The 72,089-nt window shown below is 39.9% G+C and overlaps 1 protein-coding gene across 2 annotated transcripts; it reads left to right on the top strand.

The window, feature by feature from the left end:
* Window positions 1-35,453: 35,453 nt before the first annotated feature.
* Window positions 35,454-68,940, top strand: LOC132832357 (glycoprotein endo-alpha-1,2-mannosidase-like). Of its 2 annotated transcripts, none has more exons than XM_060850304.1 (5): window positions 35,454-35,533; window positions 38,132-39,231; window positions 42,655-42,764; window positions 50,055-50,128; window positions 62,537-68,940. In XM_060850304.1, exons 2-5 carry the CDS (start codon window positions 38,673-38,675, stop codon window positions 63,171-63,173), a joined length of 1,380 nt encoding a protein of 459 aa, XP_060706287.1. In that variant the 5' UTR covers window positions 35,454-35,533; window positions 38,132-38,672; the 3' UTR covers window positions 63,174-68,940. The 2 variants fall into 2 exon arrangements, with proteins under 2 accessions (XP_060706287.1, XP_060706297.1); XM_060850314.1 differs by having other exon boundaries at window positions 35,479-35,533; window positions 38,754-39,231.
* The last annotated feature ends 3,149 nt before the right edge of the window (window positions 68,941-72,089 follow it).

The following is a 72,089-nucleotide window of genomic DNA, read 5'->3' as shown; positions in this document are numbered from 1 at the left end:
AATCCAGCGATTTATGGGTGTACCTACACCAAAGATCTTGAGATAGCACCTTTCAAACCATGACCACTTCCATCAAGAAGGGTAGAAGGTACATACAAATTCCTCCACCTTCAAGTTCCCCATGAAGCCACACACCATCCTGACCTGGAAATGTATTGTCATTCCTTCAATTTTGAAAATGCAACACTGTCAGGTTTGTTTCAGTGAGAATGGTTATATCAGGCTGTTGTCTTTGAGACAGCTCTCCCAATTTTGGCACTAGCCCCAGATGTTAGTAAAGGAGGACTTAGCAAGAACAGCGGGGCTCTTTGCCATTGTTGTGGTGCCTAGGCCAGTGCCAGTTAATCTGTCCAGTTTCATTACTTTGAGACATTCTAGCAGTTCATACAAATGAATGGCTTGCTGAGCCATTTCAGAGGGCACTTTAGAGTCAACCACATTGATGCGGTTCTGGAGTCATAGGTAGAACAGACCAGGTAAGGACATGCAGTTAACAATCTCTAAAAGGGCATTATTGAACCAAAGTGGTTTTTCGAGAACCAACAATGCTTTCATGTCATCTTTAGATTGTTAACTTCAGATTTTAAAATTCTTTAAAATTATTTCCACCATTGAACCCAGATCCTCAGAGCATTAACTGATCTCTGAATTACTGCCTCAGTAATTTTAATAATTGTTCCTTAAGTTATTTTGAATCAGTCTATTTAAACTCTACTTAAAAGCTTTGTGTAAATTTCTACTCTTCAGCGAGAAGTGTTGAGTGGATGATTAATGCCAATCTCTTCCATAGGTCTCCAGCATACAAATGCCAGTCTTGAGCTAGTTTGATTCATACCATGTGATAATGAAGGAAAGGTCAATGTTACTGGATACATCAAAGACTATTGATATGACAACATGCTGGCAATAGTACTGATTATTTGGGGTCCAGAACTAGTAAATCCCCTGGACAATCTGTTCCAAGGGCAGCTACAACACTGGCATCTATTGCTCAGGTATGTCCTGGATGCATAAAGCAGGACAAATCCAAAGCAACCAAATGCTGCCCCATCAATCTACCCTCGATTTCTCTGCAAAGTGATAGGAGGGATCATTGACAATGTTATCAATTGGTGCTTGCAAAGTAATAGCCTGCTCATTGATGCTCACTTTGGGCAAGGTGAGGTCAGAATGACTGCCCTTGACATCAAGGCAACATTTAAGTCAGCAGAGTATCAAGAAGCCTTGGCAAAAGTGGAGTCAATGGAAAAGAGGGAAAGCTCTCCACGTGTTGGAGTTCTTCAGCGTGGTGTCTTAGACCAACCATCTTCAGCTTTTTCATCAATAAATTTCTCTCCATCACATTGATATTGGGAGCATGAGTAAGCCATTCAATATGAACATGGCTGATCAGCTAACCCAGGAACTTGTTCCCACTTTTTTTCCCCATACCCTGAGCTTCCAGTTGCCTGCCACTTTAACACACCACCCTGTTTCCTGACCAACATCTCTGTCTCAGGCTTGCAGTACTGCTCCAGCAAAACTCAGCACAAGCTGGAAGTACACCACCTCATTTTCTGCTTGGGGACCCTGCAGCCCTCTGGACTTAATATCAAGGTCAATAATTTTAGGCCTGAATGACCCCATGTCCTAGCCCTCTACCAAAACCTATCTTTCTCCCTATTTTTGTATTCTCTGCAAATTTGGCAACATACATTTGTTAGGAGAAAGAAGGACTGCAGATTTAAAAGGTACCTGGATGGGTAAATGAATATGAATTGGAAGAGTTTGGAGGGTGCTGCAAGTGGCACTAGATTGGGTTGGGCTCTCTGGTCAGCATGGATGGGTTGGACTGAATGGTCTGTTTCTGTGCTGAACATCTGTTTGATTCTATGACTGTATGACATACCAGGCCTTGTCTGCTATTATGAAGATGTGGGTGTACTGTACCTTTAGGAGAGATAAAACTAACAAAAACTACCAGACAGCACCAAGTGTTCTGAAAAAAGGTACAATGTAACATGTGCTCGGGGGATAGGGTGGCTGGTTACCTGGAAACGACAAAACAGATTTGAATTACACCAATCAGTTTAAATTATACCCCGAAAAATACCAAACTCCAATCCAGTCTGAATTTAGCATCTTGACAATCTTAAAAGCCAATGACACAATCCAAAGCATAGGGGATATAAGACCAGGGAAAGGAGAACTGCCAAGCTACCAGCATGTAAAAAGACTGCCCGACAAATAGCTCTCATAAAAGGTAACTTTATCAATCAGCAACCTGTAAAGCAAAAACGCCAAAATAAGAAGACAGGAATTCAGAGAAAACTGAAAGCTGTTCGATATTGAGATAAGAAGTTTTGTTTTGTAAATTTTAATTAGGAGTTTTATCAGACTCGTATTGTAGAAGGGAAGGTAAAAGATAGATTAGAGTTGTTAGTTGTAAATAGTTGTTAGTTAATTATTTTCTATCATACTTTAAGAAATAAATTGTTAATTTTGACTTTAAATAGTTCTTGGCCACCCGAATTTTCACAGATTATTGCACAGGCTAAATCTTTACTGTGTTGCTGGTTTACATTAAGCATATGAGTTTGCCCTGTATTGTAACAGCTTGGGGGATCAAATCCATAGTTTGAATAGATTTGGGGGTACAAAAAATTCTAGCAGATTTAAATACTTGCAAGTTGGTGTCCTAGATCTTTAAATAATACGTAGATGAGGCAATTTGTTTACTTTCGGTGACTTGTGGTTGAGTTAGGGTAAAACTGAGAGAAATGGCTATTAAAATTGCTAAAGAGTTTCTGAGATTTGAAGATGTTTCTCAAATTTGCCAAGAAAGTTTAGCAGAAAAGAAAAAGGCCATATTTTAGAATTAGCAAATGCATAAGATTTGTGTTTAACCAAGGATGAAAGTAATGCTGAAATTGTAAGGGAGATACTCAAACACTAAGGTGTGTCAGAGATACAGAGAAGTGCTGTAGAGGTAGAAAAACTTAAATTACAATTGAGGAAAATTGAGTTAGAAGATAAACAAAGGTAAAGAGAGAAAGAGAGAGAGAAGAGAGGGAGAGAGAGGAAAAAGAGAGACAGCGAGAAGGTTTGTGGCTGGGCAAATAGAGAGAGGAGAAAGGGAGAGAGAAAGAGAGAAGAGAGAGAGAGAAAGTTTTTAGCTGAGCAAAAAGAGAGAGAATTTGAACTTGAGAAATTGCGACATAGTCAGCAAAGTCAAGTTAACAGGATGGAGATTAAAAGAGAAGTTAGTGATATACATAAATATGTCAAAATTCAGCCACATTTTAAAGAGATATTGAAGCTTTCTTTATTTCATTTGAAAAATTGGCTCGGCATATGGAGTGGTCTGTGGATTTATGTATAGCGCTAGTTCAGACTAAACTGATAAGCAGAGCTAGTGAGGTATTTGCCGAATTGTCAGATGAGGTGTCGAGATAATGAATAGGTTAAGCAGTCTATTTTAAGTGCTTATGAATTGGTGCCAGAAGCATATAGGCAGTGGTTCAGAAACACAAAGAAGAAACCAGGTCAGACTTATGTTGAGTTCAAAAGAATGAAGCATTTTCATTTTGATCAATGGGCGCGTGCTTTAAAAATAGATAAGATCTTTGAGGCTCTAGGAGAGATTATTCTGCCGGAGAATTTACAAACTCACTTTCAGAGATGGTAAGAATTCGCGTGGAGGAACAAAATGTTCAGGAAGTGAGAAGGGCAGCAGAATTAGCAGATAAGTACATGTTGGTGTATATGACAAGCTTCCGGCCAGAATTTCTTCATGTGAGGGATTGAAGTTGGGAGAAGGGGAAATCCTACACAACTAAACCAAGAGTAGAGAACGCTGGTAAGAATTTACCACAGGATAAAAAAAGAAGCCTAAGAGAATGGAAACAAGGTGAAAGGCCTCAGGTGCTTCTACTGTTGTAAAGTGGGACATGTACAGTGTCTTTAAAGAAAGGCGCTGGGGGAAAAGATGTGGTAAAAGAAGCTAAGCCAGTGGCATTGTGAAGGTAGTAAAGAAAACCGCAAGAAGACTCAAGGAGCTGCAAGAGAGGGCTCAGCCTAGGCAGGGGCTGGGTATGGAGTTAGTACCTGATCTCCTTACAAATAATTCACCTCTGTGGGTGAAGTTTACTCAGAAAGAAGGACAAGAAGTTTTAATTTTGAGAGCTACAGGATCTAACCAGTCACTGAAAATAAGGGACGAGTGAATATACAGGAAAAACCTGAACAGGCAGAAGGTCAGACAGAAGTGTTTAGTCCTGAAAGCCTCATATTTGCAGCAGTAAGAAAAGACGATAAAAGATATATCCTTCCTTCTGAAAAGGAAGCAAAGAATATTGCTGAGGATTATTATCTGAAAGGCGAATATGGAGACCACGACAGGTTAGTGCAGAGGAAACATCGGCTGATTGCATTGCCAGTAGCATAGAGACAGGAAGTGTCATGGGTAGCACATGAACTTCCTGTAGGAGGTCACTTAAGGGTACAAATGTTTCAGGCTAAGGTACAAAACCATTTTTATTGACTCGGAATACACAAGGATGTATTGCTACATGTGTCACACATGCCAAATGGTAAGTAAGCCACAGGCGGTAATAAAACCAGTGCCTTTGTTGCCAATTCCCACATTTGAAAAACCTTTCACATGGGTTATAATTGATGGTGTAGGTCCCCTCCTGAGGACTAAAAGTGGAAACCAGTACTTGTTAACCATAATGGATGCCTACCTGATTTCTGGAGGCAATTCCAAGATGGAGTATCAAGGCAAAAAAAAGTTGTCGAGGAGTTAGTGGCTTTTTTCACATGGTTAAGCTACCCAGTGGGATTCAGTTGGACTGAGAGTCCAACTTTACTACTGGCTGTTTAAGGAGGCTATGGTTAGCTGAGATATGCAGCATTTTAAATCCAGGGCATATCATCCTGAAGCCCAGGTAGCTTTAGAAAATTGGCATCCGACCTTGAAGACCACATTGAAACTGTACTGTCAGGATTACCCGAATGATTGGGATAAAGGCATCCCATTCGTATTGTTTGCCATTAGAGATGCTCCAAATGAATCCATTCAGTTTACTCCCTTTGAGTTAATATTCAGTCATGAGGTAAGAGGCCCTTTGAAATTAGTTAAAGAAAAATTGACAGGACCAAAGTCAGAGATCTCATATTTAGATTATGTATTGGAGGTGAGGGAGAGATTAAATAGAGTAGATGCATTAGCTAAACAACACCTAAAGAAGGCACAGTATAGAATGAAGCAGGTGGTAGATAAAAGCTCTGAGACTCAGATGTTTTCCCGAGGGGATTATGTGTTAGTACTGTTACCAGTTATGGGAGATCCCTTCAAAGCCAGGTTTGGTGATCCCTAACAAACTGAGAAAAAGTTGAGTCAGATGAATGATCTAGGAAAGATGCCAGATAGAAAAAAGTTGGACTTCATGCGTGGTTACTGGCAGGTACTTTTATCAGAGTTGGAGAAATAAATTTCTACATTTGTAATCCCAAATGGGCTATATCGATTTAAAGTACTGTCCCATGGAATGAAAAACGCACCCACTATATTCTAAAGACTCATAAACTGAGTTGTGGCTGGTTTAACAAACTGTGCAGTCTATTTGAACGATGTAGTGATCTTTAGTAAGTCCTGGAAAGATCACATGGTACAGTTGGCAGAGCTACTTGAGCAACTATGAGAAGCAAAACTGAAATCACGAAAGCAGAGGTGATGTTCTTGGAACATAACATTGGTCTTGGAAGGTTGACTCCATGGAATGCAAAGAAGAAGGCCATCGATATTAACCACCAAACCAGTCTTAGTTCCACCGAACTTTTCAAAACTTTTAAAGTCGCCATTGATGCTAGTGACATTGGAGCTGTATTCCTTCAGGAAAATGAGGATGGGATTGAACAGCCAGTTGGTTACTTTTCGAAGATGATCAACATGCACCAGAGGAAATACTGCACAAACAAATAAGAGCTATTGAGTTTGGCACTGGCCTTACAATATTGTAAGCTGTTTGTCATGCACACTACCATTACACGCTACCTATTGTTAGCCACTAACAGTTTCCAGTAACAGCTATTCACCCATCCAGCCAGATCATTTTTGACTCCTTTGACTGTCCAACTGCTCTTCTCTCCCTTCAGGATCTATCCCCACCTATTGTTTACTCCTTTTCCCCTCCCCTCTAATCTAACTTCTGCATATAAACCAGCATTTTCCTAGCTGCCATCAGTTCTGACAATGGGGCCTGAAACATTAACTTTGATTTCTCTTCCCAGATGCTGTCATACCTGCTGGGCTTTTCCACCAATTTCAGTTTTTATTTTTGATTTACAGTATCTGCAGTTCTTTCGGTTTTCATTTCTTTGAGACTTTGGAGCAATTGATTTAACTAAATAGCTTGCTAGGCCATTTCAGAGGGCAATTGAGAGTCTTGAGTCACTTTGGTATGTAGATTATCAGGCCCTGGGGATTTATTGGCCTTTAATCCCACCAATTTTCCCATCACCACACTCCTACTGGCACTATTTCTTTCAGTTTCTCCCTTTCACTAGACCATGTGTTCCCCAATATTTTTGGACGTTATTTGTGTCCTCCTTTATGAAGACAGACAAAAACATGCAATTTTAATTGATCAGTCATTTAGTCAGAAGTGGGGATGATAACCAATGATCATTCAATGGTCAGTACTGTTCATGGCCCCTCAGATATTGAAGCAGTCCATGTCCATGTCCACCAAGAGCTGGACATTAGCTTGAATAGGTCTCAAGTAAATACTGCACCATGCATACACCAAGCAATGATCTTCTCCAACGAGAGACAATCTAAACATTTTCCCTTGACGTTCAGAAACATTACCACCATCGAATCCCCCACTAGCAACATCATAGAGGTAGCCATTGACCAGAATCTGAACTTACCTTAACCATAAAAATACTTCAGCTACAAGAACAAATCAGAGACTAGGAATTCTACATTGAGTACCCCACCTCCTTCTCCCTATAATCCTGTTTACCATCTATAAAGCACAAGACAGGAATGTAATGAAATATTCCCATTTATCTGTATGAGTAAAGCTCCAACAGTACTTAAGATGTTTGAAACTACCACAAAAAAAGCAGCCCACCTGACTGACACTGTACTCTTCACCATTAATGCACAGTGACAGCAGTGTGTACCAATGTACATAACTCACTGGGGCTCCTTCAACAGCACGTTTCAAACATACAGCTCCCACCACCTCAAACGACAAGGACAATGAATGCATTAAAACATCACCACTTGCTAATTATCCTCCAAACCATGTCCTGACCTGGATCTATAGTGCCATTCCTTCACTTTCACTGGGTCAAAATCCTGGAAATCCCTTAACAGCATTTCAACAATTGTAATGGTTAAAGAAGGTAACTCACCACTAAATTCTCCAGGCAATTAGAGATGAGTATTAAAGTTTGCAATGTCCATATTCCATGAATAATAAAGGACAGTTAAAGTAGATTCTGTTTCACATTTTTTTAAAGTTCTTGCATTGTAAAAATTGAAAGGGCTGATTTCAACTCTTCAGCTGCTGCCTTGTTTCCTCTGTAGTGGTGAAATAACAGATTTCTGGAGTCTTCTGTGAATCATTGCTGTTCTGTGTGGGTTTTCAATACTACTTTCTTAATTTGAGAGAGAGAGTGAGGTAGAGAGAGGATTGCTTCCAGTATCCTTACTGTTATCAGTCATGATTGCTTTTTCTGTTTTTATTATCTAAAACAAACTGCTAAAGTATAATTCATCCAAATATTCCAAGTCTGGCTTCATTGCCTTTTCTATTCTGGATTCTCCATCAATAAGTTTACATGCTGGAGATGAAAGATTATCATGCAAGTGTGTGTAAACAAGAGAATCAAATTTATTGATGACTCACAAGGTTTCAAGGCCTCTTGATTAAAATGATAATTGTGAGGAAACAGTCTTGTATCCTCCATGTGCATTGGCCTTCCATGTGGTGAGGTGAATGGAGCAGCCATTTAAGGTCAACAGTGTCCTTTTAAAAACTATCTTTAGGCTATGGAAGTCCCAGCTATTCAAGAAAAATAATGAAAGTTGAATATGAATGGTCCACATTTGTCTCAGGTTGTAACAGAATGCACTAGGAAAGATTGACTCAATGATGGTTCAGGCTCTGATAATTAATTTGGTCCCACTGCTCATTAAACATGCTGCTTACCATTTTCAAGGCAGTTATTTCAATTAGCCACTTGTCCTAACATCAGGCAGTTGAACAGAAGCAAACAGATCATTCGTAAGGAATGTGATTGTCACATAAAACCAAGCTTAGCTATCACCATTGATCAGAAATTGATTCACTATCATCGCATTTGTAAAGGACTTTTGACTGATCAAGAGACCTCTGGAAGAGTTCATCAAAACTGACACTTTTGTCAATATTTTTGCTAGAAAATTTGTAATAATTTCACCTAAATAAATTCCAGTGCAGGGCTAATCTAATCTAATATAGCCTTATGATAGTCACCAAAAGAAATCAGGGAATGATTGGTCACTAGTTTTTTGCTAAGACTTCCTCTGACAGAACATAGAACACTCAGCGCAATACAGACCCTTTGGCACTCAATGTTGCTCTGAACTGTGAAATTAATCTGATTCCCATCTAACTACACTGTTCCATTATTATCCATATGTCTATCCAATGCCTATTTAAATGCCCTTAACACCGACAAGTCTACTACTGCTGCAGGCAGTTCCACGCCCCTACTATCAATGAGTAAAGAAACTACCCTGATATCTGTCCTAAATGTATCACCCCTCAATTTAAAGCTATGTCCCCTCATGTTAGCCTTCACCATCTGAGGAAAAAGGCTCTCACTTCCACCCTATCCATCTGTTAAGCCCCACTCTCTGCAACTGGATCCTTAGTTTCCTGACCCACAGGCCACAATCAGTGAAGTTTAGGGACAATATTTCATCCTCACTAACATTAAACTCTGGCGGCCCCAGGAGTGCATACTCAGCCCCCTACTGTACTCGCTGTACCCCCATGACTGCATCGCCAAATACCTGACTAATGCCATTTACAGGTTCACTGATGACACCACCATAGTCAGTCAGATGGCGACGAAACAGACTACAGATGGAAGGTGAAAGACCTGGAAAATTAGCTCTCAATCTAGCTCTCAAAGCCAGCAAAACTAAGGAACTCATTATTGACTTTCGATTGGATATTACTCATGCCCCCCCACACATTAACAGCACAGAGGTGAAACGAGTGGAGAGTGTCAAGCTCCTGGGAGTGGTCATCAACAACAAGGTTTCTTGGACTCTTCATGTGGAAGCACTGGTTACAAAGGCCCAACATGTCTCTTCTTCCTCAGGTAGCTGAGGAAATCTGGCATAACAGCGAATATCGTTGCCAACTTTTATAGGTGTGCCATCGAGGGTATTCTGTCTGGATGTATCACTATCTGGTATGGCAACTGCATCATTCAAGATCAGAGACAGTTACAGAGTGGTGAACTCAGCCCAGGCAATCACAAAGGCCAACCTCCCATCTATAGAATCCATCTACCAGGCCCGCTGTCATGGAAAGGCTGATAGCATTCTCAAAGATCCATTTCACCCTGGAAATGTTTTTCTACAAACTCTACCATTGGGGAGAAGGTATAGAAGCCTGAACACATGCATCAGCCGGTTTTGAAACAGTTTCTATTCTACTGTTGTTTGAATACTGAATGGACTCACAAACTCTTAGCATTTGCCGGTACCTGTGTTTTTGTTTTGCCACTTGTTTATCTACTATTTACTTATCTATGCTATTTAACTAGATGATCTGCCGGTATTGCTCGCAAGACAAAGCTTTTCATTGTGCCTCAGTACATGTGAACAATAAATTTAATTCAATTCAATTAAGTCACCTCTCAACCTTCTTCACTCCAATGAAAACAGATTCAGTTTCCTCAGCCTTTCCTCGTGAGACCTTCCTTCTAATCCAGGCAACATCCCAGTAAATTTCCTCTGAGCCCTTTCCAAAGCTTTCACATCCTTCCTTTAATGTAGTGATCAGAACTCTACGCAATACTCCAGGTGCGGCCTTACCAGTGTCTTGTACAGCTGAAGCTGAAACTCAATCCCCCTAATAAACAGCAACACACCCTATGCCTTCTTAACATAGGGTGGCAACTTTCAGGGATTTATGCACCTGGACACCAAGATCTCTCTGCTCATCTGTACTGCAAAATATTTTACCCTTACCCCAGTACTCTGTGTTCCTGTTACTTCTTCCAAAGTGAACTACCTCACACTTTTGTGCATTAAACTCCATTTGCTACTTCTCAGCTCAGCTCTGCGTCTTGTCTATGTTCTTCTGTAACCCACAACATCCTTTGGCACTATCCACAACTCTGCGTGCCTTAGTGTCACCTGTAAATTTACTAATCTATCCTTCTATGCCCACATCCAGATCATTTACAAAAATGACAAACAGCAGTGGCCCCAAGACAGATCCTTGCGGTACAACACTGGCATCTGAGCTCCAGGATGAACATTTTTCGTCAACCACCACCCTCTGTCTTCTTTCAGCTAGCCAATTTCTGATCCAAACCACTAAACCACCTTCAATCCCAAAACTCCATATTTTGTGCAATAGCCTTCCATGTGGAACCTTATCAAACACCTTACTGAAGTCCATACACACCACATCAACCACATTACCTTCATCCACCTGTTTTGTCACCTTCTCAATGAACTCAATAAGTTTAGTTAGGCATGACCTACCCTTCACGAAAGCATGTTGACTATCTCTCATCAAATTATTCCTTTCCAGATGATTATAAATCCAATCTCTTATAACCATTTCCAATACCTTACCCACAACCAAAGTAAGGCTCACTGACCTATAAATACCAATAATGTCCGGACTCCCCCTCTTAAACAAGTGAACAACATTTGATATCGTCCAGTCTTCTGGCACTATTCCTGTTGACAAGAATGACATAAAGATCAGAGCCAAAGGCCCTGCAATCTCCCTGGCTTCCCAGATAATCTGAGGATAAATCCCATCCAGCCCAGGCATCTTATCTATTTTCAGTTCTTCCAAAATTGCTGAAACCTCCTCTTTGTTAACAACAATCCCATCTAATTTAGTAGCCTGTACCTCCATATTCTTACTAACATTGCCCTTTTCCAATGTGAATACTGACGAAAAGTATTCATAAAGCACTTCCCCTAAGTCCTCAGATTCTACACACAACTTCCCACTACTATCTTAGATTGGCCTTAATCTTACTCTAGTCATTTTTTTATATTCCTGATGTACATATAGAAGGCCTTAGGGTTTTCCGTGATCCTATCTGCCAAAAATTCTCATGTCCCCTCCTGGCCCTTTTTAGCCCTCTCTTTAGACCTTTTCTGGCTAACTTATAACTCTCAAGCACCCGTACTGAGCCTTCACACTTCATCCTCACATAAGCCTTCTTTTCTCTTGACAAGAGCTTCAACTTCTTTAGTAAGGCATGGCTCCCTCTCTTGACAGCTGTCGCCCTGCCTGATAGGTATATATTTATGAAGGACCAGCAGTAACTGTTCCTTGATTAAGCTCCATATTTCAAGTGCGTCCAACCCCTACAGTTTCCTTCCCCATTCTTTGCATCCTAAATCTTGCCTAATAGCATTATAATTGCCTTTCCCCCACTTATACGTCTTTCCCTGCAGTATATACCTACCCCAGCCAATTGCTAAACATAATTGAATTATGGTCAGTATCACCAAAGTGCTCACCTACCTCCAAATCTAACAGCTTCTAACAAATGTTCATTCCCCAGTACCAAATCCAATATGGCATCGCCCCTTGTTGGCCTGTCTACAAACCGTGTAAGAAAACTCTCCTACACACATTGAACAAAAACTGACCCATCTAAACTACTTAAACTATAGTATTCCCAGTCAATTTTGGGGAAGTTAAAGTCCCCCATAACAACTACCCTGTTACTCTCACTCCAATCGAGAATCATTTTTGCTATCCTTTCCTCTACATCCCTGGAACAATTCAGAGGCCTATAGAAAACTCCCAACAGGATGACCTCTCCTTTCCTGTTTCTAACCTCAGCTGAAACTATCTCAGTGGATGAGTCCTCAAACATTATCTCAGTTGCTGTAATATTACCTTTAATTAACAATGTCACACCACCCCATTTTACTATCTTCTCTGTTCTTACTGAAACGTCTAAATCCCGCAATCTGCAACAAACATTTCTGTCCATGTTTCTGAAATGGCCCCAACATCAAAATCTGAGGTGCCAACGCATGCTGCAAGTTCACTCACCTTCTGCCGGATACTCTTGGCATTGAAGTACACACATTACAACCGGTGTCCTCTCGTGACCTTGTAAACCTATCCCTGACCTCATTACTCTCAACCTCCTGTACAATGGATTGACAATTCACGTTCCCATCCCCCTGCTGCAGTAGTTTAAACCCCCCAAAGAGCATTAACAATATCCCCCCACCCCGAGGATATAGGTATCCCTCTGGTTCGGGTGAAGACTATCCTGTTTGTAGAGTCCCACCTTCCCCAGAAAGAGCTCCAATTATACTCCCTCCTGCACCATCCCTGCAGCCATGTGTTCAGTTCCGCTCTCTCCCTGTTCCTTGTATCACTAGCACGTGATATGGGAAACAAACCAGAGATAACAACTCTGTTTGTTCTAGCTCTAAGCTTCCACCCCAGCTCTCTGAATTTCTGCCTTAGATCCCCACCTTTCTTCCTACCTATATCGCTGGTGCCTATGTGGACCACAACTTGGGGTGCTCCCCCTCCCCCTCAAGGATCCCAGAAACATGATCAGAGACATCACGAACCCTGGCACCTGGGAGGCAACACATCAACCGTGAGTTTCTCTCGTCCCCACAGGACCTCCTATCTGTCCTCTTAACTATGGAGTCCCCAATGAATAAAACTCTGCTCCTCTCCTCCATTCCCCTCTCATCATCAGGGTCAGATTCTGCGCCAGAGACCTGTGCCCCTGGTAAGTCATCCCCCCCAACAGTATCCAAAATTGTATACTTGTTCTTGAGGGGAACCACCACAGGAGATCCCTGCACTATCTGCTGGTTCCGTTTCCTACCCCTGACGGTAACCCATCTACCTTCTTCTCGTGGCTGTAGAGTAACTACCTTCCTATAACTCCTCTCAATAACCCCCTCTGGCTCCTGAATGATCCAAAGTTCATCCAGCCTCAGCTCCAGTTCTCTCACATGGTTCTCAAGTAGCTGGAGTTATAGAGTCATAGAGTCATGGGGATGCACACCACGAAAACAGACCCTTTGGTGCAATTCATCAATGCCAACCAGATATCCCAACCCAAACTAGTCCCACCTGCCAGCATGTGGCCCATATCCCTCCAAACCCTTCCGATTCATATATCCATTCAGATGCCTTTTAAATGTTGCAATTGTACCAGCCTCCACCACTTCCTCTGGCAGCTCATTCCATACACATACCATCCTCTGCATAATAAAAGATGCCCCTTAAATCTTTTTATACCTTTCCCATCTCATCTTAAGCCTATTCTCTCTAGTTCTGGACTCAACCACCCCAGGGAAGAGACTTTGTCTTTTTATCCTATCCATGCCCCTCATGATTTTGTAAGCCTCTATAAGGTCACCCCTCAGCTCCAATGCTCCAGGGAAAACAGCCTATTCAACTTCTCCCTATAGCTCAAATCCTCCAACCCTGGCAACATCCTTGTAAATCTTTTCTGAACCCTTTCAAGTTTCACAACATCTTTCCGATGAGAAGGAAACCAGAATTGCACGTAGAATTCCAACAGTGGCCAACCAGTGTCCTGTACACCTGCAACGTGATCTCCCAACTCCTGTACTCAATACCCTGACCAATAAAGGAAAGCATACAAAACGTCTTCTTCACTATCCTATCTACCTGCGACTCCACCTTCAAGGAGCTATGAACCTGCGCTCCAAGGTCTCTTTGTTCAGCAACACTCCCTAGGATCTTACCATTAAGTGTATAAGTCCTGCTACGATTTGCTTTCCCAAACTGCAGCACTTTGCATTTATCTGAATTAAACTTTATCTGCCATTTTTCAGCCCATTGGCCCATCTGGTCAAGATCCTGTTGTAATCTGAGGTAACCTTCCTTGCTGTCCACTGCACCTCCAATTTTGGTGTCATCTGCAAACTTACTAACTGTATCCCTTATGCTCATATCCAAATCATTTATATAAATGATGAAAAGTAGTGGACCCAGCACCAATCCTTATGGTACTCCACTGGTCACAGGCCTCCATTCTGAAAAACAACTCTCCACCAACCACCCTCTGTCTTCTACCTTTGAGTCAGTTCTCTATCAAGATGGCTAGTTCTCCCTGTATTCCATGAGATCTAACCTTGCTAACTAGTATCCCATGGGGAACCTTGTTGAATGCCTTACTGAAGTCCATATAAATCATGTCCACCATTCTGGCCTCATCAATCCTCTTTGTTACTTCTTCAAAAAATTCAATCAAGTTTGTGAGACATGATTTTCCATACACAAAGTCATTTTTACTGTTCCTAAGTAGTCCTTGGCTTTCCAAATACATGTGCATCCTGTCCCTCAGGACTCCCTCCAACAACTTGCCCACCACGGACATCAGGCTCACTGGTCTATAGTGCTCTGGCTTGTCCTTACCACCTTTCTTGAACAATGGCACCACATTAGCCAACGTCCAGTTTTCTGGCACCTCACCTATGACTGTCAATGACACAAATATCTCAGTAAGAGCCCAGCAATCACTTCCCTAACTTCCCACAGATCAGGTCTTGGGGATTTATCCACTTCTATGCATTTTGATATATCCAGCACTTTCCACAAATGAAGTCAGCAGGTACACTAGAGGTGACCCTTACCTCCCACAAACTGCAGGAGGAACATTCAACTGCCCTAACCTCCATTCCCACTATTCTAAATTCCCAAATAGACCACTGAAAAAAATCAAACATGAAAGAAAACAATTGTCACCTTACCAACTGATGCACAGAACGTTTTTTTTTGGTTAGAGGAGACACTACCCGAATAGTGTTTCAGGTAAAGCAGCCACCCAAATATGTAACCTTGTGACCTCTCTGACTGCCTCCAGGAACTAGCTCGAGCTAGAAGTAAGTAATCTATACCATATACTCATGTATCCCAACATGCTCCATTGCTCCCTGGTGACATTGTGACCTCTCCGTTTACCTCCAGGGACTGAACAACACCCAAGCTAAAAGTAAGTAATTTATCCCATATTCTCACATATCCTGACAGGCTCTGCTGCTCCCTGATGACCTCGTGAACTTATCTGGAGGAGGATGGGGTAGGGAGGAAGAGGAAATGTAAACTGAAAAGCAGTGTCAATTGTTGGATGAGAAAGGGAGATGGGGGCAGGAAGAGTGATGAGGACTCTCAACAGGAAGCCATATCCAACAATAATTTTCCTACATTCATATGAACAAAGGCAATGTATTAACAGACTCGACTTTGCTACAGTAGGTCTCACATCAATAGATGGTACGGGAGGTAGGGACACAAATTTAAGTTTTGGACAAGAGATGAAGAGGCAACGTGGGGAACTTTTTTTTTAATGCAGCAAGTAGTGATGACCTGGAAACTCACTGCCTTTGAGAGCGGTGGAAGGAGAGGTGATAAATGATTTAAAAAAGAAATCGAATAGTAACTTAAGGGACATAAACCAGCGAGAGGGAGAGAGTAGATAATGGGTTTGATTAGATCACTTTCCAGAGACCCGACATGGATGTGATAGGTCAAAAATTCTTCTGTAATGAGTTTACACAGTGCAATTGCACAGGTTTACAATTGCCTATGGCAGTCTAATTCACAGCACTGGATAGATTTCATGTTACTGGAAACCTTTTGCCTAGTATAAGTAGCAACTCACCATTCTCTGTGCACTTTTGCATAACAGAGATCTGTGGCTCAAACCACTCTGCGGGGTAACGTTTTATTTTTTGTGTTTTGCCAAAGAAGATTAAAAGTAAAAGACTTTTGAATTTTTTTTTCAATTTGATTTATTTATTGTCCTGTGTATTTTGTTACAAAATACAAAGAAAAGTGTTGTAAAGTTTCACCACTCTCTGGCACCATCTTAAAACACAGAAAAATACATCAAAACATAAAATACAAAAGCAGAAAACTAAAGAAATAAAGTTCAACTTTACAGTCCTTTTCAGCTAATGATTAACATGTAGGCTCCTGTTTTAGTGCCTACAGTCATGGTTAAATAATGGTTATCAACAATCCTCAAAACCTTAGGTCAAATCCAGATATTTTAACCTGTGAGATTTGCTGACATTAACCTAGCACTAAATAACTCCCTTAATATATTACATTACTTCTTAAACAAGGCTGTGTAATCAAAACTTACAATGGACATATTGCGACTGTACAGGACATTGGTAAAGGCACTTTTGGAATACGGGATACAACTCTGGTCTCCCTGCTATAGGAAGGATGTCGTGAAATTTGAAATGGTCCAGAAAAGATTTACAAGAATGTTGCTAGGGTTGGAGGGTTTGAGCTATATGGAGAGACTGAATAGGCTGGGTCTATTTTCCCAGAGAGTCGAAGGCTAAACAATGACCCTATAGAGGTTTATAAAATCATGAGGGGCATGGATAGGATGAATAAACATGGTCTTTTCCCTGGGAAAAGTGAGTCCAAAACTAGATGGCATAGATTTAAGGTGAGAGAGGAAAAATTTAAAAGAGGCCTAAGGGACAACTTTTTCACACAGAGAGTGGTGTGGGTATGGAATGAGCTGCCAGAGGAAGTGGCGGAGGCTGGTACATTAACAACATTTAAAAGGCATCTGGATGGGAATATGAATAGGAAGGATTTAGGGGGAGATGGGCCAAATACTAGCAAATGGGACTAGGTTAAGTTAGGATGTCTAGTCCCCATGGACGAGTCAGACCAAAGGATCTGTTTTCTTGCTGTACAGCTCTATGACTGTATGACTGGGCATATATCTGAGTTGATTTTCGAAAGACTGAGTATGCAAGTTTCCTTGAGAGGAAACTGCTGAGATTGTAGTTGCACTGGACTCTCTTGTGCCTTTCCTCCTTCCATACTTTCCTTTTTTATACAAAATTTAATTATTGGTCAAGAAAAAGAGATCTTCGTAGAATCTCTACACTGCAGTAAGAAACAATTCAGCCAACTGAGTCTGTATTAACCTCCAGAAGAGCATCCCATCCAGATCCAGGCCCTCCGATACTATCCCCAAATTGCTCCATTTACTATGACTAATCTATCTGGCCTGCATATGTCTGGACACTGCGAACCATTTACAATGGCCAATCCATGTAACCTCCACTATTTGGGCTGTGGAAGGAAACCAGAGCACCTAAAGGAAACCCACGCAGACACAGGGAGAACATGCAAACTCCTCACAGACAGTCACCCAAGGCTGGAATCAAACCCAGGTCCCTGGCACTGTGAAGTAGCAGTGCTGCTAGCCACTATGCTGCCCATTGTCACTGAAGCTTTTCATCTTGCATTCATCATGACAAAGACAAGAACCCCAGATTTCAACAATCACAGCAACATATACTACAGAAGAAACATGTATTGATTTGTTGGTGGATGACTTGGAGTGGCCAAGTCTTTGTCATGATAAATCAATGGAAATCTATCAATTCTCTGAGCTCCCTAGTATTTTAAAAGTGATGAAGACCAATACTTTTGTTGCAGAGAATGGTTCCCTGCATGTGAATGTATGTTGTTTATAGCAAGCAGAAATGAGCCATGCTGTGAGTTTGATTTATTAATTTAAATTGGTTGCCAGTACAGCTGAAAGGACACGCAGAATTATTCACTGTGGGTTGCCAATTCCTGAAATCAAATCTAATAATTGATTTTTTTTTTGGGGGGGAGGTCTTGCAGACAACCAAAGGAACATGCTGCTTCATTTGATCAGCTAAACATTAAGATGCATAGTCTAGATACCTGTCATAATATTGACATTAAAATTCAATGGCATGTGAGACCATCTATTTTACTGACAGCCTTTGCCAAGGGTGTGCTTATGGGATGTTACTACATTGGAACAGTTAATGAGCATTTTATTATGTTGTTAAGTATGTTAATAGAATTGCAGTTAAGCCAATTGTTTTCTTTTATATTTATTTTGTCTGTATTTTAGCTAAAGTGTGTTTTGCTTCACGCCTGATAGTTTGACCAATTAAGTTGCATCCAAAACAAAATGCCTGGCACTTGTCTGTAAAACAAGGAAAAGTTAGGGTCCAGACTATCCCTTTGACATGTTTTGAAGGGATTTAGTATGGTCTACAACTCTAGAAGATTTTAGACCGCTACATTAAAATTGGTCTAAAATCAAAGTAAAGTCAGTTAAAGTTCACATATTAAAATTCTGCATGTAATTTGAAGCTTTCCTTTCTTTGTAATATCTTTGATTTTCCTCTTCCATTTCCCTTTTACCTGTTTTGGACTTAATTCTTGCAAGTAATGATATAAAATGGCACAAATTTAATAAATGAAAAGAAAGAAAGCATTCCCAGTATAATTGTATCCTAATTAATATAACAATAATTGAATAATGCAAAAAGTAAACAATGATGATAATGTTAGCCATGGAGGTCCCAGCTGCAGGCACTATGCTGCTCAGAATACCAGCCCTCAGCTCCAAATGGGAAAGAATTGAACTAGAGAATCTGGATCTATCATTGGCCTCAGTCTGCATCACCAATGACTGCAATTTCAGCAAAGGACACAGGAAGTTGATAGCTATTGAATGGCACAGGCCTGACAGAGGAAAGTCCAACAGGTAGTAAATGTCTCCCTGCAGGTTCTCCCCCAGGGAGCTCAGGATCAGTATGAGATCTTGTTACCAATCAATAGAAGTGACTGAGACTCTCACCTGACCAAGGAACCTTGGGCAAAGGTAGCAGCAGAGGTAAAGAGTGATGGGGTCCAGAAGTACAATAGGTTCCAATGATGAAATTGGGTGAATGACCACCTTCATGCTGCCAGGGGGAGTCTCACTGAATGATGGTTATCATGTGATTGCCCGGTGAGTTACACATGATCAAACATGATATGTAGATGGATTGTTTGCCTGAGTAAATTATTTGCCCAGCAGTATCAACCTCATGAGAAACCTTTACCTCCCAGTTAAAGACATCCATTACTTCAAGCCTGAGTCCATTGAGAGATGCTTAGAAATGGCAGGCAAGGAAGGCTATTTGATCATTGTCCAGACAGTCACTCTTCTGCCCACAGAAGGAAAGAGCTCACAATACCAAGAAAGGACAAAGATGGACAGAGAAAGCTGGAAGCTTCTGAGGTGATGGTTTCTACCTGGCTGTATAGCAGAACATCCAGGTCATCGCTGATGGAGAGACTGGAGTGATGTAAATTCAGAGTGAGGTGCCTAGAACATAGGGAAATTTGACAAAGCATTGCTTGCATGATCTCTCCATTTCTCCAGTACTTCATAAAATTAGTTTCAACATCATCAACATTGCTTCCAGTTCTGAGAATCTGTAGATTATATCAATATCCACATTTTTTGCAAGGTCTGAGTTGCCATCCTTAACATAAAGGATTAAACAAAGTCTGCCTGTTTCACTCGCTAAGTTAAAATTTAAAGATCTTTTTAAAAGATTTGAAGAGAACAAAGGAACTGTAGTATCTTCGTGAACAGTTCTGTATTAACTAATTATTAATGAAGTGTTTATAATTGGAAATTTAATTATCAAAATATGAGGGCTAGTTAGCTCAGTTAGCTGGATAGCTGGTTTGTAATACAGAGCAATGCCAACACCATGGGGCTCAATTTCTGCATTGGCTGAGTTTCCATGAAGAATTCAACTCTGCCCTCTCCTGGGATGCGGTAATCTTAGGTTAAACCACCACCAGTCATTCCTATCTGGTAAGGGAGCAGACCAATGGGCCTATGGCAACTTTTACCTCTTACCCAAATAAATACTGAGATTATCGTAATGCAAAAGACAGAGAGAATGAAGAGTTCCTTGAGTATTTAGGAAAATTTTCTACATCTGCATGATACTAACTCAGGAATAAAGAAGCTGCTAGATCTGGATCTTGAGAATAAGTTCAGCCAATTGGATCAAGCTGCAAAATATTTATGGGTACAATTAATGAGCTTAAAACTGGTACAGATTGTCTATCCACCATTTCTTAGCAACAGTGAGTAGGACTACTCAGGAATGCATCCCAGAATACTGAAAGAAGTGGGAATGGCAATTACAGAGCGACAGACCATCATTTTTCAGTTTCCTTTCAGTTCGGACCATGGCAAACATATCCTTCCTTAGTCAAGAAGACCGAAACTGCACACCCAAGACCATGTGCAACTACACCAAGACAATCTTGTTCCTGTATTCAAACTTTCTTGCAATGATGACAAACGCAGCATTTTGCCTCTAGTTGCTGGCTGAACCTGAGTGCTTTGTGTAGTAATTAGTGTGCAAGGGTACTCTGGTCTCTTTGCATATCAGCATTTCCTTATCTATCACTATCCTAATAAAGTTCTACCATACTGTTTTATTCACTAAAGCTGATGATATCATACATATCTATGTTATATTGCATCTGCTATACATTTGCCCACTCATTCAACTTGCATATATCATCTTGAAGCCTCTTTACATCATCCTAACCACTCTCATCACACCAAGTTTTGTATCATCAGCGAACTTGGAAATACTACAAGTACCTGCATTTGGGAAAGAGCAGAAATGATTTACAATAACGGCTCAGGAGCAGAGGAAGATTAGAAAATGAAAACCACTGTGCTTGGAGGAGTGAACATGCAGAGGAAATTTGGTGTAGGTAATCAAAATCATGAGGAAACTAAACAGATAGTGGGTAACTGTTACCGTTGGTGGAACCATAAGATAGAGAGTTAACCAGATTAGATGCAAAAGTTGCAATGGCAACACAAGAAACTTTTACATACAGAGTATTTTGGATCTGGATGTATTGCTCAGGAATCTAATCAGGGAAGGGTCAATTAAGGTTTTAAAAGGAAATTGATTTTTTTTTAAAAAAAGAGAAAAAAATTGCAGGGCTATGGGGAAATGGCTGCAACTGTAATGGAGTGAATGGGTCATTTCTATGCTGCAACCATCCACCGCCTCCAACCTCATAATCCCACAACCCCGCACCGCCCGTTTCTACCACCTGCCCAAAATCCACAAACCTGACTGCCCCGGCCAACCCATTGTCTCAGCCTGCTCCTGCCCCACCGAACTCATCTCTGCATACCTCGACACAGTCCTGTCCTCCTTAGTCCAAGAACTCCCCACCTACATTCGGGACACTACCCACGTCCTCCACCTCATCCATGATTTTCGCTTCCCCGGCCCCCAATGCCTTATCTTCACCATGGACATCCAGTCCCTATACACCTCCATCCTCAATCACAAAGGCCTCAAAGCCCTCCGCTTCTTCCTTTCCCGCTGACCCAACCAGTACCCTTCCACTGACACACTCCTTCGACTGACTGAACTGGTCCTCACTCTGAGCAACTTCTCTTTCCAATCCTCTCATTTCCTCCAAACCAAAGGAGTAGCCATGGGCACCTGCATGGGCCCCAGCTATGCCTGCCTCTTCGACGGATATGTGGGACAGTCCATCTTCCGCAGCTACACTGGCACCACCCCCCACCTTTTTCCTCCGCTACATTTATGACTGTATCGGCGCTATCTCGTGCTCCCACGAGGAGATTGAACAGTTCATCCACTTTACTAACATCTTCCACCCTGACCTCAAATTTACCTGGACTGTCTCAGACTCCTCTCTCCCCTTCCTCGACCTGTCAATTTCTATCTCGGGCGACCGACTCAACACTGACATTTACTATAAATCGACCGACTCCCACAGCTACCTAGATTACACCTCCTCCCACCCTGCCCCCTGTAAAAAGCCATCCCATATTCCCAATTCCTTCACCTCCACCACATCTGCTCCCAGGAGGACCAATTCCAGTTCCGAACAACCCAGATGGCCTCCTTCTTCAAAGACCGCAATTTCCCCTCAGACGTGGTTGTCGATGCTCTCCACCGCATCTCTTCTACTTCCTGCTCCTCCGCCCTTGAACCCCGACCCTCCAACCGCCACCAGGACAGAACCCCACTGGTCCTCACCTACCACCCCACCAACCTCCAGATACATTGTATCATCCTTCGTCATTTCCGCCACCTCCAGACAGACCCCACCGCTAAGGATATCTTTCCCTCCCCTCCCCTATCAGCGTTCTGGAAAGACCACTCCCTCCGCAACTCCCTCGTTAGGTCCACATCCTCCACCAACCCAACCTCCACTCCCGGCACCTTCCCCTGCAACCGCAAGAAATGCAAAACTTGCGCCCAGACCTCCCCCCTCACTTCCCTCCAAGGTCCCAAAGACCCTTCCATATCCATCACAAATTCACCTGCACCTCCACACACATCATTTACTGCATCCGCTGCACCCGATGTGGCATCCTCTACATTGGGGAGACAGGCTGCCTACTTGCGGAATGTTTCAGAGAACACCTCTGGGACATCCGCACCAACCAATCCAACCGCCCCCATGACGGAACACTTTAACTCCCCCTCCCACTCCTCCAAGGGCATGCAGGTCCTTGGCCTCTTCCATCGACAGACCATGGCAACATGACGCCTGGAGGAAGAGCGCCTTAGAAACCCTCCAACCACAAGGGATGAATGCAGATTTCTCCAGCTTCCTCATTTCCCCTCCCCCCACCTTGTCTCAGTCCCAACCCTCAGACTCAGTACTGCATTCTTGACCTGCAATCTTCTTCCCGACCTCTCCACCCCACCCCCTCTCCGGCCTATCACCCTCACCTTAACCTCCTTCTACCTATTGCATTCCCAACGACCCTCCCCCAAGTCCCTCCTCCCTACCTTTTATCTTAGCCTGCTTGGCACACCTTCCTCATTCCTGAAAAAGAGCTTATGCCCGAAACTTCGATTCTCCTGCTCCTTGGATGCTGCCTGAACTGCTGCGCTTTTCCAGCAACACATTTTTCAGCTTTGAAATAAATGTAGTTTAATTTATTAGTCCTACCTTGTCTCTGCCTGCCCTGATTGTTTGACTCGCTTCTTTTCTCAGCTGTACCAGTCTCAGATTGATATCTTTCCTCACTATCTCCCTTGGTCCCACCCACCCCCCCCTTACTAGTTTAAAACCTCCCAAGCAGCTCGAGCAAATTTCCCTGCCAGTATATTAGTCCCCTTCCAATTCAGGTGCTATCCGTCCTTCTTGTACAGGTCACTTCTATCCCAGAAGAGATTACAAAAATGTGAATCCTTCTCCCATACACCAGCTCCTCAGCCATTCATTCATCTGCTCTATCTTCCTATTCCTGCCCTCACTAGCTCGTAGCACCAGGAGTAATCCAGATGTTAACACTCTTGAGGACGTCCTGTTTAAATTCCTAACTCTCTATATTCTCCCTTTAGAATCTCATCCTTTTCCTTCCTATGTCACTGATTCCAATGAGTACAATGACCTCCTGCTGGTCCCTTTCCCCCTTGAGAACATTCTGCACCCTCTCTGAGACAGCCTTGATCCTGGCACCAGGGAGGTAACACACCATTTTGATTTTTCACTGCTGGCCACAGAAACATCTGTCTGTGCCTTGGACTAGAGAGTCCCCTAACACAACCAATCTCTTGGAACCCAGCATGCTCCTCATTGCATTAGAATCAGTCTCGATACCAGAAACTTGGCTGTTCATGCTACCTGAGAATTCATCACCTCCTACATTTTCCAAAACAGCATATTTGTTTGAAATGGGGATAGCCACAGAAGACTCCTGGACTACCTGCCTACCTCTCTTACCTTTCCTGGAGTTAATCCATACCTGTGACTGTATCTGTGACTTTTTTCCCTTCCTATAACTGCCATCCATCACAGCCCCTTGCTCTCGTAAATACCTCAATGCCTCTGTCTCTCCAACCGATCAATTCAATTTGATAGGATTCACAACGAACAACGTTTATTGCAGATATAATCCTCAGTAACACGTGAACTCTCCCTAAACTCCCACATCTGACAAGAAGAGCATATCACTCTACTAAGGGCCATTTTTGCTTCTTCCAATCTACAGACCCAGAAAATGGCATTGTCTTATTCCTCTACAAAACACTGCTCCAGACTAACTTAATACTTATAGCTTAAATTTTTAAATTTAATCAAGAAACTTATCTCAATGAAACATATAGTCAACAAAGAATCTACTCTACTCACTATTGTAGATTTACAGCAAGGCTATATTTAAACCTATTCACTTATCTGTTTCTGTGCTGTGACCTCTCTCAAACAAGTTCCTCCAAGGTCACTTGTGAATTTCGCTGTTTGTTAAGCTTTCCTTGATGCACTCCAATGTCCAGCGATACATGAATTCAAACAGCAAAGGCTGTAACTGAGCAGGTTAACCACAATATCAGTTAGCAGTGTGGGTTTCTCTCTCTCTCTCTCTCTCCTGCACTGACTTGTCCACGTGCTGTCTATTGTCTGTCCCTCTCCTTTGTAAAGGTGCCTTATTTTTTTTTCCATTCTTCATTAAATAATATCAGTATTGATATTAAAGTAAACATTACATCCATATTGATTTAAAACAATCATTTTGTGTGTACATTTCTTTCTGTTTGCCAATATTACCAACTGTTTATAAACAAAATATTGCAAATTTATTGAAATGTCTCAGCAAAATTTAACACTTCACGAAGTGTAATACAGTCAGCTAAGTGTGTGAACTAAAAGTGAGAAATATGCAATGCTAACAGAGTGGGGCCACAGCAAGAGGTTTAATTATAGTTTCTCATGTGAGAAGTATCATTGCAAACACAAAAACAGTGCTGAAGGTAATGGGTTCTTGTAAGGTACATGCAGTTTTTCATTTCATTTGTATTTTAGTAGCAATGGGAATTGTTTTAGTTCTGATCCAGTGCTAATGAAAGGACATGCTTCTGAAACATTGAACAGAATCTTCCCAGCCTCTGAATAATGTGGGCCATGGCAAAAAAGTTGACAAAATCTTGTGAGATGTCCAGTGAGTACCTTCTTGTCATTGAGAACAGAAAGTCCCATTTTCCAAGCAAGTGTTGAATGGCGAGACAAAATTCTCAACAGTGAGTGGCGAGACCAATTTTGCATGGATTATCAGTCATTTCCATCCTCATTATTACATATTCTCATGGCATTAATATGCAGTTTCACATTGTCCCACCCACCATATATAAATTAGTTGCCGTAAAATCCCAAAATGAAATTTGGAGTGGTTACCTCTTAACCCCAGCTTCTCTGGATCTCCATCTTGAACATCAGGTGCACACCATGAGCAGTGACCGCTGGCACCCCAGATCCACAGACAATAATATCTGACACATACCCACCTCACCACACTCTCATGGCACAGTATTCACTTACAGTATGGTTCTGCCTTCCATGCTGCACTTTGAATGTTACAGCGCCTCTCATTGCAATGCTGCTACAAGGACATTTTGTGCAGATGGGTGGGTACCCATCTGATGTTTGGACCAGGCTGTATCTCAAGAAACTTCATTTACTCTCTCTTAGTGCTCGCTTACTTTGTACCAACTTAGATCTTGCAGCATTCCAGCCTTGCCTTGCGTTTTTGTGTTTTGTCCCCTCTAGTGGTCCTGAGGAAGAGGATAGCTCTCCTCTGCACCACACCATCCACCTCCAGGTTTGCAAAGCAGAGTGCCAATTTCACCATATCTTACATACCCAGGGTAAATATCATGAACTGTGCAACTGAATTCCAAACTGCCGACGTTTTACTGGGTGCACATTAGTCTTTTAAATATGGCCCTGTGCCAGGAATCCTGGGATTTTCCAGCAGTGGAGAGTATTTCTGGGAATTATGAGTGGGAAAATCAGTCTATCATCAGTCCCTATAATGTAATGAGACAGGTTTGGGATGATAGTAGACGAAAATATGCTAGGCCTTGCTCAGAGAAACCATCCATGAAACTCTGAAAATGACATTTGGCTGATTTCTGGTAAGAATCAGCCTAATTACTCTATTTTCTCTCTCCAGATGCTGTCAGAACTACCTACTATTTACAGTACTTTCTTTTATTTCATGTTTCCAGCAATATCAGTTTTTTTTAAATTTGTAATTTCTGAAGCTGTACAGGAAAGAGAGTATATTGTGCTAGCAATGATAAAAGGTGATTTGTTTGGAGGGATGTTCATTTGAGAGATTAACATGCAAATGGGCCAAATATTCTGATCATACAATCTTAGAATCCCTACATTGTAGGTCCAATGAGTCTACAGCAATCCTCCAAAGAGCATCCCACCCAGACCCATCCCCCCAACCCAGTAAGCCTGCATTTCCTATAGGTAACACACCTAGTCTTCACATTTCTGGATACAACAGGCAATTTAGCATAGCCATCAACCTAACCTGCACATCTTTCGACTGTTGGAGAAAACTGGAGTACCTGGAGGAAACCCACACTGACAAGGGGAGAATATGCAAACTCCACTCTGACAGTCACCCGAGGCTTAATTCGAACCGGGTCCTGAGCGCTGAGGCAGCGACGCCAATCACTGAGCCACCGTGCTGATGTTATCAAATGTCCACAAGCTCAGGTTCAGCTGGGGCATTCAAGAGAGCATTGAATGATTATTTGCATAGAAATGATGTGCAGGGAAACTGGAAAAGGCAGGAAATTGGCACCAGGCAATAGAACCAATGCAGGGACAAATAGGCTGAATGGCCTGCTTCTGCACTATCAAATCATATTAAAACTGTGGAATACTGTTGGTTACAGGCTTCCAGTCCATAAAACAACCCTCCACCATCACTCTGTCTCCTTCCATTAAGCCAATTGTATAAATAAGAAGCAACTTAACATATTGACAAATTTATTCTGGTGAATTTACTTCCTCGCACTTGGCCAGTCATCATTGTCAAGAAATCTAAGCTGTTTCTATGCAAAGGTGGCCATTGGGTCCATGGTGTCTGCACCAGCTCTCAGTTTTTGCCTCGGGTGCCACACTCATTATTGTCACTTTGTTTCCACTTAAATAATCGTTATAACATCCCATAAGGGGGCTCTGCAATTGAAAACAGATTCTTAAACTAAACCTCCAATGCTCTCTTGAGTGTCTCAATTGAATCTGCCTCTACTTTATTTCCAGACAGTGCATTTGTACACTGACTACACTATTTTGGATATTGTTATGTGTGCTGCTGATGTGGGTTTTTAAATCCTTGCATTTTTCACCAGCTCAACCATATGCATTGAAACTGTCTACATGCCTCTCACATGAGATTGATGAAAGTGAAGTATAACCCTTCTGAGTGTTGGCCTTGAGATCCAAGTTCCTACATTGCCTGCATAAATAGTTTCTCTGTATGCCAATTTAAGGCTTTATTCTCGTTCATGCTTACTCTCTGAATTTTAAAATTATTTATAAAATTACATTCTTGTTATTGTACTTAGAATCATAGAGTGATAAGAGTCATACAGCATGGAAACAGACCCTTCAGTCCTAACAGTCCATGCTGACCATAATCCCAAACTAAACTAGTCCCACCTGCCTGCGTTTGGCCCACATCCTTCCAAACATTTATGATTCATGTACTAATCTAATCATGTTTTAAACGTTGAACTGTAACCACATTTACCAGTCTTTCTTGAAGTTCATTCCACAAACTGCCCGTCATGTCTTTTTGAAATCTTTCTCTTCTCGCCTTAAAAATATACTCTCCAGTCTTGAAATCCCCCACCCTAGGGAAAAGTCACTTTATCTATACTCCTCATTATTTTATACAGCTCTATAAGGTCAATTCTCAACCTCCTATGCTCCAGTGAAAAATGTCCCAACTATCCAGGTTGTGCAGAAAGTTGGTGAGGCCTGTTCTGGAGTAATGTGTCCAGTTCTGGTCTCCCTGTTATATGAAAGATATTATTAAACTGGGGAGATTTCAGAAGAGATTCACCAGGATGCTGCCAGGAATGGAGGATTTATGTTATAATGAGATGCTGGACAGGCTGGGACTTTTTTCACTGGAGTGTAGAGGGTTGAGTGTCTGTTCCTGTACCGTACGACTATGACTCTATACCACCAAACTTGGTGTCATCTGCAAACTTGCCAACGATGCTTTTTATATTCTCATTTAAAACATTTATATAAATAAGAAACAAAAGTGGACCCAGTATCAATCCCTGTGGAATACTGTTGGTTACAGGCCTCCAGTCCAGAATACAAGCCCCCACCATCACTCTGTCTCCTGCCATTAAGCCAATTGTATAAATAAGAAGCAGCTTAAAATATTGGCAAATTTGTTCTGGTGAATTAATTTCCTCGCACTTGGCCAGTCATCATTGTCACGAAATCTAAGCTGTTCCGATGCCAAAGGTGGCCATTGGGTCCATGGTGCCCACACCAGCTCTCAGCCTTTTGCCTCGGTGCCACACTCATTGTTGTCACTTTGTTTCCACTTAAATAATCATCTAATGCCTCTTGAATACCTCTATTGACCTCAGTTACCTTTCTGAATAACTTGAAATTAACTCTAAATGCAACAATTATTTCAACAAATCCAATGTGAAAAAGGTGACTGTCCCTAAAAACTGCACTTGAAAGAAATAAAACAAATCCCCAAAGAAAATTACAAATACAAATTAAAATAATATTTTATGATTGACAATGTACTCCTGCGCCTGTGGTACCCATCAATTGTGAATGGTTTTAAGTGTATTCGTGGATATTGCATGCTCACTCTCCAATCAATATCTTTGCAATATTCTGATTAAACCAAACAAATAAAATTATAATAAATAAACAAGTGACAACCACTTAAAGGGACACCAACACTGAGGCCCATGTAATGCATAACTTGCCTAGTAAAAAAGAAGTAGGTATAAAGCATCTACACCATCACAAATCTTTCACAACCAAAGGCCTCTGCCTATTTTTTCATTGAGCTGAGCTTATCTTGCTAATGACTTAATTTCTAGAGTTTGAATGCAAACACAGAATAAACACATAGAAGCTAACAGGAAATGGAAAATACACATATATAGTTTATTTTTATGGTTACCAAGCTGTAATAAATGATATGTCACAGGGATCAATGCTTCATTCTATACGTTTTATAAAGTGGTTTACATGAAGGGATTGAAGTTGGTTGCTAAATTTGCTAATAAAGTAGAGATGGTTGAAAGAGTGAATTGTGAACAGGGCATAGACTATGAAGGGATGTGGATTTTGTGAGTGAACAAAGATTTGGTAAATGCAGTATAATGTGGGAAATGTGAAATTGTCCATTTTGACAGTAAAAATTAAAAGTAAGCATATTGTTTAAGTGGGACTGAGATTACAGAGCTTTAAGATGTCGAGAGAGATTTGAATTTCCTATTGCATCAATTGCAAGGGATTGGTATGAAGATATAGCAAGCAATTAGGGAAATTAATTAAATGTAATAATTTATTGTGAAGGGAATTAAATACAAAAGTAGGGAAATTATAAAAAATATTTGAGAGACAACATCTGGAGTACTATGTAGAGTACGGGACACCTTATTGAAGGAAGTGTGTAAATGTGTTGGAAGCAGTTCAGAGACATTTTATGAGATTGATACCTGGATTGGTCAGGTTGTCTTATCAGTAAAGATTGGGCAGATTAGACTTGTATGTGTTGCAGTTTAGAAGAGAAAGTGCTGACTTAGTTCAAATATATGAGCTCCTGAGGGGTCTTGACATTGAATGTCTTCTAAACCCAGTGGATTCAATACATGAGTAAATTAGCTAGCACAAGATATCATAAGATATAGAAGTAGAATTAGGCCATTCAGCCCATCGAGTCTGACTTGCCATTTGATCACGGCTGATATGTTTCTCAATCCTACTTTCCTGCTTTCTCCCCATAATCCTTGATCTCCTTACCAATCAAGAACCTATCTATCTCTGCCTTAAAGACACTCAATCACTTGTCCTCCACAGACATCCGAGGCAAAGAGTGCAACAGCTTAGCCCCCCCCCCCCCCCGGCTGAAGAAATTCCTCTTCACCTCAGCTCTAAAGGGTTGTCCCTTCATTCACTCGGGGCCAAGTCTCTCCTATGAGTGGAAACTTTTCTACATGTCCACTCTCTCAGTATTCTGTAAGTTTTAATGTGATTTTCCCCCTCATCCTCTCAAACTCTGTTGACTGTAGTGCCAGAGTCCTCAATGACAAGCTCTTCATTCCTGGGCTCATTCTTGTGAATGTCCGCTGGACCCTCTTCAAGGCCATAACAACCTTCCTTAGATACAAAGCCCAAAACTGCTCTCAATATTCCAAACGTGGTCTGACGAGAAACAAATATACAGGTACAAATATGTTCAGAGATGGAAATTTTTGGAGAACTATGTTGGTCTGTGTAATCAAAATGGCTTGTGCACCGAGGTTGTAATTAATATGAACATTTGATTTAGAATCAGGAGTAGGCCATTCAGTCCTTTAAGCTTGTTCTGCCATTCAATAAAGCTATAGTTGATATCTTTGCTCCAAGATACTACCTGCCCTGATAATCTTGCTTATAAAGACTCTATCTACCTCTGCCTTAAAAAAAATCAAAAACTTTACTTCTACTGCCTTTTAAAGGAAGAGAGTTCCAAAAACTCATGACTCTCAAAAACAACTCCTCATCTCTGACTTAACATTTTTAAATCTGTGACCCTCTAGTTTTAGATTCTTCCACAAGAGGAAACATCTTGTCCACATCCCTGCATTTAGGGCTGAGCAGCAGGATGTCAGCAATGGTCCCTCTGGAAAATTATAGCTTGATGTCTAATGTGATCTATACAGTACTTAAAGAGATAGAAATGTTACGGTGTAGAAAAAATAATCAATTCGACCCATTATGAATGTACTAATTCTATTCCTTATTGCCATAGCCTTTTCCCCAGATCCCTACACACAATGACTATCCAAATAATTATCCAAAACCCTCTTAACTGCCTCAATTAAATTTACCTTCACCACATGTTCAGGCAGTGCATTCCATACCTTAACTACTTGCATTAAACATCACATCGAACATTACAGCGCAGTACAGGCCCTTCAGCCCTCGATATTGCGCCAACTGTGAAACCAATTTGAAGACTATCTAACCTACACTATTCCATTCTCATTCATATGTCTATCCAATGACCATTTAAATGCCCTTAAAGTTGGCGAGTCTGCTACCATTGCAGGCAGTGCGTTCCATGCCCCACTACTCTGTGTGTACTCTCTTTTACTGTGTGAAAGAACGTTTTTCTTATATTTCCTTGCTTCATTTACACATCACTTTAAATCTATGCCCTCTCTTTGATTTTTTTTTCCTCTGATGAGCAGGAACATCTTCTCCCTGCCCACTCTGTCCAATCCACTCCTGGTGTTGAAAACCTCTATCAAATTAATCTCCGCTTTCTTCTCTCGAAGGAGAACAGTCATAATTTCTTCAATCCAACTGCATAACTGAAGTTTATTATTCCTGAGGCCATTCTGTTAAATCACGTCTGCAATCTTCAGTGGATTTGTATTTTTCCCACAATGTGGTGCCAGCTCAGATGTCTTGTGAAGCCAATGCTTGTACAAGTTCAATTTCACCTCTTTGCTCTCAAATACTCTGCCCCGATTAGTGAAGCCAAGAACACTGTATGCCATTCTGCCGCCTTCAATAACCTGTGCACACATATGTGCTCCTGCAATTTCTTACCAAAGTGCATTGCCTCACACTTCTCTGCATTGAACCTCATCTGCTCCCTATCCACCCATTCCACCAAACTTGTTCTTTTGGACTTCCATGTTCTCATGGTTCACCATTAACAATTCTTCTGATGTTAATATCATCTGCAAACTTTTAAATTGTCCCCTGTACACAAAGATCCAAACCATTAACATACATCAGGAAAAGCAGGATTCCACTATTATTCCCTGGGAAACTCCAATACCAACCTTCCTCCAGCCTGAAAAATATTCATTCTACGGGTTTAGTGACTTTAGAGGACTAATATGAAGAGGAATGGATGGCTTGCATAAGTTTACAGATCACTTCTACGATTGCAAAGGTCTGCTCCTCACACTTTGTACTCAGCCTCACATTCCTGATCTTTGATTACCTGGTGTGGAGAACAGTGGTAAGTCAGAGAACTTTCCCATGGGCCTACTCCTTGTGCCTGGCCAAAAGTGTCCAATGAGAATGCAGAATGTGACTATCATATTTTAAGCTTTCCAAGGCCAGTGGCACTACAGTGGCTTAGCCCCAGAATCAAATTTTAATTTCACCTTTTAAATGTCTTTTAATTTCAGCTACCATGCCTCTTTAAGGGGTTGTCGCTTGTTATATTAGTAATAATATTTAAAACAAATTTTTCAGATGCTACAATCCATTTTAACTTTAAGTTTTAAAAGTATAACTATTTATTTACATGAAGCTGTGTTTGCAACTACATACAGACCAAAGTATCAAAATGCAATTCAGATATAATTAGACTAAAGTTCACCAGATTTATTTTGAATTACATGAATGTATACTCAGAATTGACACTGATAGATTTTCAAACATCAGCTCTGGAAGCAAACAAGGAAAATTATAATATTCCTAATAGATTCATAAATTAACTTATTTGCATGTAGAACATTAATTATATTGTGATTTTGCCTTTAGTTTTATATTTGTAATTACATTTTAAATCTCTACTAATTGATCTCACAGAGTTAATACAAATTATTCAAATTAGGCCATTTGCATTTGACACTTGATTTATTAACATAACCAGAGATAAAATACATTCAGGAGCTTTTTCGTACTTAACAGGGACATTTTTCTGCAAATGATATTCGTTGATGAAATTTGCATGATTCATTTAGTTTTTACATGTGGACATTAACATGCAAATTGTTTAAACAGATGTTCAAGAAAGATTTAAAATCAATTCTGGGTTTTTATTCACACTATGAAAATGTGTGCATGATTTGTTTGACTCTTGCTACACAAACACCAAATAAAAATCATCTCCTGCTTTACTGCATTCAACTGAGTTCAAATATAGCTCCATATATTTCTCCCTCTGCTTTATTAATATATTCAAGTAGATTACCCGATTTTAATAACTTATCTCTGCCATGAAATTTAAAGTTCGATCATTAATGTTTAATTAGTAACAATATTTTTGCTGAGCATGAAATTGTTTCTTTTGTCATTGAAACTTATTCATACAAAACTGCAGATATTCATTGACAACAGAATATAACTTAATTACACATTAGAGAGAAACAATATAAACCAAGCAATACTGATTTGGAAGATGAGAAAACACTTGTTCTGTTCAACTGAATAACTGTTATCCTTCTGGGAGCAAAAAATCTTCCCTTCTGAATTGAACTATTGGGAATGGAAGATGAAGGTGACATCTTCCCTATAGAAACAAGGAAGGTCTGGCCCAAACTATTTGATGAGTTAGCAAGATGCTTTGAATATTTTGAGTATAACATCACTCCTGCTCCAAAAAAGAAATTGTTATGAAAAGACTTTAGGACCTTGTTACAACCTTGCTATTGTTTCAGCAAGCTGTTCATCACCGAGCATAAATAGCAGTGTAAGAAATTAAGAAAGAAGGAGAAAACACATGGAATACTAGGCAGCAGCTATGTGACTGTTGGAGACATGTGCAGAGGAGCAAGTAGCATTAGGTGGGAAAAATTAATTGAATAATCTTTCAACAATATAACAGTAAACTTAAAGCATGTTATATGTATATTAGAAGATTTTTATTCGTTCAGGAGATGTGGGATCACTGGCTATGACATTTGTTGCCCATCCCTAGTTGCATTTGAGAAGGTGGTGGTAAGCTGTCTTCTGGAATTGCTTCTGTCTACCTGCTCTAGATACGCCCACAATGCCCTTGAGGAGGGAATTGCAGAAGTTTGACACCATAACACTGAAAGAATAGTTATACATTTCCAAGTCAGAAATATAAGTGATTTCAAGTTGGTGGTGTTTCTATGTATCTGACAGCCTTGTCCTTCTAGATGGTAGTGCTTATTGTGTTAGAAGGTGGTTTGGTGAATTTCTGCAGTCCATCTTGTAAATAATACACTGTTGCTACTGGATGTCAATGTTAGAGGGATTGTATGTATTAGATGTGGTGCCAAGCAAGCAGTCTGCTTTGGCCTGGACAATGTAAAGGTTCTTGAGAATTGTGAGAGGTGCTCTAATCCAGGCAAGTGGGGTGTTTTCCAAGACAGACCTGACTTGTGCCTTGTGATAATAGGCTGGCTTTGAGGAGTCCGGAGGTGTGTTACTGGCTGCAGGATTCCTTATCTCTGACTTGTTCTTGGAACCACAATATTAATATGGTTCAGTTTCTGGTCAATAGTAGTTTCCAAGCTGTAAATAGTTACAGATTCAGCAATGATAATAGTATTTAACATACAGGGATATGGTTAGATTCTCTCCTGTTGTATACCGCTGAATAAGAGGAATCTTAGCAGTTAGACTGAATAGCTGATAAAACATTTAGAACCTCAGGCCTGAACGCAGCTCTTGACCTTGCCTTCTTCCCATCCTGAAGAAGGATTACAACCAAAATGCTGACTTCTCCACCTCCTGATGCTGTCTTCTAGCCTTCTGTGTGTCTACCCTCTTCTCGACCAGTTTGTCTTCAACACAAACTCAGAGATGTGGGCGTTAAACAAGATGACAAAATAGAAACCACTGATTCATCCCTTATGTAAAGTTATCAATAGAAATTAGAAGGAAAAAAGCTTGAGGGCTCAAAATGAAAATGAATAAAGTGATTGCCAAGTCACAAAAAAAATTCTGAAACTTTAGCAAGTTAGGCAGTATCCAGGGAGAGAAATGGAGTTAGTATTTGGATGGAGTTTCCATTTGGGGTGTAGTGGGCAATCTCATTGTGAATTGTTTGCAGAAGGTATTCCACTAAATCTCAGTGGTTAGCATTGCTGCCTAACACCGCCAGAGATCTGCGTTCGATTCCGGCCTCAGGCGTGTGGCGTTTGCGCATTGTCCCCGTGTCTGCGCGGGTTTCCTCTGGGTGCTCTGGTTTCCTCCCACAGTCCAAAAGATGTGCAGGTCAAGTGAATTTGCCATGCTAAATTGCTCATAGTTTTAGGTGCATTAGTCAGGGGTAAATGTAGAGAAATGAATCTGGGTGGGTTACTCTTCAGAGGGTGGTGTGGACATGTTGGGCCGAAAGGCCTATTTCCACACAGAGGCAATCAACTCTTAATGTGATCTAAACTGAGCACGACGCCACCTTCAGCATAGACAGGGAATTGCTTGATCTACAGGGACAGACAGCATGCGCGCTTCTGATCAGTGTTCCGCGCGCATGACGTTAACGTGGGGTGGGATTATCGAGTGTTTTCCGCTTGTGACGACAGTTCCGGCTGGAGTTTGAGCCTCGGTCGCGAGATCGCCCTGGTAACGAGAGCAGTGAGTGGCGCGAGCGGGAGGAGGTGAGGACACACTCTGTAACCCCCCCCCCCCCCCCCCCCCCGCCGACATCCTCCGCCCCCTCCCACAACTCACCCGAACCGCGACACCCACCCCCGCACCCCTCCCCTGGACCTTCGCGCCCCCCACCCCTCGACCCCCCCCCCCCCCCCCCCCCCCCCCCCACCCCCCCCCTGACCCCCTGCCCCCCTCCCCTCCCCTGCCCCCCACTCCCCTGGACCCCCTGCCCCCCCTCACTCCCCTGGACCCCCTGCCCCCCCCTACTCCCCTGGACCCTTCTCTCCCCCTCCCCCGGACCCTCCCCCCTCTGCCCCGGACTCATCGCCCCCCCCCCCCCGGACTCATCGCCCCCCCCCCCCTCGGACTCATCGCCCCCCCCCCCCCCCTCGGACTCATCGCCCCCCCCCCCCCCCGGACTCATTTGCACCCCTCCCCTGGACTCCTTCGCACCCTTCCCCTGGACCCCCCCCTCACACCCACACCCCATCACTGGAACCCCCCCCACCTGCACCCCACCCCTGGATCCCTTCCCCTCACTCCTGGAACCCGCTTCGCATTGCTCCCTTGGACCCCCTCCCCACTGCACACATCCCCTGCCACTACACCCCCCTCCACTATACCCCCTTCCTTGATTTCTGTGTAAAAAAAGTTTGCTTTGTCTTTTTTTAAACCCCTCTCATCTTAAAAATGTGTCCCCCAGTCTAGAAATCTCCCATCCTAGGGAAATAACAACTACCATTAACTCTATCTGTACCTCTCATTATTTAATGAAGTTCTTTCTGATCACTTCTCATTCTCCTACACTTCATTGAAAATAGTCCCAGCCTATCCAGCTTTTATAACGCAAATCTACCCTGCAACATCCTGGTCGATCTCTTCTGAACCCTCTCCAGGTTGATAATATCCTTCCTATTATTGGGAGACCAGAACTGGACACGGTTTCCAGAAGAAGCCTGTTCAATCTCTTGTACAACCTTAACATGACTTCCTAACTCCTGTACTGAGGAATAAAGGCAAGCATGCCAAGCTCCTTTTTAACCACCGTGCCTATATGTGACGCAAACTTCAAAGAATTATGTACCTGCACCTCTGGGTCCCTCTGTTCTATAACACTCCCCAAGGCCCTACCTTTAATTGTATAAGCACTAACCTTGTTTGTTTGTACCCAAATGCATTACCCCACGTTTATCCAAATTGAGCTCCATCTGCCGTTTTACAGCCCATTGACCCATTTGATCAAGATTCCTTTGCAATTTTAGAAAACCTTCTTAACTGTCCACTATGCCACCAATTTTGGTGTCTTCCGCAAACTTGCTTACAATGCCATCTATATTCTCATCCAAATCATTTATATAAATGACAAACAAATGAGGACCCAGAACACTACTGGCCACGACCTCCAGTCTGAAAAGCAACCCAGCACTATTACTCTGTCTCCTGCTGTTAAGCTAATTATGTGTCCAATTGACAAGCTCACACTAAATCCCATAGCTGGAATCCCATAAAGTGACCTAACTTTGCGAGTTAGTCTACCATGCGGAACCTTGTCAAAAGCTTTACTAAAACAAAACAAATAACATCTGCTACTCTGTCACCATAATCTTTTTGGTAACTTGCTCAAAAAAACAAGTTTTTGAAACATGATTTTCCTCGCACAGACCCATGTTGACTATCCTTAAACAATTTTTGCCTCTAAATGTCCATAAATCCTATCTTTTATATTGACCTACAACAATTTACCGACAACCGAAGTCAAGACTCTCAGATCTATAGTTCCCAGTTTCTCCTTGCAACCCTTCTTAAACAAAGGTACAATATTAGCCACGCTCCAGTAGTCAGGCACTTCGCCTGTAATTATAGATGATGCAAATATTTCTGCAAGCAGTCTACAATTTCCTCTTTTACTTCCCACAATGATCTGGGATACATTAGATCACATCCTGGAGATTTATGCAACTTTATGTTCTTGAAGATCTCCTCAACCTCCCATTACTCTTCTGTAATGTGAACTGTTTTTAAAACATCAAACTTTATTTCTCTGCATTCTCTGGACTCCATTTCTTTGTCCACAGTGAAAACAGGCATGAAATATTCATTTAGTATCTATCCCATCTCCTGGGTGTTCTTGTATATTGGAAATTTGCAGCATTCTTTTTAGAAGGTCTGTTCTTGGGTAAAGCTGTTATTACTCAGCATTTCCTCTAGAGCAGTACCACAGAGCTACTGTGCTGTGACTGCTTAATTCATTTTAATCTTTGGGCTATGACCTGTTTCTTTATCTTTACATTTGTTTATCCAAACTAAACTGGAAAGATTATCATTAACTTTGTTTTATTTTCAGCTTGCCTGCTTCACTCAATGCCACGTAGAACGATGTCTTTCTGTTTTCAAATTTTGTTTCAATCCTACTTACTCTTCCTGTAGTTAACTACTTTTAAGTTGTTATTTTTACTGTCCTCTGTTTTTTTGTACTCATAACTGGCTATATTTAAAAGTGTAATAACATTTCTTTTTTCCTGTAGATTAAATGTGCATATATTGTCTAATTGAAAAATGTTTGGGAGCAAAAGTGAAAATAAGTCTGTTTTTCTTTATTCCAGGCTATAATTCCAAATACAGTTAACAAATTTGCAAAAAAAAGGCAGCTATAATCTCCCTTCAAAAAGTGGAATATCAAGACATGTCCAACATAGAAGCTGCATCTAATGTAATGAAGGAATTTTGAAGATGTAACTGATAGCTACAATTACAGTACAACTGAGAATTGTAAAAAAAAATCAATAATTAGGACTTCATCTAAGACAAAACAATGAGGAAAGTATTGTGCAGAATCTTTTGAAGTTCTGTCTTTCTGAAAGCAGATAACTGCCATTGAATAGGGAGCATCAATAAATCTTTTTAGAGATGGAGAAACAGTAAGATGATTTGTAATATCGCCTTTGAACAGCAAGAATCTGGTTCTCTTCTAATTGTCTCTGGGAACCAAATGTACTGTAACCATATGCCCATGTACAAAAACAAGGCCTAATAATGTTGGACTGAGATTTTCAGAGAGATGTTGCATTTGTTAGTTTATTAGTTCAAATTTCTTCCTTAAACTCTACTCGTCGATACAGTCAATTTCTTTTAGAGTATGTCATCATGGCTAGATTTCGCAGAAGATTGTGGATCACATTGCTACTTTTTCTTTTATTTGTTTTTGGTATCATGATGGGCTTGAAGACCCTAAGACCTGAAGGAGCTGGCTTTGGAGATGGCATAGGACTGGAATTATTGCCACAACTTCATCATCGAGCTGCTGTTGGTGAACGTAGAGCAGATCTTCCCAATATTGAAAAACCGTCAGAAACTAGAACTCCTCCTCCTCCTCCTCATCTCAAAACGAGTGAACATTTTGGTATGATGAAAAGAGCACCTGTATCCGATACAAGTCTTGACCATTTTCCTCCAGTGAATTATGATTTACACGTATTTTATTATTCATGGTATGGAAATCAACAGTTTGATGGTAAATACATCCACTGGAATCACCCATTGGTTCCCCACTGGGACCCTAAAATAGCAAGTAGTTATCCTAAAGGAAGGCATATTCCTCCAGAAGACATTGGTGCTAGTTTCTATCCTGAGCTAGGAGCTTATAGTTCGAGGGATCCTGCAATTATCAACGCGCACATGATACAACTCCGAGATGCTGCAATAGGTAACGTTTCATTAAAATTAGCTTTGTTGTGTGTAATCTAATATTTCTTTCTCTTTCCCTCCTTTTGTGCATCTCCTGTCACAATGAATATATTTGAATAAATTCATTTCTATATGTAAGCAGTAAAGCTTAAGATCTGTTATTCTCAGCAGTGCAACCATAAATAATTGTAGAGTATTGATCCAAAACATTCATAAAAACAGTCTGAGAGGCCAAACCGTAAGAATAAAATTGCTAGTTGTACAGGTGGAAGATACTGCAAGTGTAAAAACTACCAAAGTTTACTCTCTCACATAAAAAATGATCCATTTAATTTAACATCCCCAACACTGGAAGGTCTAATAGTTATCCAATTTTGATGAAGGGTTATGAACCTAAAATATTAATTCTGTTTCTCTCTACCCAGATGTTGCTTAGCCTGCTGACTGTTTTAGAACTTTTCTGCTTTTTATTTCAGATTTTATGTATTTTCATTATTCTGCTTTTGCTTTTTATTATGCTCTGGTGAAGTGCCTTGGTCTGTTGCATTATAGTGTACCTGTAAATTTCAAGCAAAGAGTTTCCATTTAATCATAGGAGAGGCATGATTAATACTAACAAACAGATTTTGACAGTGCTGACAGATACCAAGTGGCCTTTCTTTACGTCTGCATCAGAATGGTGGTGCTGCAATAGGTGTAAGTTTTTTATGGGTCACTGGATAGTGACAACAGATAAGAACCCCCATCTACTTTTTTCTTCTTATAGCCGAGGACCAATGAGAACTTGATAAGCATGCTCAGTACTGATCAGGAATTATTAAACCTGAGTCTGTTTGGCTTGAATGAATTTTTTTAAACAAAGATTCTCCTTCCATTTTCCTGTTCCCTCTTCTTCTAACATCCTTCTTAATCCATGAGTACTCAGCTGACAGTAGTATGCTAACTTTTGCCAGGCAAAGGTAATTTAATATACAGATTAGTGATTAAACCTGGCATCTTTCTGTTTGTGTGGTTTGGCAACTTTTTGGACAAATTTAGTGCAACACCCAGGATCATTATTTAGCCTAATTACTTGTGGAAACATGAAAACATAATAATGTTTGACCAATTGATTTTGCTGAGCAGTGAATCCTAAACCACCTGTGAATGAATTTGTTTTCTTGAGTCGGTCAAGTCTGCCGCAGTTCATTTTCTGGCATTGTTTTGAACACCAATCTGCTGACTATAATGTTAATTAAAATGTTTTGTTCAGGAAAAGCTTAAATTACTCTGAATTAATCCATTAAACTAAAAGCAACACAAGAAAAACCAAGTTTCAAGAAATGTGGTCCAGAGAAAACAGCCAAATACAAACCAGTGAGTCTCTCATCATTGGTAGAGAAGCTATTGGAGAAAGATATGAAGGTGAGGCAGGGTTTCATCAGGGGAAGTCAGCATAGCTTTGTCAGAAGGTGGTCATGTTTAATAAATTTGATTGAAATTTTGAAGGAGAGACCAAATGTATAGATGAGGGAAGTTCAGTGGATATAGTTTATCTGAATTTCTGCAAAACCTTTGATAAGATTCGACATGGAAAACTGATAGAGAAGGTAAAAATACATGTGATCCAAGCTAACTTGGCAAGTTAGATCTACAATTGGCTTACTGGTAGAAGCAGAGGGTGCTGGTAGAGGTTTGTTTGTATGACTGAAAGCCGGAGTCCAGTGATGTACCACAAGAATCTGTGCTGGCTCCTTTATTGTTCATGATATATGTACAAACAATATTAGAGAATGGGACTGAGGGGAAAAGGGATGGTACATTTTTGGGTGACATGAAGATTGGCCAGGTGATTGACAGAGGAAGAAAATCTTGGGTCACAAGAGGATATCGATGATTGGCCAGATGGGCAGATCATTGGCAAATAGAGTTTAATCCTGAGAGTGTGGGGTGTTGCAGTAGGGAGGAAGTAACAAGATGAGAGGAGTACTCTATGAATGGCAGGACACTGAGAACTCAGAGGAATCTTGGGGACTTGTTCACAGATCTCTGAATGGGAAATAAGGAATCCCTGAAGCAGAACAAGTTAATCGGGTGGTTATGGTATACAAGATCAGTTGTGTAATAGATTATAAAAGTAGGGAGGTTTAATGTGGAGCCATGCAAAACTTTGATTCAGCTGGAGAAGTGTATGCAGTTTTAATTACTGTACTATAGGAAGGATATGTTTGCATTGGAAGGGCTCCAGAGGAAATTCACAGGATGTTGTCTGGGATGGAGCATTTTAACTATGAGGAGAAACTGGGAAAGTTGTTTTCTTTAGAGCATAGAAGGCTGAAAGGGAACTTGATGAGGTGCAGTCAGTCCTCGATTTGTAAATGCTCACCGTTATGGGTGAGATCCCATAAATGAGGTATTAGTACTTATTTTAAAGATCCAACAAGTAAACATTTCCTCTGTACAAAAGATTATTTTATATTGTCCTGTTTTGTATTCCCACTTGCATACTAATTGACTTATTAGCATACTCAAGGACAGAACCTGTTCACCACCCAGGAGTTGCCTGTATAAGATGTTTCGCTTTGTGCAAGGTTCAGTGACAAGGGGGTGTAATTTTAAGGCAGGAGGTTGAGGGGATTTAAGGAAAACGTTTTCACCCAGAAGGTATTGGGAATCTGGAATCCTCAGTCATGGAGGATAGTTGAGGCAGAAAACTCTCAAGTTTTAAAAAGTACATGGATGAGCACTCAATGTAAAAATGTTCAAGGCTATGGGCCAAGTGCTGAAAAGTAGAAATAGTGTAGATTTGGAATAGTTTTGTGATGGGCAAAAGGGCCTCTTCTGTACTCTACAATTCTATGATAGAAAGTTTAAATTTGAATTGGGAACTTTTAATTTCATGTTTGCATCAGCCTCAGTGCGATGGATTGTTCCAGATGTGATGGATTCTTGAGTATCAAGATCTATGAAATTATTCAATGTTAGTGACAATCTTGAATGAAAAAATACCCAACTTTCTCATTTATGATCATACTGCAAAGTTCAAGATTGGTAATGTCAGCAAAACTGATCAAATTCTTGATTTGTTTCAAAGAGACCTAATTTGAAAAAGTTTTATTTCTATCTTCGAAGAAACCGATCCAGTGCAGAACATTCAGCAAGATAACCAAGTTCTATAGTGAACTTGGAGGGCTGAACTTCTTTCTGTTCAAGAAAAAGTGGTTGAGCAAACAGATTTCAGACTTGGATATTTTAAATGATAAGACATAGTTAATGTAAAGATCCGGAATTGCTTGATTGTATTTAATGGAATAACTTAAATGTATACCTATTGAATCTAGTCGATTGAGCCGTATTTGCTATCATTTATTATGTACTAACATCACGGAATGTGTTTGACAACGTTCCTGTTGTAACTATTAGGACTATGCTGTTAAAACGTATCTATTCACTGTAACTGCAGGTGTGTTAGCCTTGTCCTGGTATCCACCTGGCTTGTCTGATGAGAATGGTGAACCCACAGAAGATCTAGTACCAGTCATATTGGAAGCTGCAGATAAATATCAATTAAAGGTACTTTTAAAATGTGTTTGTTCAAGTAAAATTTCTAATAGGAATAAACTACTCTTACTGAACTTTCTAGGGATCCATAGTCATGCAAAGGTAACGAGCTGAAGTGAAGGTTCAGGATGATGTAACCTAGTGTTCAGTTGGTCAGTGCTAGCCCTGTAAAAGCTGTAGATATGTACTTACAGATAGAGGACTGGGTGAAAGTGTACCATTTATATTCGCATTAGTTGCATTTATTATCTCATACAAGATGTAAGCTGCAGTGCGAGCAGCTACTGCCAACATTGTGTAAAGTTCTTTTGTTTAGTTGTTAGTAAAGGGCTACAGACATGAAAAATTACAATTATAGCAAATTCAGTTGCAAGCTATTCTTCCCTTGAGATGAATCCTGAATGGTATATCAATGCAAAATGTGTTTTCTAGAGCAGTAATCCCTATAGATTCCTTGATTGATTCTGTCATTGTGATTGGTAGTTGTTGTGTGTCTTGACCTATTCTGCTTCATATCATTGTATTGAAGAGGAAAGGAAGCTTTATCTTGAATCTCTGTACGGTGAGATACACAGAGCTATGCAGTCCTATGTGCTTGTTGCTGCCCCTGGTGGCAATGTTCACAGTAAACACATCCTTTACTCTATATAAGATATTTGTTGCTCGCAGCATCATAACAAACTTAAGTAGTTTCCAGGCAGTCAAACTTTTCTGAAATACATGTTTCTAGTTTTCTGATAGAAAATGATTACATATGTAGCAAAAACTTGCACTTGTGATCAGTAAGTAGTTCAGACGCGTGTGGAAAATAGTTTCAGAAGGAAAAGGACTAGGAAAAATAGTTTCTAGGACACTGAAAGTGATTGAGTGTAAAAGAGAAACTTCTGTGCTTTTTCTCACTTGGATATTTAACAGTGGACCCAACAAGTGCAATTCCATGAAGTAATTCAATGGGAAGGGGTTATTGGGGGAGAGTGGTTAGTTAATTTTTTTTGATGGTATGATCAGTTCTGGTATAGCGCGTGTTTCTTCAATGCAAATTGGCTTTAATGAGATTGAAGAATTTAGACCGTTATTTGTAGAATGCATACTTTCCTTACCTGTACTGGCTGTAATGAAATTCCTGCCCCGTTAGTATACATGATGTGGCTAATATGCAATTTTCTTATCAAGTGAGATTGCATTAGAATGGAACTATTGCATTATATCAGAACTGACTGTAGTTGGAAAGGTGAGGAGTCTGAAAGCATCTTAGCAATTAGCATGTTGTGACTTTAGTTGCTGTTTTAAGGATATAGGGTTGTAGGTGAAGAGGTTGGCGGGGATTATGTGAAAATCAGTTTGGAAGAATGCAAACAGGAGAATAGGAAAGATTGGGCCACAGAACTGGGGATATTTTAGGTTAAAGGACATTGGGCTGGAAAGGGACATTGTATTGGTAATTATTTGGAATACTGCGTTTTTGTTTGAAGTTCTCCTTTTGTTGCTGTTTGCCCATGGATCTGCACAATTGAATTTTAAATATATATTCACTTCATTTTTGAAAGTTACTATTGAATCTGTGTCTACACTAATTTGAAATAACTAGCTATGGTAAAATCAGGAAATAATCTCATTCTGAATCCAGGTAGTCTGACTATGTCAGTTTAATGGGGTTAACTTGGTTCATATTTAAGAGATGGATTTAATTTCATTATCAATCCAAACTAGCCCAGCAGAACGCATTGCTAAGAAAAAGCAGTTAATTTTCTTCTTTTTACATTGAAAGTACTTCAATTATTGGTAGCCATCCAGGTTTTTAATCCAGCACCTATTTTCTTATGAATGCAATTTTATAGTTCCTGTAAACAGACTATATTTCTTCAGAGCTAAAGCCTTGTTGTGTTTCTATCTGTGTATCTGCAGAAAGCAAAATGCTTAGGCAAAATTCAGTACAAAACAACCAACAATTTATAAGTGATTGTTTATTAATGCTTTTCATTTATTTTCATATATTTTTGATAAGATATCTTCTGTTTTAATTGTGTATAATCATAGTGAATGGAAACAATTGTATCCTACAATTAGTAATATTTCTAGTCAGTAATAAATAATGTTCCCTTGAATGGACTTGGGAAATCTCAGTTGCTTTTGTATTTTCTTTATGTATTGTGTAAATTGGTGAAGTGTGAACATCACCGGTTGGGCCAATATTTATTGCTAATCCCTAATTGCACTTGAGAATGTGGCGGTATGCTGCCTTCTCGAATTATAGATGCAGAATGCCAGGATTTTAATAGAATGAGTGGTTGAAATACCAGCTGGAATGAATTGTTTATTATTTTCAAAGCAGCAGCCCCTCTCTCTGTGTAAAAGGTACAAAGATACTACCAAGTATTTGTCAGGAATTGTTACCCTTGTGCTAATTTTTGGAAGTCTGTATATTACTTTTATAAGACTAAGTTAAAAGTCATACAACATCAGGTTTAATTGGAAGCACTAGCTTTTGGAGTGCTGCTCCTTCAGGTGGTTGTGGAGTATAAGATCATAAGACACAGAATTTACAGCAAAACTTTACAGTGTGATGTACCTGAAATTATATTTTGAAAAAGACCTGGATTGTTTGTTAAGCCTCTTATCTTTTCAAATGAACATGCTGGTTTCAATTCTTTCATATGTAAATTGTAGAACTTTTTTAAGGTTACATTCTCAAGTGAACTTTAACAATTGGTGTCATGTCAGCCCAGATAGTGCATTTAAGGTGTGAGGTTCCCTGTATGAAACTGTCTGTGCCACAATGTTCAAGCTGATTCTAATCTAAACAACAGATTTACAGAATCTTACATGGATTCATGTAGTTTTTGAGTAAAATAAAATAAATTCTGTAAGTACAGGTTCACCACACAAACTTGTGTGCATGTAGGGAGGGAGTTACGAGTGTCTGTGAGAGAGTGTGTACGTGTATGAGTGTAAAAGGGTATAAGTCTGTGGGAGGTTGCGTGTGGGTGTGAAAGTGTATTTATGAGCATAAGAGAGAGAGTTTGTGTATGAGGGAGGGTCTGTAGGTGTAGGGGTGTGTGTGTGTGTGTGTGTGTAGTGCACTGGGGGTCACCTGTAGTTTGATATGGACCCAAGGTCCCAGTTGAGGCCATCCCCATAGGTCACGAGCTTGGCTATCAGCCTCTCCCTGGCCACTTTGCATTGCTGCCTGTCCCAAAGTACTGTCCTTCAAGGCGGTACTTCGGGACAAGCAACATTGCAAAGGGACCAGGCAAAGACTGATAGCCAAGTTCGGTACCCATAGGATGGGCCTCAACCTGGACCTTGGGTTCATGTCACACTACAGGTGGCCCCACTGCACTGCTCACCTGCACACACAGCCACACACATGCTGACCCTCTCATACACAAGCTCTCTCATATGCTCACATGCACCCTCTCACAGGCTGAAACACGTTTTCACTCTCTGTGTCTCTCTCTCTCTGTCTCTGTCTCTGTCTCTCTCTCTCTCTCTCTCTCTCTCTCTCTCTCTCACAGGCACTCATAACGTGCCCCCCCTACCCTCACCCCCCCTCCTTCTCCATGTAAGATTCTGTAAATCTGTATTTTAGATTAGAATCAGTCTGAACATTATGGCACAGACAGTCTCGCACAGGGCACCTCACACCTTAAATGCACTATCTGGGCTGACTTGACACCAATTGTTAAAGTTCACTTGAGAATGTTACTTTAAAAATGTTCTACAATTTACATATGAAAGAATTGAAACCAACATGGTCATTCTAAAAGATGACAGACTTAACAAACAATCCAGGTCGTTTTCAATATATAATTTCAGTTACATCACACTGTAAACTAGTGCTGTAAATTCTGTGTCTTATGATCCTATACTCCACAACCACCTGGTGAAGGAACAGCGCATCGAAAGCTAGTGCTTCCAAATAAACTTGTTGGACTATAACCTGGTGTTGTGTGATTTTTAACTTTTGACACCCCAGCCCAACATCAGCATCTTCAAATCATTTTTTAAGACAAACACTCTCTGATATTCTTGGATTGCAAATTCTAGCTATTTGAGAGTAACAACATGTGGATAATAGAGCTGATTCTGCTTGCTTCATTATACCATTCCAACATTAGTTAAACTTTGAAAGCAGTTTAGAAAGAAACTGCAACGGGTTCTTCAGTTATACATTTTTGGAACAGCTTTTGAGAAATCTAATTTGAAAATGAAAAAAGAAACGCACATGCAACAAGAGATATTTTTATTGTAATTATTTAAAATTAAATGGCACATCAATGACTTTTGTTAGATATTAGTTCTCCAGTATTACTTTGATTTTATGGTTTGTCATTTAAACAAGTCATTTCTCAATCAGTTGACTTTGAGAATAAAGGCTGGTATCTGGTTCCATCTAGTGTGAGGTGGCAAAATAACATGGTAATAAAAAGCCAGCCCAAATGGGCAGCTTGAAGCAAGCTAACTTTCTATAACATTTAATCAAGATTCAGTTCCTGGAGGATATACTAATTGTCGTTTTGAACCTATTTGAAGGCATAAAAAATTAGATAATAAAACAACATTGCAGGTAATTTGTTTTTAAATAAAAAGGTTTTATTTTAAGCTGTATTTAACCTATAAAGATTTCTGAGTTGAATTTGAACTAGATTAGCATGACTTTGGTTTTTCAATGTTTTTTTAATACAGTCAAATTTATTAACAAATTTTGTTCAATTATTGATATAACAAGTCCATTTTTGTTTTGTGCTTTGATATTATTTGTTCACTGAAATCATATTCTTCAAAGTGTAAAAAACTTAGTAACCAGTTGTGTGTGCTGGAGCCTCTGAAGGTGAAAATGAAGCCAATGATCTCAGACCATTTCTAGGCATGCCATTAACTGTAAATGTTTAGGATTTTAAAAAGGTTTACCCGCAAAGTTGCCTGAAGTATGAACCAATAACTGCATAGCAGGCCATTAGCACATCTGAGAACCTTGGCTGTAATCTCCACTTTTGAGGAAAATGTGCCAGACGAGTTCAGTGTTGTGGCAGTATTAGGAAGACAGTACAGCATTAATGAGCTGCACAAGAAATATTTTCAGAAGTGAAGAACACCTTTCTTACTCATGATACCAGCAAAGCCTTTTTATTTGAAGAAATTTTTGTGGGAACTCGACGCCATTGATTCATTTGGGGATAATTGTGCCTTTCATGCTTTTATTAGAGGGAGATTCTCAGCCAAATTAAGGCCATTATTCCTTTGGGCCAACAAATCTTTACCAACAAAGACAACAATGCTGTTCATATACCCTCTGCAGCATTTTGAACAGTGTTCAACTCTTGTCTTTTTGTAATATTTGTGGGTAGAAGGTTGCTGCTGTTTCTCTTGATATAGCTTTCTCAAAAGTAAAATTTTCCTTGGACTGATAAATGTAATAAAAAGAAATCCTAACAAATTCTGTTTTCAATTAAATTTTGATTTCCAAGCTCCATTGTTAGAGTTTTCTACTCGTCTGAAGATTTCATTCATGAAATTATCTGCAGACTCTCTTGGATTATGAATTGTTCCTTTAAAATTCTTTAAAAGAGCAAAACTTATTTGTTGTCAGTCTAAAGTAATCATCAAAAACTTGCAGTACTTCAAAACACCATCAGCTCTAAGTCCTATTGAATACAGTACTTTGTTTAGTTGTTTAGCTTGTAATTTAGTATTTCTATTTAAAGCACTTTTATATCTGTTTTCTCCAAGACGTCTAATGGATCTTTTCACTTACTAGCCAAGTGTGCCATAGGCCAGTTTCTCTCAATAAAACTCAAGTGCAGTGAGCAAGTCAAATCTTGGGTAATAAACCTGTACAGACCAATTGTTCATTGAAACAGGGGACAGACAGATTGAGATCAAAGGGATTATGTTAACGATTCTAAATTCTTATTGTGGAACTTACTTGAAATATCTGAATATCACAAATATATTTGGGGGAAGTTAGATTAATCTTATTGTGAAAAAAAGAAAGTTCAAGTTGATAGGGTTAAGTTTATTGGAAAGGCAAGAGACTTATGTGGAACATAATCGATTGGGATGGGATATCTGGTTGGCATGGACGGTTTGGATCAAAATGTCTGTTTTCATGCTGTACATCTCTATGACTCTATAACAAGCATAGACTGATTGGCTTTATTCTGTGTCTTAGACACAGATCATGCTAATAACTTGGTGTTATTTCCAAAAGTATGGATTACTTGAACAATACAGGTGGGAAATCTGGGGAGAAAAAAAGTGATGGGGAAGATTTCTGTTGGAATTCAGGGTGGGTAGAGGGAGATCATAGGGAAGGAGCAGATGATAGTTGTGCTTCAGGTAAGCAGAGATACTGGTGTGACAGAACTAAGTTTCATTCTTGTGTCTGGTTGGTACATATAATGGTACAGGTAGGTACGCCAGCAAAGCAGCACTCCTGCAATTTCAGATGAGTCATTAATTCTAAGCACATCTAGCTCTTTTCTGATTAAAGACATTGGTGTTCTCTCAATTGTATATGTCAATTTCATACCTCATGCAACATCTAGCCATTATCACTTGGCTATTTGCTGGACTTTATTGTAAGCAAATTTGCTGCCATGTTTCCTACAATAGAGCAGTGACTACACTTTTCAAATGTACTATTGGTGTACAACTTTGGGATATTCAATGACTGTCAGTGGAATAAAATGAATGCAAGTCTCTTTATCTGTCTGTTCTTCAGTTAACAAGCTTCGGGAAAAACATTGCATATTTTATTCATCATAACTTCACTGATAATAGATTTTGGATCGATTATTTTTGTTTTTTCACCATTTTAGCTTCTTGACCTTAGTGTTGTAATTAAATTTTATCACTACTGTAACAGAAAGGCACTAGAAATTAGTCTTTCTTTATTGTTGATAAAGTAGTAAAAGAACTCCATTAAAACTTACCAAGCTTGCAATATGGGATTAAGTGATCCCTCAGTATATAATATCTAATGTACTTTGAGCTCCTTTATTTGGCCTTTGAAATGTCTTTGCATCCATTTTTGGGTTTTTTTTGCGTACTTACACATTTTAGTCATCAGCATTCATTGATCATTCTTGAGGCTGCCAAGAGTATTAATTGTTTTTCATAATGGAATAACATCAAATCCAAAAAGCTGCAAGACAAGTTGGAAACCATTCTAACCCAAGGGGAGTATTTAAAAATTTCACTTTAAAGTTGAGCACTGCTGTATTGTGATGTAGTTGTGTAATTATTCTGAAATAAAAAGTGTCTAGACTTCTGATAATTGTAATCTTTTTATTTTCAAAGGTCACCTTCCACATTGAGCCATATGAAGGGAGAGAAAACACTTTATATAGTAATTTGAAGTACATCATTGACAAGTGAGTTTTTTCGGATCAGTATTCACAAACTGTTCATGCTGATCACAGCAATTTTTCACAGAGCTTGTCAAGCCCTTAAAGATTTATACAATGAATATGATTTTCAGAGCACAAAACAAGTCTGACAATATTGTAAGTCAAATAGGAAGGCAAGGTTTTCCATTTTAATTTGTACAGAAAATACCTTGACATTGATTTATTATAGCTGCAAATGTGTTGCTGGTCAAAGCACAGCAGGTTAGGCAGCATCTCATACAACACAATACAATAAAGTACAGGAACAGGCCTTTAGGCCTACCAAGCTTGCATCAATTCTTGATCCTTATTTAGACCCACTACTTCTTGCCCATACGCGACTTCTATCCCTCTTGTTTGCCTTCCATTCACATTCTATCAAGTTACATTTTAAACATTGCTAGCATACTTACTTCCACTATCCAATGACAGTGCGATCCAGATACCCACCACCCTCTGTGTGAAAACTGTTCCCCTTATTTCTCCCCAACGGTGGTTTACCCCTCTCACTTTTGAATTCCAGTATTATGTGTTGGAGTGTGAGAAATATTGAGGCAAAAAGTAGTCACTTTCAAATACCAAGCTATCCAATCCTCCATTCATCACAATGCTTTGGAACCATTCAGTCATTGTCTCACGTCCATGATTTTTTTTTCTGTTTTGCCTGGCTCCCTTTAGAAACTACAGATGCAAGACATATTGCAGGCTTGCATTATTGGTGTACAGTTGCTTGGCTATCCATCAGATCAGCTTGAACCACTGCCCGTCCATCTTCTGATCTGGCTGGAATGCATATGATACTACCTGGCCCCTCTCTCCTCCCTCCTGTACAATAGTTCAGCATCATACAGAGTTAAGATATGTTATAACTCATTTTTCTCTACAAAGTGGCACCTTAAACCTGTCTGCCCTATCTTTTCCATATTCATCTCCAACAAGATTTCGGAAAACGTTTGCAGACTTTGTCATAACAATTTCCTACTTCCCACCAAATCAAACCTCCCCTTCAGTATCTCCTGTTGCCCTTTTAGAAACCATTTCATTCAAGTGACTCAGTCTCTGAGTCCATTCCCATTTATCTATTGCTATTTACCAATTAGCAGACTCTTATGAAAGTTCAGAGGAAAGGGAAACAGGGAAAAGACTATCTATTAAGCCTGCCATGATCTTTAAAACTGTACCACCCCATGTATATTGCTTCTCCTACAGTCACAGTCAGGATTCCCTCTATTTTTTACCCTTCTGTGCGAAACTCCAAGGTTTATATGTAGCAGCAATGTCCATTACCAGAACTGTGTTGCGATCTTTTGAGGGAAATAAATTGATATTAAAAAAAGTAGGTCGATTTAGGCAAAGTTGTAGAAAATTCCCCTCTTGATTCTTGCAAGCAATTTTGTATTGAGGTCTTGTCATTGATTTGAACTTAGGTTGAAGTACTAGTATGCAAACAGCTATACTTTCAGTTTCTGCAATAAAGACTAACCAAAGCACTCAATTTGGTTTCTTGTAGTTCTAAAACTGTAAAATTGTGATCTGCAACATGGAATCCAAATTTTCATGGTCATCATTTGATTTGACATATTCTGTGCTTGAGCTTAATTTCATAGTTTCTTTGCAGATTAAAAATATTGTAAAGGTTCATAAATTGTACCAATCAGAACACTAATTATTTGGCTTATCAACCTATAATATAGCTAGAGATGTCTCCTCTAATTCAATATTCTCTCTTTGACCTGGTACTGCCAATACTTTTCTACCAGTTTTAGTTGTATTTGTCTCAGTTGTCTGTTATGGTAATGCATGCTGTAATATTAAGTCCTTAAAGTATTTCTTTTAACCTTCTCCTCTGACTTCCTCTTGAGAAATTTAAACTTCCTTGTTTTCTGGTACTTAACAAATATAATATACTTTAAATATATTTTGAACAATGAGTGATTAGGATAAATCTTTACTTACCATTTGAATTGCTTTCTAATTGAGTAATATAACATTAAAATAACATAACTACCTGCATAGTTATCGCTATGTTGATAGTCAAAGTAACTAATGAGTATTTTAAAACTACTTCAAAAGACTGTTGTTTAAAAGGATTATCTTTCCATAATTGTCGTGCGATGTGCAATGCTAATTATTTAGCTTCCACAGCCAGAAACTTGCCGAATTGATACAAATTTGGCAATTGTTTTGGAAACAAAGTATTCTTAGAAAAAAGACTCCTCTTGCAAAGTCGCTTGCAACAAATGTAAAATACAAGATTGTTTTTGTTCTTTTTAAATCACCTCAACAGTTATATTACTGTGGGTTCAGCCTGTCATTCTTCTTTACTGAATCTGCAAGATTAACATTGGTGAGCTGTTTAACTGCAACAGGTGTTCAATGGCAGCATAAAACTGCTCTGATATTCTATTCAAATGTGCAGATTTTCATTACAGTTTGCCTTTTTTCTAATTCCAAGCATATCCTTATTTGTCCCCTTTCCAACCCGCTCCTGTCCTAGAATTCTCGCTATTATTAGACAGCAGCTTGATTAGAGCAGCATTTTCAGAATAAACTCTGAATCAGTCTCTTGCCTCTGTTTCACTTGTAATTTATTGGTGAACAATTTTTTTTAATTCACTCGTAAGAAGTGGGAGTCACTTGCTGCCCATTCCCTGTTTCCCTGGCGAAGGTGGTGATGAGCTGCCTTCTTGAACTGCTGCAATCCACCTGCTGTGGCTTCACCCACAATGCCCTTAGGGAAAGATTTCCAGGATTTTGACCCAGTGACAGTGAAAGAGCAGTAATGTATTTCTAAGTCAGGATGGTGAATGGCTTGGAGGGGAATTTATAGGTGATGGTGTTCCCATGCATCTACTACTCTTGTCCCTTTAAATGGAAGTGGCCATGGGTTTTGAAGATGCTGTATCAGAATCTTTGTTAAATTTCTGCAGTGCATCTTGCAGAGATAACACGCTGCTGCTGCTGAGCACCAGTGATGGAGGGAATGGATGCTTGTGGATGTGGTGAAAATCAAGCAGGCTGCTCTGATCTGAATGGTGTCAAGCTTCTTGAATGTTTTTGGTGCTGCACCCATTCAGGCAAGTGAGGAGTGTTCCATCAGACTCCTGACTTGTGCCTTGTCGATGGCTTTGGAGAGTCAGGAGATGCATTGCTTGTGACAGTATTCCTAACCTCTGACCTGCTGTTGTAGCCACTGTATTCTAATGGTGAGTCCATTTGAGTTTCTGGTCAATGGTTACCTTCAGGATGTTGATAGTGGGTGATTGTGTGTCGGTAACCCCACTGATTACCAAGTGGTAGAGATTAGATTTTCTCTAATTGGAGATGGTCATTGCCTGACATCTGTGTGGCATAAACCTTACTTGCCATTTGTCAGCCCAAGCCTGGATATTGTCCAGATCTTGTTGCATTTGAACATGGACTGCATCAGAATCTGAGGACTTAGAAGTGGTGCTGAACCTTGTGCAATCATTAGTGAACATCCCAACATCTGAACTTATGATGTAGGGAAAGTCTTTGATGAAGCATTTGAAATTGATTGGGCCTAGAACACGACTCTGAAGAACTTGCACAGAGATGCCATGGATCTGAGATGACTAATTTCCAGCAACCATAATCATCCTACAGTGTGCCAGGTCTGACTCCAACCAGCAGAGAGTTTTCCCCTTGATTCCAGTCGATTTCAGTTTTGCTAGGACTCCTTGATGCCACTCTGGGTCTGCTGCAACCTTGATGTCAAGGGCTATCACTCCCATCTCATCTCTGGAATTCAGTGCCTTTGTCCAAGTTTGTACCAAGGCTGTAATGAGGTCACAAACTGAATGGTCCTAGCAGAAACTAAACTGAGCGTCAGTGAGCAGGTTGATTATGCCTTCTATCACTTTCCCGATGATTGAGCATAGATGGATGGGGAGATAATTGGCCAGGTTGGATTTGTCTTCTATTTTATGAGCAGGTTATACCTGGGCTATTTTTCACATTGTTGGGTAGATACCAGTGTTCCAGCTGCATTTCAACAGCTTAGCCAGGATCTGGAGTCAGGTGTAGGCCAGGTCAGGTGAGGATGGCAGATAGGATATTAGTGAGCCAGATGGGTTTTTCTTCAACAGTCAAAATGGATGCATTGTCATCAGAAGATTCTTAATTATAGATTTTTTTTATTGAATTCAAATTCCACCATCTGCCATGGCAGAATTCAAACTCTGATCCCCAGAACCTTACCTTAGTTCCTGAATTAGAAGTATCGGTTGTTGCCTCCATTTTGCTATTTCTGTTTCTCTCCTGAAAACTCACTATTATTTCTCTTGAATAATGCCATTTGATCTATCATGCTGACTAGTCATTTGAAAGGCAGTCCAATTAGTCATATTCACCTATTTTTTGCCCCCCACTTATCCTGTTCCATTTGAAAACCATTAAAGTCTGCTTCTACAACCCTTTTACTGTACATTCCTGATTAAAAGCATTTGCTTTTCAAAGAAAAGTATTGGTTTTCTTTTGGTCCTTCTGGCTCCTATTAAAGTTGGACTGTATTATTGCAAATATAAAGTGTTACATTTTGGTAAAACAAGTAAGGGCAGGACTTAAATAATTGATAGTAAGGCCCTGGGTAATTTTGTAGAACAGAGAGCCCTAGGGGTTCAGGTACGTAATTCTTTGAAACGTGTAGACAGGCTAGTTGAGAACGCATTTCGCACGCTTGCCTTCGTTGCTCAGACCTTTTGAGTATAAGAGTTGGGGCATCATGTTGAGATTGTACCTGATGCTGATAAGTCCTCATTCCTGATGAAAGGCTTTTGCCTGAAATGTCAATTTTCCTGCTCCTCAGTTGCTGCCTGACCTGTTGTGCTTTTCCAGCACCACACTCTCGACTCTAACCTCCAGCACCTGCAGTCCTCATTTTCGCCAGGATGCTGATAAGTCCTCTTCTGGAGTACTGTGTAAATTCTGGTCATCCTGCTATAGGAAGAATATTATTAATTTGGAAAGGGTTCAGAAAAGATTTACAATAATGTTGCTGGGAATGAAAAGTTTGAGTACTAAAGATAAGCTGGAACTTTTTTCACTGGAGAGTAGGAGGTTGAGGGTTGACACTAAAATCAGGAGGGGCATAGATAAGATGAATACCAAGGATCTTTTACCTAAGGTAGGCAGTTTAAAACTAGGGGCATATTTTTCAGGTGAGTGGAGAAAGATTCAAAAAAGGACATGGGGGTAACATTTTTAACACAGGCTAGTTTTTATGTTGAATGAACTGTCCGAGGAAGTGATGGGTACAGATACAGTGAAAACATTTATAAGATTTGGATAAGTACATGTGTTATGATATGGTGTAAACTCTCCTGCTTAATTTAAAACCAGCAACACAGAAAAGATTTATCCCGTGCAGTAATCGGTAAAAATCGAGTGGCCAAGAACTATTTAAAATAAAAATTAACAACTTTATTTCGTAAAGTATAACAGAGAATAATTAACTAACTACTTTTTACAATTTCTTTCTCTAACTCATCTTTTCCCTTCCCTTCTATAATACTATTCCAATAAAACTCCCAATTAAAATTTACAAAACAACACTTCTTATCTCAAAACCAGGCAGCTGTTGGTTCTGTTTGTCTTTAGATCTTTTCTCCTTGTTAGGAATTTTTGCGTTACAGGTTACTGATCAAAAAGACACTTTTAAGAAAGAGCTATTTTCAAGCAGTCTGTTTACATGCTGGGCCATGGCAGTTCTCCCCATAACTATTCAATTTTCCCTGAACTTATACTCCAGAACATCCGATTGTGTCATTGGTTTTTAAGATTGTCAATATACTCAATTTAATCTTGGTTGGAGTTTGATGTTTTGATTATAATTTAAATTGATAGGCCAATTTCAATTTTGTTTTTGTCTCTAAGCAACAAACTAATTAAGTGGTGCGACTCATTGTTACATTGTTACCATCTTTGAGTACACCTGGTGCTGGCATTCAGTAGTTCTGCTGTTTTTAATTCTGAAAGGTCCACCCATATCTTCATCACACCTCCCCATTAAGATAAAATGAACCATCATAATGCAAAGATGGCTTCATTTTTTTTTAAACACATACAGATAAGCTTCATATAAGTTCACCTTAACGTCTTCCCATATACCTGTTTATATATACATAAAACATTGAATAAAGACAAACCTCATGTAAACTCTATCATTTAAATCCGTGATAATACGTCTGCGATTGCATTCTTCTGACCCACAACATTCAAGATTTTTAAATTAGAAGTCTGTAATATAAGACTCCAATGAAATAGTCTCATTCTTATCTTTAAAACATTCTAAGAATGTAAGTGGATTATGGTCAGTGTACACAATCATCTCCGACTCATTGTTCGTGACAAACACATTAAAATGCTGTAAGGTCAGTACCAAACTCAATAGTTCCTTTTGATTGTGGAGTATTTCCTCCGGTGGACGTTGATCATCTTCGAAAAGTAACCAACTGGCAGTTCAATCCCATCCTCATTTTCCTGAAGGAATACATCTTCAACTCCAATGTCACTAGCATCGATGGTGACTTTAAAAGGTTTGAAAAGTTTGGTTAGATAAAACTGGTTTGGTGGTTAATATTGATTTCAAATGGTTGAATGCCTCCTGACGTGGTTCTGTCCACCATTTGTGGACACCGTTTATGTTTTTCTTCAGCAAATTGGTTAATGGTGCTACTACACTGCTGAAGTTTGGAACAAATTTCCGATAGAATCCACTGAGTCCTAAGAATCGAAGCACCTCTTTCTTCAAAGTTGGTCATGGAAATTCCTGGATAGCCTTCATCTTTGCATTCTGTGGGGTCAACCTTCCATGACCGATGTTATGTCCCAAGAACAACAACTCTGCTTTCGCGAATTCAGTTTTATTTAAGTTTATCACCAGTTTTCTTCTCGTAGTCATTCAAAAAGCTCTGCCAACTGTACCATGTGATCTTTCCAGGACTTAACGAAAGATCACAACATCATCCAAATAGACTGCACAGTTTGTTAACCCAGCCACAACTCTGTTCGTGAGTCTTTGGAATATGGTGGGTGCGTTCTTCATTCCAAAGGGCATATCACTTTAAACTGATATAGCCCATTTGGGGTTACAAACACAGAAATTTCTTTTGCCGTCTCTGATAAAGGTACCTGCCAGTAACCATCCATGAAGTCCAACTTGGTGATGTAACTGGCTTGTCTGACTCTCTTGGTACAGTCCTCCAATCTAAGAATTGGATGTGAGTCAGATTTGTAACAGTGTTGACCTTCCGATAATTCATGCAGAATCGTTAAGTCCCATCCAGTTTGGGAACGAAAATGATCGGCAAATTCCACTCGCTGTGGCTTGGTTCGATGATGTCCTCCTCAGGCATGGCCTCCATCTCCATCCGGACCTGTCTGGCATTGACAGGATTAAGCCGATAGGGGTAATGTTTTATCAGAGCAGTATTCCCAACATCTGCTTTGTACACGATAGCCTTAGTCTGAGAGTTTTTATCTGCCACCTTCTTCATTCTACACTGTCCCCTCTTTAGGTGCTGTTTAGCTAACTCACCTACTTGAGTTAATCTCTCCTTCACCTCCAATACATAATCTAATAGTGAGATCTCTAACTTTGGTCAGGTCAATTTTTCTTGAATTAATTTCAAAGGGCCCCTCACTTCATGACCGAATATTAACTGAAAGGGAGTAAACTGAATCGTATGGAGCATCTCTAATGGCAAATAATACGAATGAAATACCTTTATCCCAGTCATTCAGGTAGTCCTGATAGTATGCTCTCAACATGGTCTTCAAGGTCTGATACCACTTTCTCAAGCTCCCTGGGATTCAGGATGTCAACGCACTGGATTTAAAGTACTGTATACCGAAGCTAACTTCCTTGAAAAGCCTAGCACTAAAATTTGACCCTTGGTCCAACTGAATCTCTTTGGGTAGCCCATACCGTGTGATGAAAGCTACTAACCCCTCTACCACCTTTTTTGCCTTGAAACTCCGTAATGGAATTGCCTCCGGAAACCTGGTAGACACATCCCTTATGGTTAACCAGTAGTGGTTCCCACTTTTACTTTTCAGGAGGGGACTACACAATCAATTATAACCCGTGTGAAAGGTTCTTCGCTTGTAGGAATTGGCAACAAAAGTGCTGGTGTTTTTTACTGCCTTTGGCTTACCTACCATTTGGCATGTATGACACCTATGGCAAACGTTAACCACATCCTTGCGTGTTCCAAGCCAAGAAAAATGTTTTTGTACCTTAACCTGACTCTTTCATATCCCTAGGTGACCTCCTAAAGGTAGTTCATGTGGTACCCATAACACTTCCTGTCTGCTACCGGCAACACAATCTGGTGCACTTTGGCCCATTTCTCCTCTGCACTAACCTGTGGTGTCCATTTCTGTCTGAGGATTCTATCTTTCAGAAAATCACCCTGAGGAATGTTCTCTGCCTCTTTTTCATATATTTAGCTTTTATTTTCTTGTCTTGCTTTTGCAAGTCTCTTAGCTTTTCAGAACGAAACACTTCTGTCTGATCCTCTGCCTGTTTAGGTTTTTCCTGCACCGTTACATCAGACAGGGCATCTGCTAATTGAACCTTGGCTGCTTCGTCTTTCTCTTTCCTTTTTGCTTCATGTTGTGACTTATGATGAGATTCCCTACAGTGTGGAAACAAGCTCTTCGGGCCAAAAAGTCCACACCGACCCTCCGAAGACTTACCCCCCCCCCCCCCCCCCCACCTCCGACTAATGCACTTAACGTTATGGGCAATTTAGCACGGCCAATTCACCTGACCTGCACACCTTTTGGACTGTGGGAGGAAACCCACGCAGACACGGGGCGAATGTTCAAACTCCACACGGACAGTTGCCCAAGGCTGGAATCTAACCTGGGACCCTGATTGTCTGAGGCAGCAGGGCTAACCATGGCACCACCGTGCTGCCCCCAATAGGATCTGATTACCACAGTCTGGGAAAATACCAGGATATTTGTGTTTTAACTCAGTTTCTTGGCCTTCCTTGGGCTTCTCCACAACAAGGCGCGTCATTCCCACCTTGGATCCTGCCAAATCATTTCGAAGAACAAACAGAATTCCTAGAACTGACACTCAGTCACTCCCACTGTAATTTCACCAGTCTGAAGTTGGCACTCCAACCTGATCTTACGCAGGGGAATGCTAAATTTCTGTCTGTCTATCCCATAAATTATCATACTGTCAGGTAACAGATCAGAAAGAGTGAATATTTGCTCGCCCCTTACTATCAGCGACTGGTTAGATCCTGTATCTCAAAATTATAACTACTTGCCCCTCCCCCTGTTATTTCTGAGGTGAATTCTTTGTAGAGATCAGGTACTAACTCCATACCAACTCCTAGGCTGTGCACTCTCCTGCAGCTCCTCAGCTCTTCTTGGGGTTTCCTTTACTACCTTCACTAATGCCACTGGCTTAGCTTCTTTTTCAACATCTTTTCCCACAGCACCTTTCTTTAATGACCAGCACTATGTCTTTACGTGTTCCACTTTATCACCGTGCTGAGGCCTTTGACCTCCTTTCTACCCTCTTGGGCTTCTTCTTTACCCTGTGGTAAAATCTCTACTCTTGGTTTAGTAGTGTAGGATCTCCCCTTCTCCTAACTTCTATTCCTCACAGGACGAAATTCTGGCCAGAAGCTTGTCTTATGCACCAACATGTATTCATCTGCTAATTCTGCTGCTCTACTCGTTTCCTGAACTTTCTGTTCCTCCAAATGAATTCTTACCATCCCTGGAAGTGAGTTTTTAAACTCTTCCAGCAGAATAATCGCTCTTGGAGCCTCAAATGTCCTATCTGTTTTCAAACACACACCCATTGATCAAATTGACTATGTTTCATTCTTCCGAACTCAACATAAGTTTGACCTGGTTCCTCCTTTGTGTTTCTGAACCACTGCCTATATGCTTCTGGTACAATTCATAAGCACTTAAAATTGCCTGTTTAATCTCTTCATACCTCATCTGACAATGTGGCGAATATCTCACTAGCTCTGCCTACCAATTTAGTCTGAACTAGCATTACCCATAAATCCTCGGGCCACTTAATCCGCCTTGCCAGTATTTCAAATGAAATAAAGAAAGCTTCAACATCTTTATCATCAAAATGTGGCAGAGCTTTGACATATTTATATATAGTAGTAAAAAGTGAGGTCTGCAGATGCTGGAGATCACAGCTGAAAATGTGTTGCTGGTCAAGCACAGCAGGTCAGGCAGCATCCAAGGAACAGGAAATTTGACGTTTTGGGCCAGAGCCCTTCATCAGGTCCGTCGAATTTCCTGTTCCTTGGATGCTGCCTGACCTGCTGTGCTTTGACCAGCAACACATTTTCAGCATATGTATATATCCTGTATACTTCTATTTAACTGTCCATCCTGTTTTTGCTGATTAGGTCACAACTTCTCAAGTTCATATCTCTCGCTCTCTCTCTCTCTCTCGCTCTCTCTCTCTCGCTCGCTCTCGCTCTCGCTCTCGCTCTCGCTCTCGCTCTCGCTCTCGCTCTCGCTCTCGCTCGCTAATTCTAAAAGTATGGTCTTTTTCTTTTCTTCTAAACTTTCTTGGCAAATTTGAGAAACTATTTTAAGACCCATTATTCTCACTTCTAATTTCATCAACCACAAGTTACCGAAATTAAACAAATTGTCTCACCTACGTTTTATTTAAAGATCCAGGACACTAACCTGCAAGTGTTTAAATCTCCTGGAATTTTTGTACCCCCAAATCTATTCAAATCTATATAAACCAGTTCAGATCACAGACCCAAGCCCCCAAACTGTTAAAACATAGGGTAAACTCTCCTGCTTAATTTAAAACTAGCAACACAGGAATGTTTTATCCAGTGCAGTAATCTGTAAAAATTGAGTGACCAAGAAGTATTTAAAGTAAAGATTAACAACTTTATTTCTTAAAATATAAAAGAAAATAATTAACTAACAACTATTTAAAATGTTTTTTTTCCTAACCTATCTTTTACCTTCCCTTCTATAATAGTCCAATAAAACTCCCAATTAAAATTTACAAAACAACACTTCTTATCTCAAAATCAGACAGCTGTAGGTTCTTGGCTTCAGATCTTCCTGTGTCATCTCTTCTTGTGACATGGTGGCTCAGTGGTTAGCACTGCTGCCTCACAGCACCAGAGTCCCAGGTTCCATTCCAGCTTTGGACGATTGTCTGTGTGGAGTTTGCACATTCTCCCTGTGTCTGCGTGGGTTTCCTTCAGGTGCTCAGGTTTCCTCCTACAGTCCAAAGATGTGCAGGTTAGGTGAATTTGCCATGCTAAATTGCCTGTAATGTTAGATGTAGGGGAATGGGTCTGGGAGGGTTGCTCTTCGAAGAGTCGGTGTGGACTTGTTGGGCCGAAGGGCCTGTTTCCACACTAAGTAATCTAATCTGGGAATTTCTGTATTATATGTTACTGATCGATATGGTACTTTTAAGAGAGAGTTATTTTCAAGCAGTCCGTTTACATGCTGGGCCATATTAGTTCTCCCCTCAACTGTTCAATTTTCCCTGGTCTTATTCTCCATGGCATCAGATTGCGTCATTGGCTTTTAAGATTGAATTGAGTATATTGACAATCTTGGTTGGAGTTTGATATGTTTTGGGTATAATTTTAACTGATTGGCCGAATTCAGATTTGTTTTTGTCTCCAAGCAACAAACTAATCAAGTGGTTCAAATCAGTGTTACATTGTTACCGTTTTTAAGAACACTTGGTGCTGTAGTTCTGTTGCTTCTAGTTCTCTTAAAGGTATACCCACATCTTCATAACGTGTAGGAAAGGCTTGGAGGTAAGTGAGAGTAGTTTGGTTTTGGAACATGGTTGGCATGGACTAGTTGGACTGAAGGATCTCTTTCCATGCTTTCTATGCTTGTCTTCTCATTCTTTGCAAATGTCATTTTTCATTTCTATGCATTAAGTTGTATCTGTGCCTGCCCAGTATATCTGTCACCCAGGTGTCTGTTACTGTTTACCTCACTGTGACTACATTTCAGTTTTATGTTCTGGGCAATCTGAGATATTATGTCCTACATATGAGTCCAAGTCATTGGCATTTATGAAAAAGAGTAGTACTTCCAACATAGACCACAGTTTGTATTTCCCCTCACCCTGATTTGAAAGAGTAAGTAAGCATTACTTTGTTTACTGCTCTTACCCTATTTCACATCCACACTACCACTGACTGTCCCATTAATCCCATTGCTTTGTTCGCAGAATTGGAACTTGTTAATGAATGTTGCAAGGTTAACTTCAGTCCTTATGTTACAAATGGACTGCATTTACTGGATAATAATGTTGGAATTGAATGATGTATTTGTGATAAAGGCTTGTGAATAATACTTTTTTTTCCTTTGTAGATATGGATCCCATCCTGCATTTTACAGGCACAAGACGAGTGCAGGAAGATATCTTCCAATGTTCTACATTTATGACTCGTACTTAATAAGCCCAGGGTCTTGGGCCAATCTTCTCTCTGTATCTGGATCTCACAGTCTTCGAAACACTCAATACGATGCACTATTCATTGCCCTAATTGTCGAAGAAAAGCATAAAAATGAAATTCTTCAGGCTGGTTTTGATGGAATGTACACTTATTTTGCAACAAATGGATTCTCCCATGGCTCTTCCCATCACAACTGGCAAGCGATAAAAGACTTTTGTGATAGTAATAACCTTATGTTTATTCCCAGTGTGGGACCTGGTTATATAGACACTAGCATAAGGGCTTGGAACAATCACAATACTAGAAACCGAGTCAATGGGAAGTATTATGAGACTGCTTTAAGTACTGCCCTCCTAGTGCGTCCAGAAATAATCACTATAACTTCCTTTAATGAATGGCATGAAGGAACTCAGATTGAAAAAGCTGTTCCTAAGAAGTCCAGTCAGTTTGTTTATCTGGACTATCTGCCTCACAAGCCAGACATCTACCTAGAGCTGACTCGTAAATGGGCAGAAAAGTTTCGCAGTGCGAAAGAACAATGGTTGATGTGACATTTTTGTCTTGAGAATGGGAATAGAATGATTTTAAGGTCTAGCATCAAATATTACAAAGTAGAATTTTTTTTTGTTTTAGGGTAGGAAGCTCTGGAGAAAAGTTGGCTTTGGCTAATTTGGATCATCTTAAAGTCTTGTAAAGTCAAAGAAGTGAGTTGATATATTTGGTTAGAAGATACTGTACACTAAAAATGTGACATTTGTGAAACTTTACATGATTTTTTTTGTTAAAGGCAGTAACTTAAGCTAAGTATTGTTTTAACAGAGTAGGTCCAAGTTACCATTCTTCATTTGTACCCCTGAATCAAATGTCTGCTGAGAGTTCAACCATTTCGAGTATTATTCAGACTACATTTCGAGTCCTAGAAATGTACAGCATGGAAACAGACCCTTCGGACCAACCTGTCCATGCCGACCGGATATCCCAACCCAATCTAGTCCCACCTGCCAGCACCCGACCCATATCCCTCCAAGCCCTTCCTATTCATGTTGCAATTGTACCAGCCTCCACCATTTCCTCTGAAAGCTCATTCCATACACGTACTACCCTCTGTGTGAAAACGTTGCCCCATAGGTCTCTCTTTATATCTTTCCCTTCTCACCTTGAACCTATGCCCTCTAGTTCTGAACTCCCTCATCCCAGAGAAAGGATCTTGTCTATTTATCCTATCCATGTCCCTCATGATTTTATATACCTCCATAAGTCCACCCCTCAGCCTCTGAAGCTCCAGGGAAAACAGCCCTAGCCTGTTCAACCTTTCCATATATAGCTCAAATCCTCCAACCCTGGCAACATCCTTGTAACTCTTTTCTGAACCCTTTCAAGTTTCACAACACTTTACCGATAAGAAGGAGACCAGAATTGCATGCCATATTCAACTGTGGCCTAACAAATGTCCTGTACAGCTGCAACATGACCTCCCAACTCCTGTACTCAATACTCTGACCAATAAAATAAAGCATAGCCAATGCCTCCTTCACTATCCTATCTACCTGTGACTTCACTTTTAAGGAGCTATGAACCTGTACTCCAAGGTCTCTTTGGTCAGCAACACTCCCTAGGACATTACCATTAAGTGTATAAGTCTGCTAAGATTTGCTTTCCCAAAATGCAGCACCTCACATTTCTATTATGACTTATGCCTGTGTGCATGGTTGTAGTGATCATGACTGGTAATTTTGGAAGGTTGATTTCCTTCCAACCCCAGAGGTGCTAAGAGGAATAGTTGTCCAAGTATCACAGCACAAACCAGGTATCTAAACTAGGACTCTACTGTATGTCATGTATGGCTCAGTGTTGCCATGTAACAAAGTTGCCAACTGAGCTTGCAGTAGCAGCTGTTGATTAACTTTAATTGTAAATTCGTAACTTCGGTTGTTACGACACTTAACATATCTGAGCATTTGGAAGCTTTTTATTGCATAATTAAAATTAAAGCATGCCAGAATAGGTCTTCTGGTAAGTTAAGTGATGCATCAGACTTGCATTGAACCTCTCCTCATCTTTTATATTTCAGTTATTCTTACCAATGAGTGCTACAGAATGTTTAAATTGTTGTGGATTCACATCCAGTAACGGGTTTCTTGTGTTCTTCCAGCATCTACATTGCAAAGATGTTATTTGAGGAGATTCATAAGAAAATATCATGCTGAGGTTTGGGAAGGATGGACTTAGAGATTAATTCTGGTTTTTCAACTCGTATTGAGGTCAGAAATAAGCACTAGGCGGTGCAGAATCTTGCATTGCTGCGAGCATGCTGGTTACCTGATTCCATCCTGGACAGATTTCTCATGACCAAGTCAGCCTCCAAGTTTGCAAAATCAATGGGGTCAAGTTAGCTTTCTCTTTCTCTCTCTCTCACTCATGAGAGAAAGTGAAAACTGCAGATGCTGGAGATCGGAATTGAAGAGTATGGTGCTGGCAAAGCACAGCAAGTGAAACAGCATCCGAGGAGCAGGAGATTCTACGTTTTGGGCATTAGCCCTTCATCAGGAATGATGAATGAAGGGCTTATGCCCCATAATGTCGACTGTCCTGCTCCTTGGATGCTGCCTGACTTGCTGTGCTTTGCCAGCACCACGCACTCGACTGTCCTGCTCTCGTGTTCTGCCCAACAGCCAGAGCTTACTTGTTATCCTTAACTGGGCAGCAAGCTTACCCTCAACTGTGTGACAAAATACAATCACACAAAGAAGGATTCTGATGTCTAGTTGAGCCTGAGGACAAGGTTTAAACGCACAGAGACGAAATCTTACCATTAATGTATTTGTGCATAAACCTGTAAAATTGTGCACATTTCTTGAGATCTTTTTCAAGTTTGCGAAATTATGTCCTATTTAATTGGTTTTATTTAAATTTCCTTCATTATGCTGAGCATACATAACTTTGTAGTTGGTCGATTTGTGTATTCCAGACTTTAATACTTGAATTTTTTCTTGCTTTTACGCCTTTTACTGCACCTGTGGATTTCTTTATTTGTTGATTTAATAGTGAATGGCTGTCAGATTTCAAAATCATATTAGAGAATGTTTTTGATTATTTAATGACTTGAATGTATAACAACATCTCAGCATTTTTTATATTGCAATCTGAAGTGGGACAAGTTTATTTGCTCTTAAGTAACCCTTTTGAGGACGCAAACTTCCACAGTGCTGACTGAGTTTTCCAAATATGTTTCTTAAGGACCAGATATTTTCCAGTGCTGCTAGAACATTTGTGCAGTTAGGTCTGTTGTTTTCTGATTTACTCCCCAAACTAAAGTAAAACTTTAGTCCGTAATAGGGTTCTGAAATAGTGAACAGAAAATTAGTGAGAAGCTTTTACACTGGTAGCAATCTCAATGCTTAAATTTTGAATATGCACTGGCCAGCATTGTTTTGTGATTTACTTGTTTAATTTGAAAAATATGTTGACAAGAGTGGAAATATAATTTTTTTTCTAAGCACTAACATTGAAGATTTAGGTTTTTGAGTTTGAACAAACTGTATGATCTACCTTTGGAGAATATACCCAGCATTTTGATTTTTGTCGAGAAATATGAAACATCTGTGATTTTAGATCATTACTTGTTATATCTTTTCTTTGACTTAATTTCACAATTAACTTGCTATGATTTTAATTTGTAACTTTCCCTGGTGTAGATGGGCTTTACATTCTGTTGTTTATATTTTTCCTGGAGTTAAGAAGTCACTGAAGATATTTTCAATTTTCTCCTGTGGTATTATGTTAATTGCTACGCGATAACAGGTGACACTCACAAGTTTCAATTCCGCCCTCTAACAACTATCTGTGTGGAGTTTACATGTTCTGCCCATGTGTGTGGATTTCCTCCCCCAGTTCAAAGATGTGCAGATTAGGGTAGATTGGTCATGCTAAATGGCCCATACTGTTCAGGGATGTATAGGCTAGCTGGGTTAACCATTGGAAATGCAAGGTTACAGCGGTAGGGTAGGGGGTGGGTCCAAGTGGGATGCTCTTCGGAGGATCAGTGTGGACACGAATGGGCTGGATGGCTTGCTTCCACACTCTAGGAATTCTATTATAATAATACAGGAAAGGTGAAATTTTGTAATTGTTAAAGTGATACTTAAAGTTTCTGGTCTTCAAGGGCAGTTATATTAGATCATAGTGTCAGTGAGGACCTTTTCATTGACGTTTCAGGCCAAGTATTACACAAAATTGCTACATTACAGAACCAATAAAGCAGAGGTCTATTTGAATAATCCGTTGACAGCATTTATATTTCACAATGGTAGTTTGAAAAAGTGGTGATACCAATAAAAATGATTATGAATCTGCATTATATTCAAAAGCTTATTGGTTCACTCATGCTTTGCACGGAAGAAATCTTGCCATCTTTACCAGTCCAGCCTGTATGTGACTCCAATTCTCCCCACATGTTTTTCTTACATGGCGGCAAAAAACGTCTGATCCAAAAGATCTGGAGATCAAGTGTCACCTGCCTCAGATGTATGTCAGATCACATCCAAGCAGGTTGATTAAAAATGACCACATGTGCATGATTGATTCATAACTACATACTGCAATGGTCCAGCAATAAGTTTTCTTAAACTGCTTGCTTTCAAAAAGGAGGTCCACTGGCTCCTTCTCAGGGAAACTTGAAGTGTGCAATAAATATTGACCTTGCCAGCCATGGCTGTGTTTTGAGAATGAATTCAAAACATGTTTGGGCATATGCTAACCAGCATATGCAGACATTTGAGATGATCGTGAGGATTGACGCCACCAGTGTGCTCATAAAACAGCATTATGTGTAGAAATTTCATATCTATTTTTAATGTGATCCTTGAACAAATTTCTGTGTTTTGTGCATGTTTTATTTGCGATTGATTGCAGGGAAGAAGAACTGTTTTGAAATTTTGTCTTCAGACTGTTTTGCTAGTTCAGGGAAATGTTAAGTTTGTTGTGCTAATCCCACCAGTTTCGGTCAGTACCAGCCTATCTGATTATGTAACATAGATACGTTGGGGTGAGCTCTTTCTATCCCTCAAGCAGTAACACTGAACCTTGCTTGTCCTTCAGAATTTATGCAGTTGTACTGTTGAGTGTTAATATTCTTTCATTGTTTTTTGCCTTTCTCGATCAGTGTATATTTGTTTGAACCACTTACCTATCCTGATCAAAAAAAAGTGCATTATGTAGCCAGGTGGCACTGCACATCTGAATAGCAGTCATGGCTGCCTTCAGTGGAATATTTGTTCTGATGAAAGCTATATCTGGTTGTAGCAAGCCACTGGGGTATGCAAGAGGTGAAGACCAAATCAGTAGGATTATATATCACTTTTTATTAAGTGATGTAAAGCCAAATTCTTGATTCAAAAACTCTCTTCTAAGCTTTATAAAATATAAGTTGAAATTTGTGAAGTTTTACTTTTGCAGTCTAAGTGCTAAAGCTCAGAGTGGAGAGCAATACTTGAAAGAAAATGGATACATTCCACCAGTTAAATAAAAAGCAAAATATATTTATAATTGAAGTTGGCTTACAGTGCCGAATCTTCTATTGGTTTGGTAAAAGCAAAGATTGCAATTTTTAATTGTCCTGACTTTTTGGGTAATTTTCATTTTAGAAGACAATGGGGCAAATGTATATTTTGCATGAATTGTTTAATAGTTGTACTTTGTTACTGCAATATACTTAATTTTACATGATTTCCACTTGTTTCAGATATTAAAATTTTTAAATTAGTCAAGTTGGGGCTTAGATCTATGTACAGTGCAGTATGTGGAAATACTAAATGTAACATTTCAATGTTATGGAATGAAGCAGAAAACAAATATTGCACTTAAGTTTTAGCACACCAAAGTAGTTTTATAAAGTTTATGCCTCAGTACAACTAGCTAATTTCTGTCAATGTTATTTGAGTCTTTCACATGTCTAACTTTCTGTTTATTTACGTAGATAATAGGAACAGCATTATATTTGATTGGGGGTAATTGAAATGTTAGCCAGGTGTTTAAACTTGCTCTTTCCAATAAGGCTGAAAAGGAAGAGAATTCTAGAATCAGGTAAACATTAGTGGAGAATAACTTGAACCAAAGGGACCTCACTGTGGAAGCAAAGATGGTTTGGATAGTCCATTACATTTATAAAACAGACTAGACCTCAGTCTCAATTTAAAGGACTAAAAATAAGTATGTTATTTTGTTTGCGTATGATCAGCTACCTATACAAATGGAAACTAATTGACAAGTTTCAGTATAGACTGTACTGTTATAATGCATGAACCACAAAATGAAGAGAATAAAAATCCATACCACTGTATTTTGAATTGTCTGATTTTTTTTTCATCCAGTTGTTTAAGAACTTTTTTTGTTACATAATTCTTGATTAATTCATAAGAGAATTTTGATATGCATTTTTTAACTTTGTTCCTGCAGTTTACAAAATCATATATTGTTAGTAACATCATTTTTTAAGGAGTTGATACACAGTGATGCAAAGACATTGCTTAAATGTTCTTGCTGAAAAGTTAAAACCATTTGGAACCTATTAAAATAGGACAGTTTTGAATTCTATTGTCACAATGCATAGTGATGCCTTTTTTGGAAGTTCAGAAAATTATGGTTTTAAATGTGTAGTATTATATATTCAATACTGTACGCATCTTGTATTTTGCTCATACACTGAGGAACAAGGTCTTTAGAACACGCATGAGCGGGATTGAACCAATGGCATTTGGTGTTGATGTCAAAAGTATGGTCCATTGGATAAACTGTAAGAAAAGTGAACCATAATACTGATGAAACAGGGCCCTAGTAATATTTTCTACTATATCATTTTTGTTGTTCCTATGAAAAGCATGATAGGGAAGTTTACTTTTTTTGCTTTATGATCCTCATGGAAAATTGACTAGAAATGACTGGAAGTTTGAATTTACTTTTTAAAGTTAATAGCTGACAAATAACACAGCAAGATTCCATATCTTCAGATGTTACCTGTTACTAAAGCCTAAATCTTTCTTTGACTAAATAGTGTCTTTGCAGAAAATGTGACGATGTTCCTTTGACAAGATTATGGTGTCCTTGGCTTTTTTTTCCAGAGAGGTCGTAAAAGACCCAGACTCCGAAAAGCCTGGGGTTGAATGGTTTTAGGGCCAATTTGATTATAGCTAAACAGATGCTGCCTCAGGCAAAGGCTTTTAAGTTTTAAAAAGAAACAATGATGGATGTAGCCAGATATCCCAGCTTAACCTTCCTCTGGTTTGGTTTTTAGTAAAGTAGTGGTTTGAAGCTGTTGGACCCAAAGAAGCAGGTTCATGCTGGTCCTCTCTCTCTGGCTTCTCTCCTGTAAACCTCTGTGTTTGATTTCACCTTGTGTGCCAAGAGGTGTTTATAGGTATTGCTGCAAGTATTTGGAACAGCATCATTAAATTGAGATAATTTGTTGGGTTTTTGGAAAGCTTAAGTTATTCTGTATTCTGTTCCCTTATGTTTGTGTTACACTCAGTAATCTTGTAAATAAATTCTGTTTTGTTTCAAGCTGAAAATGTGTTGCTGGTTAAAGCACAGCAGGTTAGGCAGCATCTCAGGAATAGGGAATTCGACGTTTCGAGCATAAGCCCTTCATCAGGAATGTGAAGGGCTTATGCTCGAAACGTCGAATTCCCTATTCCTGAGATGCTGCCTAACCTGCTGTGCTTTAACCAGCAACACATTTTCAGCTGTGATCTCCAGCATCTGCAGACCTCATTTTTTACTGTTTTGTTTAAAACCTAGTGGTTTGACCAGCAGCATCTTTATACCTGCTTAAAATTACTAGCAAATTTAGGGTGTGGGCTACCTTCTTAAAATGTTTTGAGGTGGGGCTGGCCTGTTTCATCATAATAACTTGCATTTTAAATCACAGAGGAGTCCTGTTTTGATTTCAGCATAAAAGGAGGCTATTCAACCTATTGTGTCCACACCCATTCTCCAGCAAGCATTATGACCTAATGCCATACACCTATACCCTTCGCATTGTTTCTATTCAAATAACCATTCCCTTCCTGAATGCCTCAATTGAATCTGGCTCCACCACTTTTGCACATTGTTTCCCAGAGCTGAACCATGCAATGTGTGATAAAGCTTTTTCCTCTCATTACATTTACAAAACACTTGAAATATCTGCTGTCTTATTTTGCTGTTCTTTTTAATATGGAAACAGTTTCTCTAGTCTTTTGATGATTTTGAAACTTCTACCTAACAGCTATCCCAAGTGCACATTTTTATTTTATTTTCTCTGTCCTTTATTTTTCACAGAACTGTGGAATTATTTGTCTTGTCTTTTTGAGGGAATACACCAACTGTACCCCAACCAAATCCTCTTGAAGGTAGTTGATTGTTCAGCCGTGCTCTTTTTCCCCATCAACTTTACATTCAAATCTATTAAGCCCAGTTCTGTTTTTACCCCATTCATATTAGCACACTCGGTTGTTATTCTGGATTGCTTATTTTCCTTTTCTGTTATTATCCTAAACCTTTAGGATATGATGAATCCTGTCTCCTGAATATTCCCTCAATGCACTTGATCTACTTGGCTCTTGTCACTTCCAAGAACCAGGTTCAACAGAGCATTCTTTCTTGTTGGACTAGGCATGTACTGCTGTAAGAAAATTTCCTGAAGCTTTTCCTAGGATGAGGAATTTTTTCTGAGAGCCATTACCCTCTCCTGCTTAAACTACAGCTATGCCAGTCTACATTCTACTAGTTGCCAATTGTAACCACTCTTTAATGTTCTCCTCTCTAATTTTCCTTCATTTTGTTCCCCTACAGTTCAAGAGGGTGGTGCCAAATTAGAGGGTTCGATCTGGGATAAGGTGGGGACAGGGGAAATAAGGAAACTGGGGAAATCAACACTGATTCTCTGTGTTTGGAGGGGCCCATGGTGGAAGATGATGCGTTCTTCCTCTAGGTATCGGGTGGCTAGAGTTTTGCTGTGGAGGGGGCCAAGGACTTGATGTCCTTGGGGGAGTGGGAGTTGAAATGTTTGACCACAGGGATTGATTGGTGCGTGTCCCAGAGATGTTCTCTGAAAGGTTCTGCAAGAAGGCAGTCTTACCAATGCTACCTTGGCCCTCTGTACTTTCATCCTATGGGAATAAGGAGGTAGCTTCAAGTGGGAGCTAGACATTTCTGAACAGAGGTTGTGAAGTTGCTGGCTGTGCCTGTGCCTGTGAAGTGTCATGGTTAATGCTTAGCAGTGATGTGCAATGAAATAGACTGACAGCAAGGTTACTGTGAGAATTGCAGTAGAATGTATTTTCTCAGTCTCAGCATCCCAACAGGAACCCTGCAATCATTTTTTTTACTAAAATTGATCAGACTGACATTCATTTTATCTGCATTATTTGTGTCAGTGTGCTTTCAGTATACTGATGTGTACACATCCTATATGTACATTGTTGTAATCCCAG

The sequence above is a fragment of the Hemiscyllium ocellatum genome, chromosome 3 (assembly GCF_020745735.1).
Source record: "Hemiscyllium ocellatum isolate sHemOce1 chromosome 3, sHemOce1.pat.X.cur, whole genome shotgun sequence".
Taxonomy (NCBI): domain Eukaryota; kingdom Metazoa; phylum Chordata; class Chondrichthyes; order Orectolobiformes; family Hemiscylliidae; genus Hemiscyllium; species Hemiscyllium ocellatum.
The sequence above is the reverse complement of the archived record's forward strand: the minus strand, read 5'-3'. Positions and strand labels throughout refer to the sequence as shown.

Bases quoted from the DNA above. Each gene is read 5' to 3' on its own strand.
- LOC132832357 (XM_060850304.1), top strand. From the start codon at position 38,673: ATGGCTAGATTTCGCAGAAGATTGTGGATCACATTGCTACTTTTTCTT. The intron at 39,232-42,654 runs GTAACGTTTCAT...CTGTAACTGCAG, and splicing joins ACTCCGAGATGCTGCAATAG to GTGTGTTAGCCTTGTCCTGG. The intron at 42,765-50,054 runs GTACTTTTAAAA...TTATTTTCAAAG, and splicing joins CAGATAAATATCAATTAAAG to GTCACCTTCCACATTGAGCC.